At 44.5% G+C, this 72089-nt stretch overlaps 2 protein-coding genes across 3 annotated transcripts; one reads left to right on the top strand and one right to left on the bottom strand.

Moving 5' to 3' along the window:
• Positions 1 to 26113: 26113 nt before the first annotated feature.
• snx19a (sorting nexin 19a) lies at positions 26114 to 34611 on the bottom strand. Its single transcript, XM_056594766.1, has 11 exons — positions 33115 to 34611; positions 32863 to 33013; positions 32338 to 32438; positions 32134 to 32253; positions 31592 to 31716; positions 31287 to 31377; positions 30614 to 30773; positions 30248 to 30371; positions 28960 to 29144; positions 28280 to 28367; positions 26114 to 27672 (listed from the first exon to the last, which is right to left on the bottom strand). Exons 1-11 carry the CDS (start codon positions 34609 to 34611, stop codon positions 27543 to 27545), a joined length of 2772 nt encoding a protein of 923 aa, XP_056450741.1. The 3' UTR covers positions 26114 to 27542.
• Positions 34612 to 36870: 2259 nt separating this feature from the next.
• On the top strand, positions 36871 to 55104 carry LOC130385458 (carotenoid-cleaving dioxygenase, mitochondrial-like). Of its 2 annotated transcripts, none has more exons than XM_056593965.1 (12): positions 36871 to 36988; positions 40338 to 40542; positions 40791 to 41002; positions 42200 to 42315; positions 43168 to 43270; positions 43657 to 43785; positions 44109 to 44269; positions 45500 to 45667; positions 46353 to 46490; positions 47489 to 47671; positions 48171 to 48281; positions 51212 to 55104. In XM_056593965.1, exons 1-12 carry the CDS (start codon positions 36961 to 36963, stop codon positions 51326 to 51328), a joined length of 1671 nt encoding a protein of 556 aa, XP_056449940.1. In that variant the 5' UTR covers positions 36871 to 36960; the 3' UTR covers positions 51329 to 55104. The 2 variants fall into 2 exon arrangements, with proteins under 2 accessions (XP_056449940.1, XP_056449939.1); XM_056593964.1 differs by having other exon boundaries at positions 40335 to 40542.
• Positions 55105 to 72089: the final 16985 nt, after the last annotated feature.

Here is a 72089-nt window from a genome sequence, read left to right as displayed (position 1 = left end):
TAGGCAGCTGTCATGTTGCACCGCCATGTTTCTACTGTAGCCCGGAAAGGACAAACTACACTAGCAAGAACATGGGCTAAGAGTTCTAGGAAGGAGGGGGCCATGAGATCCCAATGGCTGCGACCCATTTGTGATACCTATTTAGCAATAATTGATTGCATTCATATAGCGCTCTTCAACGTCCCGAAAGTACTCTTACATAGTGAGTATGTATGTGTATGTGGTTGTGGATCTTGAATACATTCATGTTTTGAAGACATTGTTTTTGGAGGTTGTTTCCCTGCTCAATAACTAACAGTTGGCAATCACTCTTATGGAGAAAGTTGGTATCCAAAACAAAACGGTTGCTATTACAACTGCACACGAATATGTTATCAAAAGCAGCCTTACCTTAGAAAGATACCCGCTTGTATTTAATGTGCTTTTTCGCAGTATCTGTAGGTCCATGGTTCTAGTTTTAGCTTAATTTTATCGATGTGGGGAAAAATGGCAATGAAAAATCATGTTCAATGTACGGACCTTTACTTGTTAGCAATGACTTATGGTTTTAGATTAACAGAATACAATTCACGAATAACTAAAGGACCCAGCCCCAGTTGACCCTTGACTACTCTATGCTTTCCTAGACGATGACATCATTTTGAAAGTACCTGCCGGTCCCCAACACAACACAGGCTAGTACACCCCAGTGTAAACATTGGAAGGGGAGGGTTGAGGTGGTGGTGGTGGGGGGTATTTATTAGTATATATATTATTGACAAAAACGAAATATTTGACAGTTGACTAAATGCATGCTTTAAAAAAAGAAAAAAAAGAAACCAATCCCTTTCCAAGCAAAATGACATCCACACACACACACACACACACACACACACACACACACACACACACACACGCATGCACGCACGCACGCACGCACGCACGCACGCACGCACGCACGCACGCACGCACGCACGCACACACACACACACACACGCACACACACACATACACGTACACACAAACAAACAAATACCAAAGCAATGTGGTTCTAGATCTATTGTATGTGTATACTTACAATAGATATACAAAAAATAAAGTGGGCTAGGGCAACAGCATTTTTGCGCGCCAGAATTACATTTATATGCATTATAACAGAACAACAAACAAAGCAAACTCTTTTTTTGTAATAAAATAAATAACGAAGCATCTTACTGCCTTATATCAACTATCAAAATTTCCTACAGTCGCTGTTTCCAACACAGACATTGAATATTTCCCCTGCATTACAACGACCAGACACTCTGACCTGACATTAACAACTCCCTTGGGCGTCTTGTTTGTAATCCAAAACACATAACAAACAGACACTTAACCTATGCCCCACCAAACAAGATACCCAAGGGGGCTTGTAATGTCTGTTGACCACACACACACAGATCACATTTCTAGAACCTTAAAGTTAAAATGCCAAGATAGAAAATAAACGAAAAGGAAAAGATTGGCGCCGGATGGGCCACTCCTCCGAGAGACTGGAGACGCTGATCTTGGTTGAGCTAAACATTTCCACCCAGTTGCGGCCCGTCCACTGTCCTCAGCACATTCCATGATCGCATAACCACAACACAAACGGCGTTAGGGGCCATGCTTTCCCACCGTCGCTGACCCGGTCCCAGCATCCAGACCGTTCCCTGGACGCCCGGTGGTACTGAGTCCGGCTGCAGCTGCACAGAAAACAGATGCGTGGATTCTCCACCGTTGTCGTGTGTGTGTGTGTGGGTGTGTGTGTGTGTGTTGTTAGGTTCTCTTAGTGTTAAGGAGGGAGAATGGAAAAAGTTGGAACAAGTAGATAGGGTTTGGGCTATTTGGGGGGGGGGGGGGGGGGGGGTGGATGAGGGGAAACTGGTGATGTGGAAATTAGGTTGTTTGACTCATCGCCAAAAAGAAACTGATTCGATCCCCCAAACTCCACAGCCTAAGCTTTGAGTCTTTGAGAAGGATGTCTTTCCCCTACCTGCGTCTTAATGACCTGTATCTGAATTCACGCTTTGAAAACAATCTGCTCAATAGTAATGAGGCTCGGCACTATGTCACAGGGGACCGTTTTCATTTAACGGTTCACGCGATCATGGGGAAATGCCCCGACAAAAGATACATATTAAGCAAAGTTCAGATCCACATGAACATTGGTCTTGGCACCGCCATAGTGGTTCATCATTTGGGAACATGCAGCAGCAGTTCCTCAACTCTTGTAGTCCGCTCCCGTTTTGTTAATGAATCTCAACACTTGCAGACGATGAGTGATGGAACCCTGGGTGTGTCAACACGATGATGACCTTGTTTAGGGTCACCACAGACGGGTCGAAGATGAGTTCTTCCCTGAGTAAGAGATACACATCGCGGTTTTGTGTTTACACAAACGGACGGACACCAAGGAGAATATGCGTCAGGGGTCAGCTGATGGTTAGCCAGCCCGCTGATGGTTAGTCAGCTGATGGTTAGTCAGGGGATAGGTTACAGGACTAAGAGGTGATTCACACTCATAGCTCTCTTGAAGACACCGAGTTTTGAAATCCCCCTCCCCATATGTGATCATTCATCATGGATGAATAATCAACCAATCATAATCCCCATAGAAACTTGATTTGAACCAGAATTGACAAATAACTGCGATCTCCAACAGAAATTCCACAGAAATGTACAAAAGTAATGACACGTTGTAGCTGACAATAGATTACCTCATCTACGTCATAGATCATACAATTTCATCCAATCAGTGAAGATCTGCTTTCAAGGGCCATGGAAGTTTGGATGGCAGTTTTGTTGATGCTTTTAAAACTACAGGAACCAGCATGTTGCAGGTGAAATATATTTCAATATTTTGAGAAATCTGGCCAAAAATTATAACCTTGCAATCATAAAACCTAACCTACTGGTTCACACAATCTATTTCAACACAACCCACAGTCCAGTGGTCCTTCTATCACTCCAGGAACTGGATGGATGTCGGAATAACTGATTTGGTTCTCAACAGATGTGCATTGGACAGATGTGGTGTTGACAGTGCAGGGGGGGTATGCTGAATCAGCAGCGTTCTCCCGAGCCAAGCTTCCACAAAGCTTTGGGATATTCCGAAATAGAGTTTGTCCTATTTCCATGGCGATATGGTATTCGTTTTTGTTTGAATTATTTCCTGTTTTGAGCTTGGGAAATTCGTACAGGAGTTCTGCTTGGTGCATCAAGGTCTGCTGGGTTTCCCCTCTTTAGTCCTAGTTTGTGTTCCATGTACATTTTTCACCAACGATTGGCATGCCAACATTCTTTTATTCAGCGTGAATTAGCGTTTATCTCATGGAGGATCACGATGTGTGACGTTTGAGGGAGCCATCTTCCCAGTATGAAGATGTATGGAACTTCAAGGAGGTTGTTAGTATGAGCCCTTCCAACCAATGAGAGAGAAGTCACCTCCAGTGCTTTAAGGACATGTATACATGTGTAACACATAGGTTAGGGAACATGGTGCCAAGGATGGTAAACATTCGTGTAGCGGAACAGGACTTGTACAGGACATGACGCTCATGTCCTGCAGATCGCTCACAAGGCTGTTGGACACCACGCCCGATTTAACAGCGAACCAACATTGTACCGGGAGTTAGCAAAGAAAACGTGCGCGTATGAATTTCATGTGCATTTAATCAGTAGGGAAGACACAGGCCAAAGGATTGGGCAAGAAAAGCAGACTTATGTTTGGCCACATCTAAAAGACTCTGAGCTCGTCCACGTTCCTGGGGACACTTAAAAAAACACACATTAGCGGTTAAAATATGAATGTGAGACACACACGATGAGAAGCTGTCAGCCTCTGATGTTGAGGATTGATGAGCAGACATTAGGACATGAGGCTGCTCTTATTGGTTGTCCTGAACACGGTGGGTTACACAACCAAATCTTGTTTGAGGAGCATTACATCTGCCAGGCAAGCAGAGCAAAAGGGAAAGTTAAAATGTGGAGATTGCCAAGTATGTGGTGCTTGGCTGTTTATGTAAGGGCTGCTTAATTTTGATACATATCGTATCTCAGAATACATGGCATTAAGTCGTTAATTAGAGAAGCGCTAGCCTGGTCCTACCAGACTCTCGTACTTCATTTCATTTGCAGAGAGAGTCTGGACCTACTCAATTGACTAACGTTAAAGGGGACATATTATGAAAACAGCACTTTTCCTGCGATTTGGGGTGTTGTTGTGGGTAGATGGTGCTCCCACACGCATACAAACTTTGAAATAAGTCTGTACATGATTTTTTGAATGACATACGCATTTCTGGGAGCAGCCCGCCTCCAGCTACCAAACGAGCGAGTTAGTTTCGGCGCCCCCTCCTACGTAGGAAGGGGGCACATTTGAATATTACCTCCCACTTCCCCACTCCCCTCCAATCAGAGCATCGCTAAGATTGTGTGGACCAGCGGATGAGCAGCTCCGGCGGGGGGGAACTCGGCGCTAGCCCTGCAGCTAAGCTCCGGGAGTACAATCCCTTTCTCTGGTGCCGAGCTCACCCCGCCAGAGCTGCCGCCGAAGGGAAGTCGGGAGGAGGAGAGGAGACACATGGAGTAGAAAGGGATTGTACTCCCGGAGCTGAGCTGCGGGACTGCCGCCGAGCTACCCCAGCCGGAGCTGCTCGTCCGCTGGTCCAGACACCTAGCTTCGGCGCCAGCTCCCGAAGTACACCGCCCGAGCTGCCGGAATGCGGACGGACGGCTTCGACGGCGGCCGGCAGCCCTGGCGCGGGGAGCTCGGAGGCAGTCCGGCAGCTCAGCTCCCGGAGTACAATCCTTTTCTTCTCCATGTCGCGGTTCATGGACTTCAGAGAGTCAAAGCCAAAGTTCCTTCCCCCCATTTCTTCTCAACCATGGCCGAGATATCCCCCACTACCAGTCTTTACTTGTGGAAGCACCAGAGACGTCAGACACAGTCTTTATTATTCATAATATCGTCCGAGGCGCACATAGCTTTTGGCTCGTGATATTAGATCGATTATATTAATTCCCGTATATAATATTATTATTTTGTTATATTATATAACATAGATATAGAGCTCCAGGTGTCAGCAAACGGCAACAATCCCTTCTCCTCCATGCTGTGGTTCAGTCTGACAGCTCATTGGTCAATGGGCAGCAGCTCATTTGCATCAACGCTACAGACACCAGAAAAAGCGCATTCTGAAGGGACTGAAACAGAGGGGAATAGCGGTAGACGATATCTTTTTTCCTAAGAGCTATTTCCAGCAAACAGCTTCAAAAACATATTTTCTGGAACTCAAATACTATGTTTACTTGATGGGAAAACCCCATAATATGTCTCCTTTAACTCACTTGAAGGCGGGTGCCTGTTGAAGTTTAAAACTATTGGATCTGCCCAGTGCCACTCTGGATCTGCCATAACCAATCGCTAACGCTAAAACATGTTGTCGATTGTGGAACCAACATTATTGTTTACGATGGAAAAAACATCATAGAACATGGTGTGCACACAGTGGAATCGTTAGTTCCAATGATCCTGCTTTCAACATTTGACATTTCAACAACATTCAATTAAACCCACAAAATTCTCTTCTGTGTTTGAAGGCCTCCCAAATGTGTTCACCCTCTTTCTCTTGTAACACCAAGGTAAACGTGTAACGGAAGTCTCTAAAGCCACGATTTATACTTAATTAAGATGAGGAAACATAACCAAGAGTGCCTGATTGGCCGCCTCTGTTAAAGCCCCATGAAGCTATACTCGGTACCTATCTGGTATTGGGAATAGTATACGGCTTTAATTAAATCCAAATGGTGCTGAACGCTGCCAGCTTTATAGACCCCAGCCTGGCCAAGCCGTGGCGCCTGTGAGCTCAACACACTTTGTTTCATCTGCTACATCACATTTAAAAACAACTGATTCTGACATGCTGACTACGTGAATGACAATTCTCAGCTATGTTAAAGTGTAAGATACAGATGCAGCAGTTTATGAAGAGGATCATTTTACACAACGTAATACATTTTCATTGGAAAATGCAGAGCAGTGCAAAATGCAAGATGCATCGTTAATTGGAAGCAGGGAAAACCTATTGTATCATTAATTGTTGCCAGGATTGTTTTTTCTTTGTATTTCTTTGAGGATCAAAAGCAGAGATTTCATTGCAAATGTAACCGACAAAAGAATATAGCCTAAACACTATATCCATTGCTTTATAGTTTGACAGAAAGAACAAAATGTTCTACTGTAATAAAAACCATATAAAGTCAAAATGTATAGTAACAAAAGTGTAATTACTTTCTCAAATTAAAATGACCATTATGATGAGAGCTTTTACACCTTGATTTAAAACAAATGACTTTTAAAACTCAAAACGCTTTTACTCTAACTGGCACATTAATGCTCACTAAGAGAGGAAAGACAGTTCATTACATTATAACTGAGCACATCTTACAAAATGCATTGTTTGGCAAGACACATTCCTTGTATTTCTCTCTCTCTCTCTCTCTCTCTCTCTCTCTCTCTCTCTCTCTCTCTCTCTCTCTCTCTCTCTCTCTCTCTCTCTCTCTCTCTCTCTCTCTCTCTCTCTCTCTCTCTCTCTCTCTCTCTCTCTCTCTAGAAGACATGAGTTAGAAGGCCTACATCTCAAAGTGACACATTGTTCAGGGGTTAGCTATGGGCAAACATGGGTTCCCACTGTAGTTTCCTTTGAAAGGCAAGCTTGCACCATATGGTTAGTATAGCTCTTCAGCTCAAGAAGGAAAGCAGGTGGTGATGCTGGCCAGGGTATAGTTTCGTAGTTAGGGTGTCAACTGACTCTGGGCAGAAATTATCTGGGTCCGATCCCCCAATGTGTGCAGCTTACGTGTAAGCATCCCTGAGCAAGAAACCTTAGCCATACCTGCTCCTTAACAATTACCTTTCTGTATAATCCCTGCATGTTGCTTTTGATAAAAGTGTCTACCAAAGGACCTAAAGGACAATACAGGTATTGCTGCTAAAGACCATCAAAGCCTATCTCCTGGTTTCACTAAAACATATGTTGCTAATCCATATTATTCCTCAAAATCCCTTTGTTTTTCAGAATATAGCTAGGAGCAGTTTGCGTAAATGTGCCTGCCAAGAATGGAATCAATAGGAATATAGAACCGGTTAGTACCCTAGCACACTGGTGATATTTTATTATACACTTATATACTTATTATAGGAATATTCCCTGTTATGTTGGCCACTGATGACAAATACTTCTAGAACATCTTCTCTGAGACAATGGGGTGCAACCTGATTCTTATAGGGAAACTTTGACAGGAACACTAAAAACTGAGGAACAAAGGTGGGGGGGACTGATTGTGGAGAGCTCCGGCCCCCTAGCCAATTTAATTTGCAATACACTAATGGAAGAAGTGGACACTTCTGCAAGGATGTAACACAGCTAAAGGAGTCTTTGCTTGGCCCACGTATCAGACTTTGTGGTTACAGTGCCAATGGAAACACCTTTCAATTAGAGAGAGGAAGAGAGATGTATCGAGGTGCAAGGAGAATGTATGCCTTCAGTACTATATAAGAAATGATATAAACAAAGTCTATATAATTTGTATATAATGATATGTTATGCCGGAAAATATGAAAGTGAGCAATGCTGAATGACATGCTGACATGCTAAATACCAAATGCTGAGCAGAATCCATTCAAAGGAATTATTTTTTGACATTGGTGACTGACGTTTCTTAAGCCATGAGGGACAGTTATGATGGTTTGATCACCCAGACCATTAACAGGGATAATAGTACTGATGACTTGCTGAAAAAATCCATCTGTATTCCAGTTCTATTGACAAAGTGTGTCTGCTGTTACACAGGAAGGTATGATGCGAACAAGGCGCGGCTGGATGCGTTGCTGTACTCTTCTGCTAAGAATGCTCAGCAGAAACTGACCCCAATGGCCTGCACTGCCTTCAGAAGCAAGACAAGGCAAACCTGCACATGTCCACGATAACCTTTATGACTTATGGAGAGAAGTCCCGGGGGTTGATAGACTACAGGCGACCTGTTAAACCCTCACTGTGTGCTCGCCGGTGCACCTCCGTGCACGGTGTGTCCATCATCTGTAGTCATATTCCTCTCAGGACATCGAGTAGTTAAGGAACCACTCTTGGGTTGAATTTAGCATACATCAATCAAGGGGGGAATCCCAATGATGAGAATAATTTAGATTCCCCCCTTAAAGCGCCACTCTTTGGTTGAATTTAATATGCATCCATCAAGGAGGGGAACCTCAATGATGAGAATCGTTTACACTATAACTTTGACCACATTTTGTTTTTGGACTGTAGAACAAAAACATGGCTTTTCACAGCAGCAAGAAGACGTTTACAAAACAAAAAACCGAAATCCATTCCACATGCAGGAATTCACACAACACGCCGCCACATCGCGTTTTCATTGGGGTTTCTTCGATTACCTTGGTGTCTTTGTCAATTAGTCGTCCAACACGGGCACTAATTGGACAATTAAAACCAAAGGGGCCAAGGAGAAATGAGCGCAAACAAAGCGTGAAATCGTTGCCCTGCATAATTGGAACTCGCACGCATATTACTTACAAACACGTAAGCCATCTCATGGCAATGTTTTGAATTCCTTGAGCAGAGCTTACAGGGGGAATCAGTACAGCACATGCCTGTTTAGCTACAGTGCAGCCGCTGTCAGGAACATAACTCAAGCAAGGGAAAATAGCCACGTTTTAGCCCTGACCCAGATCCCGTTCCCATGCACATCCAGTGAGAAGCGGAGGTTCTGGGCTGGCTGAACTCGGCCGCAGTCAAGCGGTAACAACACACTTCCACAGGTGTTGACTGACTTCTGCATGTTGAGTTTATTTAAGACCAATGCCCCTGCAGGGCTTCTTAACCCAGCCTTAAACCACTTTTCTTTTGTGGGCACATTTTATACCACAAGTTGCCCTCAAGTTAAGTGGAATATTTGTGTGGGAACCATTCAGATTCAGAGTTGAATCTGATACCACAGTTCTCTCCTGAGGGTACTTACTTACTTACATATCCAAACATTCTCGCAGTCAGTCCTGAGGTCTGCCATTTTTAAATCTGCTTGTTTATATTAATCATATTTTAGTGGTAGCAGTGGTATGTTCTCATGTTTTCATGGAACCAAGGCAACACAAATCTGAGAACATTCTGGAAGCCTCTTGTGACAGCTGCCACAAAACCCTAATGGAAACGGACATCTTCAAAAATATTGGAAGTTGGAAATATTGGAAATTACTGACATCTTTAATTTAGTTTTTCTTATCAAGTTAATTACTTTTCTGGAAGAGTAGAAGCAGCAAGAGCCTAATGCTCAAACTCAGAACGCAAATGCTTGCCGTTTTTATGAGGAGAAGATGAACAAACAGATGGAGCTTCAAAGCATTCAGTTGCACAAGCCAAAGACTTCCACTGCACTCCTCCAGTCCATAAACAAGAGCACTGTATTAGTGAAGAACACACCGGCATGTGTTTATCATTCTCAGTGTGTCGCGTGCATGCATGAGGAGCATTTCAAATTGATAAACTCAAACATAGATTGAAGATTACATTTTCGAGTCCTTAAGGGAAGTAAAGATAAAAATGGTAATTAAGTGCACTTTAGGCAGAAGAGTACCATTACATAAGAGACACTCTTGTCCAATCCCAAACGATGTGGGTCTGAAAGACAAAGACCCCGGGTGTAGCCTTATCTCCCCTGTGAGTTGTTTATGGCTCTTCTGGCGCTAACACCAGGGCTGCGTTGACAAGTGTTGACAATCCCAAGCAATGAATTTCAACTCAGGAAGCCACACCACCTGCCCACCATCCATTTGGATGACTGCTTGTGCAATGCACACCCATTAGTGACCTGTGTAACTTAGTCATATTTTAGAGGGGCAGGTTGCAGCACGCCATCTCCCCCTCTCCCCTTCCCATCCCCAACCCCCAATCCTTCTGTTGACAGGAGCCCCACTCAACCCTCACCTCCGGACCAATCAGGGGTGAGACGCTCTCAGCCGCCGTGCTGCGCGAGCGGAGGGCAGCTGCTGACCTCAGCCGGCCCGGGCTACAGGGACCTGGGAGGGCGGTTGTCAATGCCGGCGCTGGCCTCTGGAGAGAGCACTTTACGGCCCATCAGAAGCTGAAGTACGGTGCACTTTGCCGCATTCTTAGCCTCTGGCTATTACACACTCCTCCACCACTCAAGAACTCCCCAACATCCACCAACTGAGACATTCCTGCCGTGACACTCGCGCGCGCGCACACACGCGCACACACACACACACACACACACACACACACACACACACACACACACACACACACACACACACACACACACACACACACACACACACACACACACACACACACACACACACACACACAAATACACACAAGTGCAGCGACGCACACAAACAACATTCTCTGGTCTTCTTCTTAGACACCCAGATCCATCTTGGTCTTCGTTTCTTGGCATCATCTGCATCATCATCTTCATCAGACTAATTGAGTTTGGTTCAACACTTGTTGCTTGTATAGCGGAAGAATGAGCAGGTTCTTGGAAAGCCTTAATAACATACCAGTCAGCCTGGGATGCATTAAATATACTCCCTATGCATATGGCACACATTTATACACTTTCGGTGCTGTGTCAAAGTGTCTGTAATGCTTATGTGTAATTTTTGGCCACATCTGCACACTGCAGTCTGTCTGGCAAGCCCTAAACATAAGGTACAACATTACAAATGTTATTTAACATCACCACTTCTTCAAAAACGAGCCACCCCTATGGAAAAATAATGCAGAATCGATCAGCGTATAAAAACATAGCTCTGTCAAAAGGGTGCTCTAAGAGGGGGCTAGGGGATACAATAGAGTACTACTCTTCAAAAACACCTCTTTTATCACCTCTTTAATGGCTATTGCCTGTGATCTGTCTTCTATGCAATGAAACTTTAATGGGCTGTACGATTGACAACGTTATGTCATTTTTATCGGTGTTAGAGATGACATTATCTTCATGCGTCTTCTGAGGCACCAAGACAGGTACAAAACAGTGTGTACTGGAATGCGCCCCCAACCTAAATATGCTATTACTGAACTCGACATTGTGGGAAAAAGACAATCCTATTTATAATTACATTTGTAACGATCAAATGTCTATTCATTAAAATAATCATTGATTGGGTGCATGGCTTCTACCTGTTCGTTATGTTTATTAATGATAGCATTGAAAATATTATTCAATAAATGCTTACTCCTGGACAACTGGTTACCCAAATCCAGATTCAAAACCCCCTTTTTAACCAGGCTCTTCATCACCATAACAACTGTTGAGTGTTGACGTGGACGTAATGTTTTGTGATGACGATCGCAAAACCACAGACCTTGCATTGCCATGTGTACATGCTCCATATTGCTGTTCACTTGTTCCATCATCTAGAGTCTAGATGCTGGAACAAGTGTGTGTGTGGGTCTAGATTCTAGGCGCACACACACACACACACACACACACACACACACACACACACACACACACACACACACACACACACACACACACACACACACACACACACACACACACACACACACACACACACACACACACACACACACACACACACACACACACACACACGCGTTACTCCTCCCCTCAACATTTCCAGGAAACTGGAGTAAAGAAAAGCCTGAGAGGAGAGCTAATTCATTGAATCATATGTTGTGTTACTCAATCAGCATAGTTTTTTACTGACTAAGGGGATCCAGAAGTCAAATAAAACCGGGGAACTTCCATCTAAGTGGCTCCAGTGACATTGGTCACAGCACATTCAATCAGTACATAACATCTCCACATTCCATCTCTACGTCAACATATTCACATCTCTACATTACATCTCTACATCACATCTCTACACCACATCATCAACATCTCTACATCAACAACTCTACATCACATCTCTACATCACATCTCTACATCACATCTCTACACCACATCTCACCATCAACAACTCTACATCACATCCCTACATCACATCTCTGCATCACATCACCACATCAACATCTCACCATCAACATCTCTACATCAACAACTCTACATCACATCTCTAAATCACATCTCTAAATCACATCTCTAAATCACATCTCTACATCACATCTCTACACCACATCTCACCAACAACAACTCTACATCACATCCCTACATCACATCTCTGCATCACATCTCCACATCAACATCTCTACATCACATCTCTACATCACATCTCTACATCACATCAACATCTCTACATCACATCCCTGCATCACATCTCTACATCACATCCCTACATCACATCTCTACATAACATCTCTGCATCACATCTCTACATCACATCAACATCTCTACATCACATCCCTGCATCACATCTCTACATCAACCACTCCACATCAACATCACATATCTACAGAAGATAACTAAACACTATCTTCACATTAACATCTCTACACCACATCTCTACATCAACAACTCTACATCACATCTCTGCATCACATCTCCACATCAACATCTCTAAATCACATCTCTACATAACATCTCTACATCACATCAACATCTCTACATCACATCTCTACATAACATCTCTGCATCACATCTCTACATCACATCAACATCTCTACATCACATCCCTGCATCACATCTCTACATCAACCACTCCACATCAACATCACATATCTACAGAAGATAACTAAACACTATCTTCACATTAACATCTCTACACGTCTCCACATCAACATCCCAACATCAAATCTCTACATAACATGTCATCCTTGCGTAACATATTCAAAGGATCACGTCTCCACAGGGGGTGAAAATGTAAACCTTGTTTCAGCAGGAAACCAACTCATATTCAAAGAACTGTAAAAAGACCAAAAGAAGACAAACAAACTAACTAGATCTATTAAATGTACTTTAATTGGGCAGGACAAACCTTAATGAGAAAAATATGCTTGGTGTTTTGAGGCCACCTGGTATTTTCGATGTTTCACGTTTGCCAACAACCCACATTGTGTCACTAGCAACAAAACATGACCAAACTATTTGAAGAGAAGGCCATAATGAAATAGTAGTTAAAATTGCAATCACTACTTATAATTTTAACAGTTTCCGGAGTTCAGCATTCAGAGGTTTCGAAAAGTTTCGATATCTTTGAAATATATATGTTTTAAATATTGTATGTACAAAATACAACTATTGGATGGATGGATGGATCTTGGTGTGTGACACATTTTATAGAAACACTTTGAACTCAGTTAATTATTTTCAGGTTTTTATGATCCACTTCCATGGGTCTTACTTCAAAGAAATACCTATACAACAATGTAATGTTTGGAGTTCAAAAGCAGACCGTATTGTTGACCCTTCGAGGTCGCGTCGAGGTGTTTTTTCAACACAGTCATCTCCAAGACGCCCAAGCCTGTGGAGTCTAACGCCTGTGTTGTGAAAGGTCAGCAAAATGAAGCCTACATCAACTGCAGACATCGGGGAGTCCTCTCCTCGCTCTGTGAATCAGTCATCCAAGGGGCACCTTGTTTCTCCTGCACTAGCCCCAGACATTGTCTGAAGTTTCACATGATCTCAGTGCCCCCCCACCCCACCGCATCCAACTTTTACACCATAATCACAAACAGACACAAGGCCTTAGGCCCTCCCCCCATATAAAGTCAAGACGTAATTCTACATGGCACCGTGGGGATGCTTAGGGAGGCAGTCAGAGCCCTTTGAAGAGAATTCCCAGGGATTTGTCGTATTGGTACTTTTTTCGAAAGTGGCCGCATGTTCGCAAAGATAATTGGTAACACGTATCGTCGGGTCATGCAACATGTCAAGCCAAGTGTGAGCCTGTGTTCATGACCCATGCACGTTTAACATGGATCCATATGTAAGCACCGGCGGAAGCCTGCAACAGTGATCCTGCAAAAGGTATGCCGTTATACCAAACATTGGTTCTTGGCATGAATGAATCTCCCGACGTTCCTTTGCTAAACGGTAAACGGACTGCATTTATATTGCACTTTTCTAACCAGGAGCCAGTCAAAGAACTGAATATTGTGCTCTATATTATGCTTAATAAAGAGCAGAAGGCCCGTTAATTACAAAAGACAGGACAGAGACATTATTATTTATAGCAATTGGCTATAAATGACGCATGACGCAGGAGAACCTCAAACACCACAACCAGGGCCGTGAACGTTCTGTGCCTTCAAATATCAAGAAGTCCTTTGACTTGCGTCATCGCGTCAATCTTCTCCCCAAGAATCTGTCAACACAGCGAGAGAAGCGATCTACTGGGAGTTTGCCAAGCAGCTCCAGAGTCTCCTCCAAGACGGAGATCAAAGAGACGCCACATGGCTTGCAGGACGGAGAACATGTTTCATCCATGTAAAGAAAGCTCTGGCGTACCTCCCGCTCTCCATTCAGAGACACCTGATAGTGCTTTGAAACTAGCCAAGTGCGAGAGATTGACTTATGAGGAAAACAAATGGGGGGGTTGGTCCAGTGACAGCAGTTTGGGATAAGGAAATGTGTTAATACACATCTATAAATTCCAAGTTATATATGGAGTACTCTGTTTTTTGCTAAATCAAGTGAAAACGATGACTTTTAAACTAATTTTCAGGGACTTTATGATGACAAACAAGACGGACGGACAGCCCAGATCGTCCCGTATCATCCATAACCCACCTCACGTCTTCTCTTCCCTCTTGAGACACACACACACACACACACACACACACTCACACACACACACTCACACAAACACACACGCACACACACACACACACACACACACGCACGCACTCACACATGCACGCACGCACACACACACACACTCACACAAACACGCACGCACACACACACACACACACACGCACGCACTCACACATGCACGCACGCACACACACACACACACTCACACAAACACACACGCACACACACACACACACACACACCCACACACACACGCACACACACACACAAACACACAAACACACACACACACATATTAACCCTCAACACCTGCAACCGCCATATAAAACCCCCAACAGAACAGGCAGACAACAACAAAGACGTCATGCTCTTCATGTGCGACCTCACCACGTCACCTTGAGATGACTGTGCAGGGTGACGGACCGAAGGGGCCGGAGGCAGCGAGGGAGTTCCACCCAGCAAAGCCAACCCCACTCAGGCTTAATCTGTCCCTCCGACACCCTCCTCCCTTCACATCGGGACTCCAGGAGCTCCCTTATGGTCCTCCGTGTACGACAGTTTTATGGGCCGGGCGCTACCGGCTCCACGCCGTTCTAAACACCTGTATTATAAATCATGGTGAGCTACTCGGAGGTGTTACATCCCCCAGCGGGGCTCTCTCGGTAGGGCCTCACGGCTGGAGATAGGGGCTGGGTTGGGCTGCGGAGGAGGAGCATGCCGCTGGTCTGAACCAGGGGGTGGGTGGGATTCGGCAGCTGGAGCATCAATGCACCGGATGAACAGCCAAGGTGTGATGGGAGCAGAATGTGGATTAAAGGGTGGGGCCGGGCTGAGATGATTTACTATTAGGATTTTTATGATGATAATGATTCTCATTTTTTTTTTACCCCAGAAGGAGATTTGGACAGACGAACTGGACCAGAAGTGATAAATCATTAGGATGCACTTTGGTAGACATCCCACAGGGGATTAATGTATCGGTACTAGGCGAGGAGTGAGATGCCCTGACTGGGGTATCATTCCAGATGTGCGGTTTTCTTGTGTCTTCAACCACAGTAGAAGTGTAACATGTGACCATATACCCATAATGACCTTAGCAACGATTTAAAGTTTTTTTTTGTCAACGTTTGGTGGAATCAGTCGCAAGAGATAGTTTACAAAGGCCAGAGCCCAAAACAAGCATTCCTTCAAAGCTACCTCTCGAACCTTTAACATATGCAAGGTGCTTTGGATGAAGGTGATTAAATTGAATGTGAACATTATGGTGGCCATCTTGAAGCGTTGCTTAATTCTGTGGGATATTTTTAACGTCAACATTACAGCCTCATGTTCAGCTCTCACAGTGTGCCACTAAACCCTGGACTGGAAGCAATCAAGCCAAGCCCAAATAATAGTCAAGGAACGGCGTTGAAGGCAGAGGCAGAACATGCGTTTTCAGGCAGAAAAAATTGGTTCTGCATGGAAATGACCTCATAAATTCTAATCTCTATTACGTCTTAAAAAACACTTTAAAAGCAAATACATCTCCGGCATGTTTCACCAAGAGAGAGGTCAGTGCATGAGAAGGACCTTGGAAAACACCAATGCATTCTAGGTCCTCCGGGACGGTGTGGTTTGGGTTCCAATGAAGCACACCGGCTCGAGAAAATCCCGCTCTGCAGAGCCAACTGTTAATGCAAACCCTTCGATTCTACAGCAGAAACAAAAGAGAGAGTTGGAGCAAGATGCTTGTGTGTGTGTGTGTATGCGTGCGTGTGTGTGTTTGTGTCAGTGTGTGTGTGTGTGTGTGTCTGTGTGGGCCTCAGTACGTGTTTTGGCAAGCCTGCATGTGTGTATGTGTGTTTGTGAGCATTAGTTTAGGTGTGTGTGTATGTCTGTTTGTGTGTGTGAGAGTGACAAACAGAGTTTATAGAACCGCACTATTCACAAACTTATCTCTCATGATCCAGTTACATTTTAAGCCCTGGCTTGTTTTTAAAACTGCAGTCAAGCAAGTTGAAGGTTGAAGCGATTGTTTCTGAGTAAAAAGCAACTGTTTTTCATCTAGTGTGCCTACAAATAAAAATTGTGTCTTATTTGCATGTGTTTGTAGTTTTATAATGAGTTCCTAGACTGGGTAGCCCCGCCCATTCTGCCGGCGATTTGAGTTCGCCCTGCAGAAGTGTATGGAGAAGAGCAATACATTTCTTTCTGCTTCCGATACGTTTTTGCTTTTTCCCCTCGCAGCCAATTGCGTACAGAGTCATTTGAACTAGGCTCTTTGATCACGCCTCTTGTGCTGAAGAAAATGACAGCAGCTTACCCAGACCATCATGCAATCTACGATTGAGCTTGGTCTGGCAATAGCCAGGCTAGTGAGTTCCACCTTCCCAGGCGTAATGGGGTCACCTTCTCTTGCTCATTATTGAGACAAGGATATTATAGGGAGGGGATCATCTGAATATTTTTTTTCAATTATTTTTCAGAATCAGCATCTATTGCCCATATTAGTATTGTTATTTCATCACTTTTGTGGCTCATCAATCTATTCCTTTTATTCAGGCGACCATGCATGCTACCCAAACACTGTGGAAAGACCTTCGAGTGGGTTGGCAGTGGCACAGACCGAGACAGGTTCAGTCTTACAGTTATAACGAAACAAGCAAGATTTACGTAATTTCTCACATCCATTAAAGAACCGCTTTTGATAACAGGTGTGTGTTCGGTGCTGTGTATAAAATATATTTTGCTCGTACATTTCATGCATCGTTTTTATGTTTAGTAATATTATATAACTACTGTGATAGTTATGTAATACAAACATTGGCATAGGTATTCAGGTTGGCTAAGTCTGACACCAAAAATAATAATATGTGATTTCAACTTTGGGTCTTGATGTGTTCCCATTAATCCCTCCTAATAGTTTCAGCCAGGTTGCTGAAAAACATAATTAAGAGTTGTTCAGATCATTCCCAAGGAGAACAGTCACATCCCTGGACCAATTACAGCAATTTGTCCAGCAGAGTCCCGGCACGGCCCATGTGGCCGTCAAACCTCATTCCACGCTGCGTTCCTCACATCCAGATGCTAACATTACGGTCAGCCCCACTCCCACACTAATGGGAAGCAGAGAGGGGCAATGTGTTTGATATTTACTTAATATCTCGAATTAATTATTTCCCGTCAGATGATCGACGTTGAACGTTGTCTTCATTCCCTATTCACGTCACAGGTGAAGCTATGTGTTATAGTTGCAGCATGTTAGATAACTGTGGAGCTTGTTTGGTATACGCATCTTAACTGTGAAACACTGGATACTTTTTTCCCTCTGTTTTCATGGATATCTGAGAGCTAGCCTTAATTCATGAGATTTGTTGTTGTGTTTACTATTTTCTGCTCTTTATCAGACACTTTAATGCAAAGTGACTTACAGTGGGTTTTATTGACACGTCAGTGAGGAGCAGTAGGGGTTGAACGGTAAATGGACTGCATTTATACACCGCTTTTCTAACCAGTGGCCACTCATACCAATTTACAATGCCGCCTAACATTCACCCATTCATGCAAACATTCACGAAACGACGGCGGAGTCAACCACGGAGGGCTACAGCCGACCGGTCGGGAGCAGTCAGGGTTAGGTGACCCGCTCACGGACCCCTTGCAGCTGACCTAGCAGGAGCCCGGGGATGCCAGTCAACCCGCTCTACTTTCAGAGCCGCTGTTGCATGTTTTAGGACCGTTAGCGGGCTCAGCGATGCCTACGGGTCAACTGTGAACATGGGGAATTAAACCCAGTACCTTTCAGCTGGAAACCAAAGACCTTCACCATTACCGCACTACCCAGCACACTGTTGTGTTTTCTCACATGGCTAACAGGGCCGTGGGCTACAGGTGATCAAGACCATCTGGTTTCTCCTCATTTATTTGCTATAAAACAAACCTTAAATAGGTCATCGCTGCTTTGCGCTACACTGACAGCCGTGCAGGTATGGGGACGGGACCTCACCGGTGGAGCCATGAGTCAAACTGAACTATGCTTGGAAAAAAAACACCTTTGTTTAAAACACAGGTCGTGCAATATAATGCGGCAAACCTTGATATGATCGATGCAATATGTTCCAAGGGATGTGTTTTCCAAAGCTCTTCCACTTTTTCAAAACTCTCCTCCAGGTTTGAGGTGGCCTTATTTCAGGTTTTCATCACACAAAAAAATATAGTTTGAAGACACTGCGGCACATTTTAATGAGCTGACTTTAGGCTTCAAAAATTAGTTTGAATGATTTAAGGAAAGAGCCACATTTATTTTTCTACATTTTCGTCCCTATGATGACATCCTCTGAAACCCCATGCTCCATGCCTTTGTGACTTTACACTCGGTAGTGGTAGGCCAATGTTTCACTTTGATACTATAGGTTGCACTACAATTACCGGTGAATGCAGCGAATACTTGGAAAAACTGCCTAAAACCACTAAAATGTTATTAGTATTTCATCACAAAACAAGGAACAAATGCAAAGCGGGATCATGCACTTCCAGAACGCCACATTCCTGAAACATGATGTAATGCAATCAGCATAACATTTGTGCTGACTTTTCCCGCTCATTTCCAATACCTGTTTCCAGCCCAAGGTTAAAGTGCCATGCCAAAAAACGTTGCAATACAGCCATTAAATACCCATGGCAGCCTGGATATTTAACGGCTGTAGTTCCACTCTGTTACTGGGTTTCCCCTGCACGGGAATCCAAACTTTTTCCCGGTCAGCCAAGAGGAGCGTCTTCAGCCAAATAAAGACTCTGATGACTCTACTGCTGCGTCTCTGAGCAGCAAACAAGTGTGCGAGTCAAGCTGAAACAATATGCGTTATATAAACTAGCCTGTTTCTAGTTTAACCAACAGTGTTGAGCTGGGCCTTGAACGTACAGCACTGAGGTTATGGGCTTGTAATGTGACTCCTGTATCCAAAACCCTGGGACACACATAACAGTACTGTCTCTACTGCAGTGGCTGGATTGCATTTGCCCTACAACTTGACGACAGAGATCTACACGATTGAAATCTGTGTCGTTTTGTTTGCCTTGACGGGTCGTTTGTGAAGCTGCTAGATAAAAATAGACATCACATTTTGGTCCTTGTTCAATTTCTCTGGATCTGCAATGATGAGGAATGAAATCGATTAGCTCCACTAGAATTCAACGCCAATTCTGGCAGTTTGAACAGCGCCTTGTAACTTTACACCTTCAGTGGTGTGCGTGCCCGTGTGTGTGCGTGCAAACTTGTGCACGTATGTCCGTGTGCGTGTGTGGGGTTAATGCAGACCCGGGTTCGGTGGGAGCGTTCTCCTTTGGGCTTACCAGTTATTAAACTGACAGGTGGTGTCACTTTTTACACATCCTTTGAGGTGCAGCGCCTGTAAACGACGAGCGTGTAGTCAAGCGTGGAAGAAGCTCTTTACTAGCATGTTGCGTAATGCTGGTGTTCGCAGGCACACACACACACACACACACACACACACTCTCTCACACAAACACACACACACACACACACACACACACACACACACACACAACTAAGCTTATTGTCTGGTCCCTTACCATATTGTGCCTGCCTCAACGCTCTGTTCCTGGGAGGTGTACTCAATGGACGGCAGACTCGGATGGCAACATAAAAAGAAAAAAGCTATAAATCAGAAAAAAGGAGACAGCTTGACTACATGGGTCCGGAGTACACTGCAGGCTATTCCAGCTCAGAGGCACTGAAATACCTGAAAGTGTGACAGTGCAGTAATTACCAATGTGATTTATAAGCAGAACTCTGCGCTACATACTCATTACCCGAATTGCAGAAAACTATGAAAACACATTATTTTATCTCGAGGATCTTGAGGGAATCCAAGCTTTTCATTGTGCTGGACAATGTGATGCATTACTTAATCACTTAACATGGAGGGGAGTTCAGCTCTCCAGGCCAGCCGCCGCGGTTAAGACATCTCTCCATGTTGGTTGTTGTGTACCTCACCTCATAGTTGTGCTCATGTCTCACCATAGGGCCTTCTACTTTTCTCAGAGTGAAATCTTTCTCTGCCTTCATCATGGACCTTTTCAGAACATTTCCGCAAAGTCCTATTTGTATTTTGTAGGTCAGTTAGTGTAAGCTTTTATCCACAGTAGGATTTCATCCAAAGTGATTTGGATGGCGATTCAGAGGACTCCTTAAGCATATTTCTCAAGGGAGGGCTGCGGACATGAGGGATCAAACTCAAAACTATTCTGCTGGGGAACCGAACACCCTAGGCTCGGCACTACCCCGCCCCAGTTAGTCTAACCAACACTGGTTCTAGTTTTTCTAAACACTTTAATGTGAGTCCTCCATCACTTCCGTTCTCATGACATCATGACCCGATGCTGGCACTCTGTATGCTCTGGTGTGTCGCTCTGGGATTCAACTAGCAACCAGCGCCAAGCCATTCGCCTTGCATCCACATGGCTATCTCAAATTCAAATCTGTTCCCGGCTTTCAACAAATCAAACATTTGCCCGACTAGAGAAGCATGGTTATACACTATTTCTGCAGTAAATGTTTTGTGTGGTGTATCTTTAAACGCCTTAATTTCCACTATGACTACAGTATATAAATATCTTTTTTCATATGATATAACTTATTTTCATGGAGTTTTGAGAAGCACCACTCATTTCATTGGTGAACAAACTTGGAATCCCATCAATTATTACCTCCACCAATCATGGTTGGTACATAGAGAAATATGTAACTTTTACCCAAAACTCTGTAGTTTGGCCAGAGAAGTTCATTGAGTGTAGCGAGCAACTAGAAATCAGGGCACACACGGTTATAAATTCAGCAATAATACTCAAAAAACACAATAAACAAAGCCACTTGGGCCTTATTAACAATCCTTGCTTGCACAAACGTTTTCTTTATGAATAATTATTCATATGATTATAGTATTTTAATAATCCCAGTCGGAAAACTCTCGGAATATGAACTATGTCCAGGCTATGGAAAATATCTGTTTGTCTTTGAAGTGTATAACCTCTCTCCTGGTCATTAGAACACTATTTCGAACTTAACCTAAGTTACGACAACTCTCTTTTAGAGACACACAGATTCTCACGTGCACCTTTAGCTCAGTGTAGAGAGAAAAATAAAAAAATAAACACACCTTGCATGCATGCGTCAAAAGCCATTATGGGAGACAACTAGGAACATATTTACCATTTGTCAGCAAAGGTTACCAATTAGGCCGTGTCACTAGTTGAACGCCTGCACTACTCCCTGCTGTGCTGGCAGTATATTTTCATTTATTGTTATTCAGGAATGATTATTATTTCAACATGGTATATAGACAGTTTCCTTTCCAAGGGAAACTGTCTATATGTGCCATGTTGAAATAATAAAATAAAAAACCCCACTTCAGACAAGTGGTCCATTGGTTATGGTAACCATTAGCAGTACAGGAGACCAAGACTTTCCACACTGCCCCCCCCCCCCCCCCCCCCTTCGGTCCAGAGTCCAGCGTAACTAGAGCAGCAGCTGCAGAGCGGAGGAGACAAGTGAGGCGAGGATGGGGGATATCACAGGAAGCAGAGCAGCAACACACATGCAATGACTGATAAAAAGCATCGGAACATTTGCCCTGGTTTCCATCGCGCTGATCGCAAGGCGCTGCGGAGCCCAGAGTCACACGATGTGGAAAAAAATAAAACCTGAAAAGAAGAAAAAGTTGGCCTGTTTGCGGAGGCCGGATCTTGACTATACAGGAACATCCCCTGCTGGGGTAGCATTTTAGCAAGCACATGCGTGTTTGTGTATGTGTGTCTCTGTGTGCATGTGTATGTGTGTGCCACATCTGGCCTTAACACAGCGCTAAGACGCTGCCAGCTTTTGAGGTTCAAAATCTTGCCTTTTTACGGCCATCTTGGACATATTACCCCCGCTGTGAGCTGAAACAGAGAATTCACAAGGATCATAGCAGGTAACTTGATTTATGGACAATAACGACCGTCAACAACAGCCTGCGATCTGCGCTACAACCACCTCGGCCGAGGCCTGAGAGCAACAGTCCTGAGTCAGGAACACGTCCTGGCCGCCGCTCCGCTTGTAGAGCCTGACCTGATGTGCATCAAGGCTGTGTAATTGAATCTGTTAGCTATTACTCGACTCTCTCTCTCTCTCTGTCACTCTCCGCTGTTGTGCTCTTGTGCAGATGTACTGCGAGGCCTTCAAGGTATTCTGACAGCCCGCCTCGATGACCTACGACCAGCTGTCTGCTTCGGGGAAAAAAAAGGAAAAGGGAAAGAAACAACAACCCGGATAGCTAAAGCGAAAACACAAGCGCACGTTTCTCATACACAATGTGATTCTGTCCAAGTGCTACGTTACCCCCCACCTCGAGAAGACTCCGCCCTGTCCCCTTTAAGTAAGAGCAGAGGAAGAGGGGACACAATAACTAGGTCCAAGTCCGACAGCACAGCTAAACAGCTTTATATCACTTGAGATATTTATTGGTTTTGTCATGCAATTGTCTTTATCCAAAGCAATTCACACTGAAGTAGCAGGTTTGGGTTAGTCCTCTTGCTCATGGGTCCCCTCAGGTAGACAGAGGTCAGTGATATAACCCACAACCTTCTGGCTGAGAGTTGAAGAACCTGGCCACTACATTATCCTGTCCCTGCAGTATTATCCTCATGCATTATACAAATATGATAGCATGTAGCACATCCTATCAACATAGTGATGGCATGCAGTGTACCGTTAGCAATTAGCGTGAAAGGTACTGGAGAGTCATCATACTGATAGCCTACAGCGTAGCGTTAGCATGTTAGCGTTGAAGCTAATGGAGAGTCATCATACTGAGGGCCTACAGCGCAGCGTTAGCGTTGAAGCTAATGGAAAGTCATCATACTGAGGGCCTACAGCGCAGCGTTAGCATGTTGCCGTGGAAATACGGTCAACATGCGGATAAGTCACAACACAGGAAGGTGGGGGTGCGTACCTCCTGCTCACCTGGCCCGGGGACTGCGGTCTGAGTCATCAGTCACTCTCTCTTCTGGAGATAGTCCACCGCTATGGGACCTCTGACCCTGAGAAAGGGTCTCCGAAGGTTCACCGTGGTTTTGCATCGCAATGCACATTTGTATTATTGTAACTGTCCTGACACGTCTACAACTATGGACAAAGAACCGTTTTGTTCATAATTGCTTGCTGCATAAATGTTGTAATGTGTAAATTCCCAATAGGTAGACAAGCTCTCCTCTTGACCTATTGAGTTATGTGCACACCGGACCGCACACCAGTGATAATGTAGAACAATTCAACACTCGCTGTCATCGTATTTTTTTATAACAGATGACAAGTATTGGGAGATAATGTAAAAATTAAACAATCATTCAACACCAAAGTGTCCAATATTTTAAGGTTTACTCGAGGGGTAAGGCAAAAGGGATTTTCTTTTTGAAACATCCTGTTACAAAAACCTTGTTATGATGATCTCATGCTGAGTGTATTTCAAGTGTTTCTCCTCTTGTTGGGTGTGAAGAGTTGCGTTGTTTAAAACACTTCAACGTACGCCCCAAAAGGCATAGTTTGTCTTCAAAGTGACTGAAAGAACAAAAGCAAGAGGATACGATGATGATGTTGTTGGCGTCAATAGGACGGGTTAAGGTCATAAAACACACCGTGAAAACAGATGGGAGTGATCAATTCAATTTAAGAAACTCAGGTTGTCATCCTCAGCTGTCACTTACCATGTCTGAGGACAGTTAGACATAAACTCAACGTATCCATTTTTCTTCAGTCAGTACACATTCAATAGGTCTAGATTTCCCTCTGTTGGACGTTTGGCCGCAGCACAGGTGATGAGCTTTGTAAAGAAGGGTCCTACCATAACTCTTAATGCACCACTCAAAAGTATGCAGCAAATGTAAAACATGAGTATTATGTTATGAGGAGCTGACTGCAATATTTTGTAATTGGTGTGTGTGTGTGTGTGTGTGTGTGTGTGTGTGTGTGTGTGTGTGTGTGTGTGTGTGTGTGTGTGTGTGTGTGTGTGTGTGTGTGTGTGTGTGTGTGTGTGTGTGTGTCGACTTATGTGTATGTGTGTGTGGGGGTGAGTTAGCAATTTTTTGTGTGTGTGTGTGTGTGTATAAATGTGTATGTGCATGTGTGGGTGAACATGAGTGTGTGTGTGTGTGTGTATGTGTATGTGCCTGTGTATGTGTGTGTGTGTGTGTGTGTGTGTGTGTGTGTGTGTGTGTGTGTGTGTGTGTGTGTGTGTGTGTGTGTGTGTGTGTGTGTGTGTGTGTGTGTGTGTGTGTGTGTGTGGGTGCATGCATGCATGTGTGAGGGTAAAACGATCAAATTAACTAAATTCAACTCAAGCTCAATCACTATTGCTAAGCCTCAAGGTCGATCTAGTTTTATCTGTGTCCCGATAGCGTCCGGTTGTCTACGATTCGCCAACGTTTCCCAAAGAAATTGAGGAAATATCGCAAGTGTTTTATTCCCGGACATCTAAGCCAAACTAAGGTCGGGAAGCATGCGTGTATTCCATCGGGCTTACATTACTCAGTCCAAGGATGACGGCTGCGACATGTCGATGCTGACCAACACAGTCTGGCCACTTGGAGCTGATTTTAATCACCGCCCTACTCTGTGTAATATACAGCCACTCTGATGTTGGCTGACACATCGTTTATATTCTGCCTTTGGCATTGGATGAGGACCTGGAAGCAATCATTCCCCCGCCGCTTCTCTAAACGCTCCTCCTCGCCACGCTGGGGGTGAATATAATAACACCGAATGCAGTTTGTTTCTCTTTGTTTGCCAGACATTATACTAGGCTAACAGTAAAGTGATACAGGGTTTTAGGATTTCAAACAAACCGCCCTCGTAACACAATAAGCTAATGCCACGATTCCAAATCCTTGGAGTAAACAAGCCATAAAACCCACAACATATTTTTATGAGTGCTGAACTGTTGGAAACAACACCTCCAGGCACTTATCCTGAGTACTCAAAACAGTCTGAGGAGGAGGTCTGGAGGAGGTATACATAGATGTAGAGTTGCATTTTTTCTATAACTTGAAAGAATAAACTTTCTTCTATCCCTGAGTTATAATAATTTTTGTATAACATATATTTTCCACAGCAACAGCCAGCCACAAGGGGAATATATAAAGGAAATGTATAGCAGTGATAGTGCTCTGTTGTAACAATAGTCCAGTGGTGATAAGTAATCATGAGTTAAAGAACTAACATAGCTCTCCTGGGAGCGACCTCCGATAGTCGCGGCTCCCAAATCGCCCGATCTTATCCTCTATCCCAGAACACAGTAAGCTAGAGCAGCCTTTCTCAAACTTTTTTCAGCCAGGGCACCTTTCAAAAGTGCATAAAATCTCAAGGCACCCCAGTGTAAAATATGATTAAAAACGACACTGCATAGCCTAAACGTAAATGCAAATGTCCTGTTTATTTAGACAGGACAGTAATGAACAGAGCATAATACAACTGTAAATATTAATAATAATAACAACTTCATAGCAACTTTATAGCACCTTTAAAAACACAGGTTTACAAAGTGCTTCACAAAACAATAAATCAGAGACACAAATGCCATAAAACCATAAGAGGTGGACCGCCCAAGCTATACAGCAACACAGCCAATACAAGAACCCAACAAATTGAGACCAGGAGACCTCAAATGAAGTGCAGAGATAGCAGGAATGTTTTTCCATCATAGTGCTTGTTTTCGTTGTATGTTCTCTTTTTAGCCTTATCTACCTTTGCGACCTTTGGTGCAGACTCAGAGCTGGTGGACGAAGGCTCGCATGAAGTAGTAGGCTGAGGCTCCATTTCACAGTCAATCATGTCTGGTTCTTGTGGGGCTTTTCTTTTTAAAAAACTATCCATGATGCTTGTTCCTTGCTCTTTGTGAAATGTATTTTCGCGGTTAAATTATAAAACAATGTGCTGTGTGCTGCGCTGTCACGCTGACACCGGTGGGGACGTCACGTGAGACAGATTTTTATGGTTAATTTTATATATTTGTTTAACTAAAATGACTTTACAATTGTATTAATCCATTCATATGTAAATAAGAATGTATTTATGCATTCAATATATTCATATATGTCATATATGAAATGTCAGATTTTTTATTTTTTATTTTTTTAATTAAATGTCAGAATACGTAATTTTTTGGCGGCACCCCTGACACAGTCACGGCCCGGGGCACCCCAGGGTGCCGCGGCACCCACTTTGAGAAAGGCTGAGCTAGAGAAGCTGCTTAGTGCCTCCGCCGAAGCAGCTTAGGTCAGAGTATATTTCAGAGTATTCTACACATCAAGTAAATACGGTATTACAACTCCGTCATTAGACATACACCGAAAAGCAAGTCTGGAGGTTGTGATTGGCCCAGGACAGTCGATGAGTCTTTAATAAATCTAAAGCAGCTGTCTCATCTCCAGACTGATCCTTTTCCTTCTGCTTGACCACTAGCTACTTCCAACTCGTCTCCTTGGAGGTACCAGGAACTAGCAACCGAACGTAGGGAATGGTTTTGGAACGCGCCCGCAGTCTGCCGTCAGCACTCTGGCGTCGTCGTTGGTGTACAATCAACACAATCAACGCCATCCATTGTTACTGATTGTTTGCATAAAGGCTGTAGAGAGCCGAGGTTGGAGGTCCGTCTCCTGACAGTTCTGATTGGTCCAATGAGCTGTCTGGCTTCAATCTGGCTCAGCCCACCTCCACCCATGACAGAGGTCTGCCACCTGGTGCCTACAACGAATGTGCCTCCCTCGCACTGTAGTTGGACAGGCTGTTGAGGAGAGACCAACGGAAGGACTCGTCTGAGGACTCGGGGATCAGGAACTCCATCAACAGGTCACAGACACAGTACACCAAGTGTCTGCACAATGAAAACATAGATGGGCCAGAATCAGAGGGGGTTTCACACACCTCATAATCCATAATCACATATAAATAACAATATCATATTCATGAATGGGTCAGGATGCTCTAGCTCTAGTTATAAGGGACTGTTTGACTCCAAGATAACCAATGACTGCACTCTGAAGCAGTGATTCTCAACGGTTGTGTTTGAAGCCATAGCTGGTTCGTGATGGCTTTCCTAGTGAGTCGCAGAGCATATGCCAAAACTTAATCTTTAGAATGAAACCCATGAATGAACTAATGTTTTAAAATGTAATTATGTTTCAATGGCTTAATATTTAATTGAGTTTAGCCCGAATTGTTGTGCTTTTTGTTCGTTCCATGTTTGTAACAGTACGGTACATAAAGACATTGCTGATAACTGCAATATTGATTAACCAATGACACATGTGGGTCCTGACGCTAGACTGGTAGAGAACCAGTGTTCTCGATAACTGCAGGCATAACACTCCCTAACCGGCTCCTTAATGACAGCTATAAAATTCACTGTAGACCGCTTTGGATAAAAGTGCCTTAAGAGACGATAGTCCTATACTTGGTGAAAGGACATCAGTGTTCCTCACTTGTTGATCTGATGGTCCTGGAGAGATTCCAGCATGGTCTCCAAGCTCAGTCTGTACTTCTCGTTTCCCAGCATGTCTCTGATGATCTCTGTTCACCACACACACACACACACACACACACACACACACACACACACACACACACACACACACACACACACACACACACACACACACACACACACACACACACACACACACACACACACACACATAGTAACAGAGGTTTAGACATATTCAAACATATATATTTGGAAATCAGTTCACTCCATAAGAAATGTTATTCCTAGATGCGTGTTATAACAATCAATGAGCCTGATTCAAAATTGAAGAACAAACCATGAATCAAATGCCAAATGATTAATGTATAATGTATCATAGAATAATAAGCACATGAGTTTAACAGAATACAAATATATTTCCAGGTAAATTCGCCTATAATAATAGTCCAATAAATAAAAACGAAAAAAGCAGCCAATTAAAAACGACCTGTTTGACTTTGACGCGTCGGCACAGACACACACACACGCGCACGCGCACGAGCACGCGCACACACACACACACACACACACACACACACACACACACACACACACACACACACACACACACACACACACACACACACACACACACACACACACACACACACACACACACACACACACACACACACACACCCGGGAGCAGCTGAACGAGGCATTCCAGACACTGCTGTTTGGTGTGGAGCCTCTGGGAAGCGCTGCGCTCGGGCCGCGGCTGGGCCGGCAGCGTGCCGCCAGGCCACACGGCCTCCTGCAGCACCTGTAGGTAGAGCACCCAGCAGGGGGCGCTGGTTAGGCGCGCCACGGCCACATCCAGCCACCTATCATCCGCAAGGGGAAGAGGAAAGTACATACATTAGAGGATTAATCTATGTCTACAAAAGGATATATTCTTGTGTTTCTAGATGTGTTATTAGAGTAGTACACATACATATACTTCATTCTCTTAACATTCTGTAAATTGTTATAAATGTAATGAATGAATTAGGCTAACTGATAGCGATATGTATACCAGGCTTATTCTTTGTTACACGTGTACAATATGCCACCCTTTGTGACAACGGCTGGGAGAACTCATTTGGTAACTTTCAATCAGTTGTTCATTCTAGACCTCAGAATATCAGCTTTTCCTTGTTGGATTTCAATCCACTGCCCCTTGCTTTCAGGTGGAAACTAAAAACCATTACTGAAAGACAGAAACCGAGCAGATGCCAATACGATGCTGAACAGAAGCTAGCATGTGAAAACCTAGATGCATCGGCTGTATCTGTTCTCCCCGCTGCCAGACCAAATCGGCCCAGTTAGCCGTGCCTAGAAGGCCGGTTCCTCTTCAACCTAGTGTTTTAGGATGTACTACTCCTTTTAAGTTTAAACGATCTGCAGCCTATTGTTTCAACTTATATTGAAGAACTTAAAACGTGGTGAGTAGCCTACTTGATCAATTGTTGTGAGTACACTCGTATTATGCATAGATATATAATTTTCATATTTTCTTTTTAACGTGTCTGACTGCTGTAGTGTTTTCCGTACCCCTCACTAATTTAATCTGAGAACACCAGAGAAGGTCAATGTCGATTCAAAGTCAGAAATGTTCATGAACGCCAGTTTAAAATTACTTTAAAAAAAAAACACAGGGTATAATAATCGGTTCTGGTGTTAAAAGATTTGCAATTCTTGGCAACTGCGGTCAAATGTGTCAGAAAGTCAGAAAAAAACGGAGTATGAAAAGTTTTTCATTTTAAGCACGTTTTTGTTAATTGCGCAACAGTGACACCTGGCGGACTTCCAAGGCTCTATTTTTCACTGCGTCGCACAGTCGGATATTAAACTACAATTACGCAATACGTAAAATTCTAATTACTCAAGCATGTAAATGAACAATGATCTTTTTATTTCAGAGAACTTAAATTAAGAAGTACCAGACCTCTCGATGAAAGTGCCGAACAGCAGGCGTATGGCCTTCTGGACGTTCTCTGTGCACAGCCAGCTCCAGTTGTCCTCCATCAGCAGACACATGATGTTCAGCACCACATCCGCCACCGCAGTGTCTGATATGCACACACACACACACACACACACACACACACACACACACACACACACACACACACACACACACACACACACACACACACACACACACACACACACAAACACACACACACACACCCACACACAGCACCCACACATTTGCTTTAGAAAACAGAACATAGAGAAGACATATAGTGTATCAAGAACACTAGATAACAGTGCTCAATAAGTTTTAAATAAGGATCAGACGATGATCAACCTGTTCCGCGGGGCTTCACTGAGGTCCGGCGGACGCTGAGGTCCTCTGTGCTCCTGCTCCTGGGACGCCTGCTCGCTCTGGTCTCTCTGGGCGTACACACCAGTCTCTCCTGCTCCTGGGTGAAGCGCTCGAGCCCGGCCAGGGACAGACCGTTCAGGACCTGCCTCGGACGGGAGACCAGAGAGGACAACAGCAGCGGGGTTGAATGCACAACAATTATCCTCTCAGAGCCCAACTCCCAATCAGTAATTGAAAGAACTCCTGTACTCTTTTAAAATTCTCTCTCTCTCTCTCTCTCTCTCTCTCTCTCTCTCTCTCTCTCTCTCTCTCTCTCTCTCTCTCTCTCTCTCTCTCTCTCTCTCTATCTCTCTCTCTACCAGTCTTAACCCTCTCTCTCTTTAAAATTCTCTCTCTCTCTCTCTCTCTCTCTCTCTCTCTCTCTCTCTCTCTCTCTCTCTCTCTCTCTCTCTCTCTCTCTCTACCAGTCTTAACCCTCTCTCTCTCTCTCTCTCTCTCTCTCTCTCTCTCTCTCTCTCTCTCTATGATGCACAAGGCACCCCTCAGCACTGTGTCAAAAGCAGTCAGACAGTGAACACGATTGTGGCTTTTCTCACAGCATGAAGTTCAAATCACAAATGAAAAAATCCCAAGGTAGATTAGTTTGTAAACTCACAGTGCAGCCTTCACTGAAGCAGTAGGACACTTTAGGTTCCAACTCAGGGATGTTGAGAGTAGGGGAGATTTTACTGGGGAAGCGAAACCTCCTGATACATCACAACATACAGATAAACAAACATGTAAACAAACGGATAAACCAACAAGGCCGATAGAGAAACAGTTAGACAGACGTAAAAATAAATGAGCCTTGGCTTTAGTGTATCTCCAACCAAATTGGGTCTGAAAACACAGAAATTCATGCAGCATTTACATGTACATTGTTGATGCCAATAACACAAACACTGATTTCCAACACTCAACTGTAAACTGTATTTTCTGTTGTCCACCGTCCTTCCGTCCGCGTCCCCCTCCAGGTCCTCGGTGGGGCTGGGGGGCTCGCCGCGGGGGAACGCCGTCTTCAGCGTGTCCAGAGCGTTCACCACCATCTCCGGGGGCAGGTGGAGAAGAGGGAGGTTTTTTATGATAATTGTAGAACACGTATGGTTTGTGATTAAGTCCAATGTGCGGCAGCCTCTGATCGACATCTTGTCTGACGGTCTGTCTTTAGCGCTACAAAAAGGTTTCCATGCTACCCGCTCAAAGGTAGCATTCAAAGATGTGATAGAATTAATTGAAAGACAAATTGAAGACATTGCAAATAATCTATTTAAAGAATAGGTTATACATACTAAATAATTAATGTAAAATCATTATTATTTACATATTCTTTATTTATTATATCATTATTATTATAGTTTTGTTAATGAATGAGTTATTTTAGTTCAGCAGTTAACGTACTAATTACTACTTCTAACACAACTACGGGTGCTGCTACATTTCCATCCATTAGCCTTCCCTCTCACCTTATCGATTCTAGATTTAGCCAAGGGTCTTTTGTCAAAGGACCCACCACAGTCTGTGTGGAGAGCCAGGAACTCCCGCATGTCCTCGCTGTTGGCCGTCTCAGGGATGCTGCAGAGTTGCTATAGGGGGAAGAGCCCAACTCAGGATACATGACACGTCCACACAGGAAGTAAGACATGCATGATTATTAAATTCTCCCTCACTTTGAGGAATGTATCCAGCTGGCCTTTGCGACTCTCTGCCTTGTCGAGGTCAGCGTTGCCGAACGGGAGGTCCGGGAACAGTTTCTTAGGGCCTTTGATATCTTAAATGAAGATTAAAACGAAAAAGAACACTGACACATCCAGTAATGTAGTTATTACACTAGGCCCTGAGGCAGAGTATCTGTTCTTTTGATCAAACTACGGTGTATGGTCTTTTAAAGACTCTATGTTTCGTGTACTTTATACAAAACTATGGAGCATTGTTTTAAAGGCTTTGCTTTAGATGAGTATTGTTTGCACCACTTTAAAGTTTGTCTGTTCTTTATATGAAACTATGGAGTAATGTTTGTAACACTATTAAGTTTGTCAATTCTTTATATGAAACTATGGAGTATTGTTTTTAACACCCTTCATTTGTCTATTCTTTGTATGACACTATGGAGTATTGTTTAAACACCCTTAGTGCATCTAAACTCTGTTTAGAACTATGGAGATTAGCTTTTAGAGGCTCTTAAGCTAATGTACTTTTGATGAACTTCTTGAGTTCCGGCCTCTCTTCCAGACGGGTTTGTAAGTTGAGGAACTCGCTGTAACGGCGGTTGACCGTGTGTGAGGTGGTGTGCGGGGTCGCGGGCTGCAAAAGACTCAGGCACTCAGAGTCCACCACGGCCTCGTACTGTCGGACAGAGGGAGCAGTCAGAGAAAAACACTCATCACCAGGACGTGAATCAGCACGTATCTGAACGTGGGCTATGGCTATGGAGACGAGGCTCGTACCTTCACGATGTAGAGCGTGTAGGGGTGGCTGCTGTTGCCTCGTTGCTCTTTGGCTGTGCTGGTGCCGGTGATTTGTACATTCTGGATGCTAATGTGTGTTACGTTGCTGCGGTTGGGCACCTCAAAGGTGTAGTGGATCTGGGGCAGACCCAATCCTCTCGAGGGAGAGACGGGAGGTGGTTCTTGACCAATCCCCGCTGGCCAATGAGAGACCTCCGACACCCCCATCGGCTTGGGCCCCAGGCTCCGCAGGGGCGGGAAGCAGCCGGGGGCCTCCTCGTCCTTGAGGGCCATCGCATTGCAGAAATTGGTGGGAGGAGCGCAGTCGCAGAATCCCTCCTCCTCGTCCTCTGACTCGCTCTGCGTCAGCCACTCCGCCGAGAACACTTTGGACTCTGACGATCGGTCGGACTCGGCGTAGAGGCGATTGGCGCGCGAGGGCGAGAGACCCGCGCGGCAGACCTCCGCGTTCTCGGCGCTCGTCAGGCCGACAGCGCTGCCCGGCGACAGATCTCGGCGGCGGGCGGGGCTGTCGGAGGCCTCGGGGTCATCCATGTCGGAGAGGCTGAAGGAGGGGCCGCTTCGGTCCGAGGAGAGCGAGCAGCAGGTGGCCCAGGACTCGTGCTGCCCCGGCCTCCTGTAGAGACCGTCCACCGCCTCGCCGTCCGGCTGGGGCTCCCTGGACTTGGTGAAGACGTCCACGATGGTCTGGTAGAGCCAGTCGGGGTCGGACATGCGGCCGATGACCGACAGCAGCACGTTGCAGGTGATGAGCTCCGACACCATGTACCCCCCCGTGGGGGACTCCATGTGGGGGTAGGGCACCAGCACGTGCAGCGCCACGTTGACCAGCGCGCGGGAGTAGCTGGCCTCGGCCGCCGCGCTCCGCAGGCTGGGGTGAGGCGCGCGGTTGGCCTGGCTGTACAGCCGCCACAGGCTCCCCGGCTCCCCGGCTCCCTCCCCTGCCTCCGCCTGCGTCTTCCTGGCCGCCATGTAGCTCTGCAGGTGGCCGCCGCACAGCTCCAGCAGCCTCTGCACCAGCGCCTTGCGGTCCAGCCGCCGGGCGCGCTCCTTCAGCTCCGTCACCGACTCCAGCATGGTGGCGCGCACCTGCCGCTCAAACTCCCCGTCCAGTGAGTCGGGCAGCAGGGTGCGGTACCAGGACGACACAAAGTCCCGCACCGCCTTGTGCACGGCGCCGTGGATCTCGTGGTCGAGCCGGTGCTCGTCCTCCGCCGAGGGCAGCGGCGGCGGCTGGGACTTGCCCAGGGGCAGGAAGTGCTCCAGGTGCAGGAGGCTGTTGGCGTCAAGGGCAGCCCGGGATCCCAGCCAGCCCCCCAGGACCACCAGCAGGCTGGTGAAGACGCAGAGCAGCCAGACGTTGACCAGCAGGTGGAAGAGGACCAGCCAGGCCACCAGAGCCGCCAGCAGCAGCAGCTTCCTCTGGCACAGCGACTCCGACAGCACCCAGGTGCCCGGGCGTTTGGGCGGAGCCATTGGTCCGATGGAATGGAACTTTAACAACACAAGCCGTCATGGTTCAAATCCAAGTCATATCAGGCATTTGTTATTGTGGTTATGTTGTAATTACATTTTCTATATTCAGTTTTTGTCGTTTACTGCCTTTCAAGGTAAGTCATTGTTGGTCACAATCTCCTCAAATAACAAACGACAATCTGGTTGCTTGGTAGCTATCCAGATCCACCATTAGATAGCTAGTGTCCTGACTATAGCCAACCCAGTAGGTGCAGCAGCTCTCACACACACACATAGACACACACACAAGGAGGAGGGCATACTATTTGATCATAAATAATAAACCATACCTGTAGATGTACAGAAGCACTCAAACTGGAAGATACAGGAAAAACATAGCGCTAGAGGAAGCCACTCCTAGACAGAGTAGCTCTTCCTAATCCTGTAACATAGATTAACACACTAATCTACTGGGTTAACACCAGACATGTCTCACATGTCCACAAAAGGGGAGGGTCTGCCCTCCAAGCAAAGGCCATTTAGAAATATAACACTGCTATTACTATTACTATTAGTACTATAAGGCTACTACTACTACTACTGCTACAACTGGGGGTCTCTCAGTTGCTCTCTATTTCTCATTTCTGGTCTTGCTCAAATTCTAATTGAAATTGAAATTATTGGCGGGAACGTTTTTTTTTGTGTAAATGTGCAAATGGCATATAAATATAAATAATGTAATTGGGGTGGAAACTTATTCAAGCTACTTCCATTTTACTTATAATTTACTTATAATAAATATTGGTACTTTGAAAAGAGTTGTCTGTTGGCAATTTGCCCTTCATCCAAAGCTGAAAACCAGTCACTAATGAAAACCATTCTTCTGATTCCCATGCCTCAAACAGGCCCCCGAGTGCCTCGATGTGACGTTAACAATGTACAGACTCAGGATCGCTGAGCTTTTCATCCTCTGGAGGGGGGAAGGCCACAGTTCACTATACACAGGTCTCCGGGCATTGTAACAGGTGATGGGCAAACAACCAGGGGGCAGAAAGCATTGACAAGGGATGGAACGGCATAGAGACGGCAAGATGGCAAGGATACGTTGTGGTGTGTTATCTGGGTTAATCACAAAAGTGAGGGATAGAACCTTTTTTTTATATTGTCTCACTCACTTAAATAAACACAGAATACAGTTGGATCCAAGATTGGAGTTGTAATCGAATGATTTGTATGCACATAGGTTTTATTGAGATACAGCAGGAATTCAGATATTTGAAGGCTATCATATGTTATGTTGGCCATTTGGACGTAGCGATCCATTCCTTTTCAGAAATAACAGGGATCCAGTTTCCCCATTAGTGAGATTTCATTTCGTTTCTCTAATCTGCGTGGGAGTCCATCGATATAAGTGACGATGCCTGCCAGATCTTGCCACATCCCCAGCCCGCATTAGGATTATTTTAGTACAATTTTAAGATTTTCTAATCAATATAACAAAAGGAGGTTTGATGTCCTTTCATCTCATTTTGCCTGAATATGGAGGGGATGGGACCAAAATAGGGGGGGGAGGGTTGCACTTTACATCTACACTTTAAAGTGTAAACCTCTGCTTCGGCTTGCATTCATACACTATGAGATAAAGGTAAAAGTAATGTTGGGCTTAGAGTTCCAATAAGGAGGGGTCCGTGTTCTCCCCAACCACAACAACTTTCCAATATTTTTTAAGTTGTTGTGTATGAGTGTTATAATTAGGCCTATATTTAATTAATAATAATAATACTGGGTTAGGGTTAGTATCTTTCCCAACATGGTTAGGTTTAGGAATTAGGGAAGAGACGGGTAGACGGTGCTGAAGTAGCACGAACTAAACCCCTTGAGGGTGATGCAGTACACCGATGCGGGCAGAGGGCTCCTTCCATAAACCCAGGGTTGTGTACATTGTACAGTATCCCTTCCATGTATAGTGTGTGTGTGTGTGTGTGTGTGTGTGTGTGTGTGTGTGTGTGTGTGTGTGTGTGTGTGTGTGTGTGTGTGTGTGTGTGTGTGTGTGTGTGTGTGTGTGTGTGTGTGTATGTTTACGCACTGAATCTTAAAAATAAGCATTCATTGAATTGCAGCCTTTCAAGTGAAATTACAATGAAATGTATTTCGGTTACATACGTTCCTGAATCCGTACTATGTGTTTCAAAATCGTGCATTTTGGATGCAGGCAGCGCAGCCTCCGTCGATGTTGTTGCGTTACCTAACAGCATTACGTCACACTCTGCCAGCGGGCTGCGCGTAGGATCTACTGCGCAGCAACAACATAGAACTGTCATGCGTTCGTAAGTCATCGGAAGGGTTTTGTTTGTTCGACGCAGTATCATCATGGCACCTGTGAAGATGGACGGTCCAGGTAGGCATATTTTACATCCGAAAAGCTTGTGTTGTCATTCTCATCCCAATAGCAGGCCTGTTTAAAATAGCCTTGAACTTGATGGTTTTCCCAGCGGGCTACTTGCTAATTCTTGTTGATGGGTTCGTCTATGTACATCGATCGTTTTATGTTGATTTGATAAAACATTGTGCCACGAATATAAAGAAAATTGTATGTATATATTCCTTTAAAATGTTTCAGTGGCAATTCTCCAGCTGTAGTTATGATACAGTTGGATTTACCACATGTTTTCATGCTGAGCTGGAAGAAAGATGCAGCATTAATGGTTTGGAATAATTTTGCATTGTTCCATCAATCAATTAGGCCTACTAATAACTAAAAAGTAGTCGTACTTCGTACCATAGAATACAAACAGGTTCTGAGAGACCAGGGGGGTATACCACGAACCTCCCACATGAAAAAATTCTATAGTTTACTATAGTAAACTATAGAATTTTCTGTAGTATACTATAGTTTACTGTAGTAAAACTACTATAGTAAGGTTAAAAAACACTACAATGTTTACTATAGTATATATAGGGCCTATATAGTAAATATTGCAGTGTTTTTGAACTGGAATGGTGTTGTCGTTGGTCTTGGTGCTGAGCGGAGAAACTCCTCCATCTTCTGCAGAACGTCTGGCAGCCCTGATAAAAAGGATTCATAATAGCCTTTTAGCTAACATGTAAAACAGAAAAACCCTTGTGTAAAAAAAACACAATGTTTTCAACAATAGCATTTAATTTCAATGTTGCTATTTTTGCCTTGAGAGAATAATTTTCCCTCTGCAGCCTGTGGTTGTTTTCCTTTAAAAGCTCACAAGATGGGTGATGGCACTGAAAATAAAAATTCCATTAAAAAAACAAAACTGACTCACATACACCTGGGCAAATACCTACAGAAGCCAGTTAGAGGGTACAAGGCTTACAGCTGATAGATTACAGGAATATATTGCTGTATCTATCCCTATACTATAGAGTTAGGAAATAAAAACTTTAATTGTAGGTAGAACATTAAGTGCAGACAGTTTATTGCATTAGTGGATCTTACTTCATTCCTGGTTTCATTAATTGAGTTCAGCTGACATGATCCTATGACAAACAGAAGATGTACACATAGAGTTAAGGGTTACATCAAGACTGTACAACAGAGGTCAGCAGGGGGGATGAGCCTGAGCGAGTAGACAATGCAGGCGGAACAGGAGATGAATACTCAAATCTAATCTTGTTAATATGCTTAATAAGTTGACAGAAAGCAAAAAGTCTCAATGATCTGACAGGCCAGGCAAAGCAGGCCAGTTGGCGACCCCATGGTGTACAATATGACAGACAACATTAGGCTACATCACATTACAATAATTCACTGATGTTAAGAAGCACTTCCATACGGTGAATATTTGTACATCACTGCACCAATACCTTGCTTTTCCAGTTCCATTAAGACGTTAAGACCTGTGTTTTTTTCTCTTCTTCTTCTTACATTGACTTAACTGAGGATCCTTTAAATCATAATGAAGTTTAGTTTTTCAACGATTTTAATTTAACTCATCCACAAGGCCTATAGATGACATTCTGTGATAAAACTTTAGTTACCTACCAGCCATACGTCGTCGTCGTCGTCAGAATAATTCTTCAGTTTCTTCCTTTTCCCCTTCCCTTTCTCCTCCGGGCTCGACAGTTTGTCTCCACCATCGAGATAATGCCTCCTCTTGCAAACCAACTCCTCTCTGTTGTCTGAAAACATAAAAATTATGACGTTTTCATAATGTGTGTTTAAAATGCTAGTATTATTTTGGGCAAAATAAAGTTTCTCTCTATAAATCCAGGCGCGGGAAGCACCCCATACTTCCCGCGTTTCACATTATAGGCCACGAGCTAGGGGACCTTATCGTGCCTTACCGTTGCGATCTTAACAATCAACAACGTTTTTTAAACGAAATTGTTTACCGTGATATTTGAAATATTACCATTATGTATGTAGTTATGCACATATTTTATATAAACATAGTCAAAGGAGAAAAAAACTTGTGTTTTTTAATAAAAAATGCCTAGGCCTAATTGTGTCACTGACATAGCGGTTATATAAGGGATAATGGACAACACGGCACGTGACTATCGTTCTATCAAACTACTATCAAAGTTAATGTGCGTTGAAAGTGGGGCCGCCTTCGAACTTGAAACACAGACACACTGCGCAACAGTAAGTGCACGGCTTCTTTGTGTAGCATTGCCTACAGACGGTCCAACAAGGACGATCAAATAACGAATACCCTCTGATGAGAATCTGTATCTCTCATAAAGAATATCGTCAGACAATGCCAAGGGATCGGTTCTGTCCCGAAAAACGAAAGTTACGAATGTAACTACGGTTCTATGAATCCTGGATGACCGCCAGAGGCGGTGCTTAAAGCACTGGATCTCCACCTATATGATACCTATATGACACCTATATGATATACTATTATATATATATAGAGCTCCTAGATTCGCAAACGGCAACAATCCCTTTCTCCTCAATGCTGCAGTTCACTCCGGACTGCAGTGTAGGGAATGGTTGGCCGGTTGAACGCTGATTGGCTGTTACGTTATGTCACTCAGGGAGTGAACGCTGTCATCACGCGACTGTGGCGGCAAATTCTATTTCAACCATGGACCTGATTAGTGATGGATTCAATGATTCTCTTCTTCCTTGATTCAGTTCGCGTCGGTCAATTCGCCAAGAGGAATCGTTCAGAATCATTCGTTCATTCGTTCGCTCAGTCGAGTTTCCGGTAGCGGGGAATTTAATCATGGAATCAACGGTTCTCAGCTGAGTCAGTCAGACGCAGCTCCTCCCTCGTTCTCATTCTCAAACGATCGTGGAAGTCGGTCATCAAACAACATTAAAACTTTAACCAAACGCAGCGGGGTGGGGGTGTGTGTGTGTGGAGCATCTATCTAGCTCCTTAATTGCTTCCCCAACCCTGGTTGTGGGACAATCAGTAACAAACATGAATTACTGACGCTGTTCATAAATGACTGATGTGGGCGTCTACGCACAAGCCACACACTCGTTACAAGCACCTAGGTATACCGTCAAGGAAAGGATGTGTATGAAACATACTTTCCTTAACCACAACACACTAGAGTTGTGTTTTTTTTAATTTAAACTTTCAGCAGGGGACGGTGAAGTTGAAAGGGTTCATATTCTACTTGTTAAGTTTTTCCCTCGCATTGGTGTGTTTGTATACCGTTTTTATCCGTGTTTAAGGTCTGGTATGTGTCTCCCTCGATGTGTAAGCCATGGCAGGTTTTATGTGTCTATATAAACCACCTTGCTTTCCAAGCAGATGACACCATGCTGTCCGACGGCGTCGGGGAGGAGCAGAGGGCCTCGGGGGTGCTTAAGGGCCTGGAGTGCATCGCCCCCCTGGTGCGCTCCGTGGAGGAGACCCTAGAGCCCATCCCCACCGCCGTGCAGGGGACCATCCCCTCTTGGATCCGCGGCAACCTGCTCCGCAATGGGCCCGGAAAGTTTGAGTTTGGGAACACGCAGTGAGTCCGAAACCAAAAATGATGCACATGATAATTTAATTCTTTATATTTATTGTGTTAATGATTTTTCTGTCAACTAAATATGTTGGTCCACTGATTTACTGGCCGCAAATGTCGGCAACCATTGGACAATGTTGTCCAAAATGTGTAAAATTCATTTTCGGTAGATCAAGTGGCGATCTGTATCAGCCCTAATCCTCCCCATCCTAGGAGTGACGACGCCTTGAATGTTCCCTTCCCTTCCGCAGCTATAACCACTGGTTTGACGGCATGGCGTTACTGCATCAGTTCAAGATCCAGGAGGGAGAGGTGACCTACCGCAGTCGCTTCCTGCAGAGCGACTCCTACAGGAAGAACAGCGAGAAGGACCGCATCATGGTGTCCGAGTTCGGGACGCTGGCCCTCCCCGACCCCTGTCAAAACTTCTTCCAGCGCTTTCTCTCCCGCTTTGAGATGATCAGTAAGTGACCGGCTGAAATGAGGACTGGAAATGTTGACTGTTCCTATGATAGAGGGGTTAGTTACTGGATACTGCGATAGTACAATAGAGGGGTTAGTTACTGGATACTGTGATACTACAATAGAGGGGATAGTTACTGGATACATGGTGTTCTGGCTTCAAAATGTAGAATTTGTGGTGGCATTGGTTCTTTATCCTGTTTTAACATCAAGCTGCCTTTTGACCGATTGCTGTTTGACTTGAGAAAATATACCGGTACATGTCAAATAGAACCACGCAACATGCTCTGAAATACAACAGATTGAAGACACGTGACAGGGTGTGGCTGTTAAAATACACGCTATAGAAGATGGCCGTCTGGAAGGGCGCCCGGTCAGCTTGTGGCCAGCTGTGCTGTGTGAAGGCCTACTCTCTTATTCTGCTGTGTTACATCTGCGACACAGTTTTTTAGACAACCACACGTTTCAAGACGAGATAATCACCAAGAAGGTCTGCAGCCTAGATGTAGGTATAGATGCTTTTATCTACCTGCCCTGGATAAAAGCATGTGCTAAATGACAAAATAAAACAAGAGTATTGTTAATATAATTCACAAATATTTAAGCCACAACATGCTCATGTCTTCTGTTAGAAGTCAGTGAGTGTGTTTCATAGCGCCTGTGGTTCATGGTGAGTGTGGTCCATAGAGTGTGGTCCATAGAGTGTGGTCCATAGAGTGTGGTTCACAGTGTTTGGTTACATTTCCTTGGGCCTCCTCTGGCTGTACAGTGACGATGGGAAACAGATGTTCCTCTTTACGCCCAGCACTAGCGCGATGCATCCCCCAACCAATGTCTGCTGGTGAAGAGGTCACATGAAACGCAAAGAATGTTTACGAGGGAATGGCTGCAGTCTTGAACTTCCCTGCCTCATTCCGGTCACATGCTATGACTTCTGCGTAAGTGCAAGTTCAGCATTCCAGCGGGCAAACAAGGGTGGATCTCTGGAGCCCTCATGTCACAAAACAGCTGTGTTGGCACACTGAGCGGGCAAACTCCTTCAATTAACTCGAGTTTTAAACTCAATTGCATTTCAAATACATGTATGAAATCAACTGAATCTGAAATATAGCTTGTCTATATATATATATATATAGATGGATGGATAGATATATAGATCGATCTGCAGTATAACGTTGTGAACATTTTCTGATTGCAGAGCCCACGGACAATGCAAGTGTGAGCTTTGTGAAATACAAGGGAGACTACTACGTCAGCACTGAGACCAACTTGATGCACAAAGTGGATCCAGAAACCCTAGCGTCGATAGAAAAGGTAATCATTCACCACAAAATAAACCCCAATAGAACACATAAGAGCATCTGTTATTTACTGTTCCCTGCACCCAATTCAAAACTGGTTGCTCATGCTTTTGGTGTTAGCCAGTGGAATGCACGCCCTCTCCCTCTACTTACTGCAGACTCTGTGGACACTTTAACAGTGTACACAGAGTCCGAGATATCTGGGCGTTTCCTTTTAAGACTCATGTTTACATGCAGGCTTTTGTCTAGAGCTATGCGGGTTGTACAGTATTTTATGCCTTTTTACCCTTATGTGTTTTTTATTGTCTCATATTTATTTTATGATTGTGAAGCACTGTGGAACCTTTGTCTCTAAATTGCGCAATATAAATAAACTTTACTTATTTACTATAATTAAGGCCGGTTTTGCCAAGACTCCAGGTTGATTTGATTTAATTAATTGTTGATGTTGTCTATGTCGAAAAGCATGTCAACATAGACGCAGACATCGACATAGATATGCCAGCCCAGTGGTGGGTAAACTAATTATTGAAACGTGTGGATTGTTTTTGGAGAAAACTCCCTATCCACAGAAGTTAGTATGTGCTCACTTCTGTTGAAAAAAACAATGTACAGTCATGGGAGATGCTAAACACTCGTCTAGAACATAATTGATGTCAATGGCTAGCCAACTGCCTAATTCCTGAACGCAATGTACACCGCGAGAAGCGGTGAATATAACAAAAATCCTGGCTAGTTTACATGCCAACAATGTAAACAACTAACTCAAACCAGAGCCTTTGAGATCTTGCTTTTTTAGCTAACAAGTCAAACAGTCATGAGTAATGATTAACATTCATGGTTTTGTGTTATGTCTACATTGCAGGTCGACTGGAGTAAGTTTGTGGCTGTGAACGGGGCCACGGCCCACCCCCACTGCGACCCTGATGGGACGGTGTACAACATGGGCAACTCGTACGGCAGCAAAGGTGCGTGTGGCCAGGCTGTGGGCAGTGGAAAGCTCTCCCAACGTAAACATCAACATACCCCATTCCAAATGCTGGAAATAAGAATAACAGCACCAGCGGGATCGTGTGACGTCACGTTTGTTACTGTGTTTATGTGTGTGGGTGTGTTTCTGTGTACGTATGGAAGTGTGTGCTTATATTGGTTTTGGAGTCATCTTGTTTTGTGTGTGTAAGGGTACAGGTGTGTGTGTGTGTGTGTGTGTGTGTGTGTGTGTGTGTGTGTGTGTGTGTGTGTGTGTGTGTGTGTGTGTGTGTGTGTGTGTGTGTGTGTGTGTGTGTGTGTGTGTGTGTGTGTGTGTGTATAAGGGCACGGGTGTGTGTGTGTGACCCCCTGGTCTTGCTTGCAGGTGCGCTGTACAACATCGTGCGGGTCCCTCCAGAGAAGAAGGACTCCACTGACTCGCTTCAGGGAGCCACAGTGCTGTGCTCCATCATGCCTGCCAACAAGTCCCACCCCTCCTACTACCACAGCTTCGGTGACTCACCGGGTGCCCACGGCCTGGGAAAACCACCCATATTTTTCCCAGATTCTCCACAGTCAAAGGATAATCACAGTGTTTAACGTTTTAGGGACAACATTTCATTTGCCCTCCTCTGGATTGCGTACGGAGCGATTGGTTATCACGATCGTTTTTGATGTACTATTTGTCAGGCTGCCTTATTTAATCAGAAGATGACAAATAAGGTGTTTGACTACCAAAAGGTGTAATTGTAGAGAAAGTTATACTAGCCTAAACATAATATTATGCGTCGTTTAACTTGTCACCGGTCTCCGTCCTCCGTCTCTATTCCCCGCTAGCGATGTCCGAGAATTACGTGGTTTTCATCGAGCAGCCCATCAAGATGGACCTGCTGAAGATCGTGACCTGTAAGCTGAGAGGGAAGGGGCTGAGCGAAGGCATCTACTGGGACCCCAAGCAGGACACCGTGTTCCATCTGGTGGACAAGAAGACAGGCCAGGTGGGTGGAGGCTGCAGGCTGCACGGCATTACACAAGGGTAATGGCCTGACCCAGAGAGCTCTACAGCACAGAGACTCTCCAATTAACGATATACAATATCAAATAAGCAATGTTGGATAAGAGGTACTTGATTCATTTTTTTTTTTCTTCTGATTGCTAAGGCACTATCTTAGAAGCATTACACTTTTTTGCAAAACTCGATACACAAACCACAAAACCTTTATGCACAAAACCAGGAAAGTATAATACATACCTTTTCAAAAACTCGTTCTCTCCTCTCCCTCATCTTACTTCTCGTCCACCTCCACTTCTTCACATCCTCCTCATCTTCTTCTTTCCCTTCCTCCTCCTCCTCCTTTTCCTCTTATGTCTTCCTCATCTTCCTCATCTTCTTCTTCCCCCTCCTCTTCCTTGTCTTTCCAGCTCCTCTTCCAGCTCCTCTCGTTCTCCCCCTCTTACACTCCACCATTATTGGCCTCCATTGTTGTCTTCAACCAAACGTTTACCTGTAGCCTATTCATATTGCTCAAGCTCTGATTTGTAAGTGAACTCATTATCTAAAAGTGTTTGCCCATATCAATGTGGTTTCTAGAAGTGTGTAATCAAACGACTTACTGAGTGTAAAGCGGAGACAGGAATTCAGTTTGACTCATTGGATAAATACTAGCTGCACTAGTACTAGTCAAAGCTAGGCAAGTTTATTTATACAGCTTATTTAAAACGGCCATAAAAAATATATATCAAATAAGAGTAAAGAATACAATACACAGAGGAAGGCTTTAAAACAAAGATGCTGTGAAGATCAACGCTTTGAGCCAGGTTTGAGCAAAGTTGCTAGATTTAAGGCTGGTCTCAAACTTTAGGAAGTTTCTACCAGCTGTTAGCTGCATAATGATGAAGGCAGCCTCACCATGCTGCTCGTAGTTTTCATTAGAGAAACCGCAGTGAGGTCATGCTGGCCACTATGCTAGAATACCAATCCTTTGCTTCTTTGCCCATTCTTCAACCATGTCGTGTACAGTACGACCTCAAGCGTGCAGTGTGTGTGTGTGTGTGTGTGTGTGTGTGTGTGTGTGTGTGTGTGTGTGTGTGTGTGTGTGTGTGTGTGTGTGTGTGTGTGTGTGTGTGTGTGTGTGTGTGTGTGTAATTGCAGCCAGGCGTGCAGAACAGAGTCAAGCCAGGGGTTGGCGTGCATGTGATGGTGATGTAATGTGGTGTCGTCTCCACAGGCGAGCTCGGTGAGGTACCACACCAAGGCCATCTCCACCTTCCATCAGATCAACGCCTTCGAGGAAGACGGCTTCCTCATGCTGGACATGTGCTGCTCAGAGGACGGCCAGGCCATCAACAACTACCTCATCCAGAACCTCCGCAAGTCTGGAGACGCCCTCGACCAGGTCAGCCAATGAGAGGCTCTCAGCCAATGAGAGGCTCTCAGCCAATGAGATGCTCTCAAACAGGTCAGACCATGGTTGGTCTTTGTCAGGTCAGCCAATAAGACGCTCTCTATCGGTTCGGCCAATGAAAAGCTCTCCAATATGCTCAGCCAATGAAGTGCTCGCCATCAGGTCAGCAGATCAAAAAGAAAATGTATCATGAGTAAGACACTCGCCATTAGGTGAGCCAATGACATGTTCTCCAGTAGGTCAGCCAATTAGATTGCCTTATAAGGTCAGCCAATCACCCACCTGAGTAATGTTCGAAAGCCATTATGTCACACACTGGCAATCATAGTGGAGAGGTGAGGAATGACGGCATCTAATTAGATGATCATGGCCACTGATCGTCGGTACAAGAGCCAGGTTGGGGATTTGGCCCGGACCTCGAGATCAGCGCCCCCCTAGTGCCATGGGACCTTGGGGTGATCACATGGGGTCAGGACCTCGGTCTAACGTCTCATCTGAAAGAGAGTTCTCTCCGAAGGAAGGTGCCCCCCCCTCACTGTCCTGGGCCATATTCCATCGGCCAGAGAGCCCCCCCCCGACAAGCCTTGCTCAGCGTCCAAAGAACCCAGCAGTGCGCGGCAGGTAGCCATGTGCTTGTGTCACTAGAATACCTGCTGATGATGTGGTTGTCCTCCAGGTCTATAACGAGATGACCAGGGTGTTCCCCAGGCGCTTTGTCCTGCCGCTGGGTGTCACCAGCGACACCCCGAGTAACCAGAACCTCAACACCAGACCCGACAGCCTGGCCACCTGTTTAAAGACCGGCCAGGACAAGGTGAGCGGGGTCGCAGTCGCATTGGAAGAAAAAATAAGATGAATTATGAGGGGTTACTTGGTCTGCTTGAAAAGGTAGACCTAGAACTATAAACCAATACAGGCCAAAGCAAAGACAATGTTAATCCAAAACTATGGCTGTTTCCCAATGTGAAGGAAGCAGGCAAAACGGCCGCCCTTTTAAGGACGCTACATCGTAGAACGCCGACAAGCACTTTTCCAATGTTGAGAACACTCGGAATTCCGCGCCCTTTTCACAATCTTTAGTTTTGAGAATTCCGAGATTTTTCAAGGTTGCATCGATGGATCAACGAGCCAAAATACCCACAATCCTTTGAGTTCACACGCTGCGCGGGGTATTAAGTTATTTGAACGTTTTCAGAAGTATTTTGCGCCCTATTTATTTTATAGATCATGTAAATGCAAAAAATGTACCAGTGCGAATTTTATTTTTAAACGTTTTTGCAACGTAATGATAGGCAAAATTTTGCTTGGATTGATTTGTTATAATATGTAAGTAGCTGGTGTTTAAACAAACTACTGTCGCAAATAACAATTTCAACAATTAAAATATTTACCACCGGAGCAATATTAAAGCGCTTCCACACTAGCGAGTCGTTCCAAACTCTGAACGCTACAAACGCTAACCAGCACTCTAGCCAGCACTCTAGCCTCATCTCCATAGGACGCGACTAGCAAGGAAGTGTTCTAACAAGTCTGCAGCCTTCACTTTAGGAAACAGCCTATATTCATCAAAATAATCTGAAAAAACGAACAATAAATGTTGGCCTGCAATGTGTGTGTAATATCTGTATTTTTAAATTACCTGAGGATTGTCAATATTAACAAACGTTTGCTACTTAGTTGAAATGCATTATATTTTTTTTTTCCATGCCGATCTTTGATAATGTCGTGACACGGCGATCAATAATCAATATTGGGTTGTGCCTTACAGTAGTTAATATAAATAGGAGGGTTCATGTCTCTCTCTGTGAGCAGGTGTTGTGCCAGCACGAGGATCTCCATGGCGACGATCTCCTTGACTACGGAGGCCTGGAGTTCCCTCAGATCAACTATGGGCAGAACAACACGCGGCCGTACCGCTACTTCTACGGCTGTGGCTTCAGACACCTGGTGGGGGACTCCCTGCTGAAGATGGACCTCAAGGACAAGTCCCTCAAGGTGGGCTGGGAGGAGCCCACGAGGGGTCTGTCATACAGGACATGATGTACCGACGCAATAATTAAACGCGTACATTGATCCTCAACTGCCTTGAATTGCATCTTGAAGTTAGTGATATTAGCAAGAGCTAAGTCGACAACCCATAGGGTGTGTGTGTGTGTGTGTTGCAGTCTTTGCTTAAAGTGGTGCTTGGAATGTTGATGTTATAGTAACGTATAGCAACCCTAAGCTTTAAATAATACAAAATACAACATGGGGTGTTAAACAATTACACAGAAATTACATGAAACACAAACTTTTCGAGCAGACTTTAACTCAAAGGATTTGGAATACATTTTTAACACTAACGCGTTCAAAAAAATGTTTCCAATGGGTGACTTTGGCGTAGTCTGTAATTTTTTTAGCAGGTGAGCTATTAACATAAAGAATCGGCCATATCTAAATGTTTCCAAACTTCATAAAAACCTTCATTGTGTGTGTGTGTGTGTGTCCGTCCCAGGTGTGGCAGCAGCAGGGCTTCTACCCGTCTGAGCCGGTGTTCGTGCCCTCGCCCGACGCTGTGGACGAAGACCAAGGAGTCATCCTCTCTGTGGTGCTCACACCCTCACAGGTACGGCTGCGTTCACAGCATGTCTCCACGTTGGGACTCAGAGACCTGGATCTCCGCAGAGCTGCCAGAGTTTGAAGTCCCCCGTTACATTAAGGGGTCCACAACAAGGGGGCAGTGAAGCGTTTCTGACCCCAAATGTGCGTGAACCGACTTGAAAGATCGACGGGCGAATGGAAAAATTTATTCAAAGTTGTTGCAGAATCATTCAAATTAGATTAGGCTTTATTGATCCTTTTGGGATGACTCCCTCAAGGATAAAAAATGCACTGCTGAAAAGCGGTCGGTGTTTCACAACCAACTGAAAGCAAAGTGCAGCCGTGTCACTTCTATCGTGACAAGAGGGGGTTACAGTTTTTAGGAAATTAAACACGACTTTTTACATAACTTGATAATGCATGGTGCAAAATGACAACATGCGTACCCAGTAGTTCTTAATAGAATCAGGACAATGTGCTCTTGCGTGGGAGCCCTGTCCCAGCGGCGGCCCAGAAGGTCATTAGTCATTAGTCCTTTAGCTCGAATCACCTTGACATTTCTAAAAACCCTTTATAAAAGAAACCCAGAAGAGTAGCTCGGGGAGAATGATGGTACATGCTGGGGGGATACTTTTGTTCTCCTATTGTGCAAAATAAATATATTTATACTTTTATTCAGACATAAGGATTCGGGGTGGTGTCTTCCATTGTGGTCGAGTTCATCTCACCAATTAAAGTTAAGGGGACTCACCCTCGAGAACAAAAGTTACACTACACAACAGTTAAACCACACAACAGTTAAACCCACCCAGCTACACTCAGTCGGTACATTTTACCTGAACTAACACAACTGTGTGCACAAACGCGAGTGCCCATCCATTTGAGATGAATAGAGGCTAGCACCCCCATACGCGCGAGATAGAAAAGACGCCAGATCAAATGCCTACGTAGGCGACGCCGAAGGTTGTGTGAGCAGAGGTCTGCAGAACTGCCATCCCAAACCGCTAGATGGGAGCGTAGGAGAGCATTCAAGATGGCACCAATGGCAAAATATAACGGTGTGTTCTGTGTGCATACAATACATTAAGTAGGCCAAATATACTAAAGGTTTCTGGCATATCCGTGTCTCTCAGATTGTTCATTATACAGGCCGTAACAATAACTGTTGGTTCCCCTTCTCTGCTGGCCTCTTGATGCATGCAGAGTATGCCTGGAGTCTTCAACAGCGGGTTGTCCATTCGTTCCTTTAACATAGTTAAGGTGGTGGATGACAGTTTGGATAGAAAGGGACCGAAGTGATTTTAGATGGACTGTATTCGCTTGCAAAACAAAATAGCTTTTTGAAGAAGGACAGATTACTTTCAGATCAGTTTGGACATTGGACAATATTTCACACAATTGGAGTGCTGATATTAGTTTTCAACGTGTGGTTTTCCTAATATCAAGGGCATCGTGTGGCACTCAGGAATGTGTGAAACTGTAAAATGTGTAAACAAGTCTCATCTGATTTATTTTGGCTCTCAATGAGCTATTGAGTTTAGGAAGAAAAACAGGGGAAATATTGAACGTCAAACTAAATTCCTCGTCTATCCTAGACAAACCAAATACATAAAATGCCTCTTAAAAGAATTTACGGTATTAAATTCTGCGATAGGCTATAATATAAAAGTGTTTGTGTTCTTGTGTTGGCCACACAACACTTGCAGAGTAGAATTCTCGACTGCGTCCTGCGTTATTATGTTAGATAAATGTGTTCTTTCATATAAATATATGAAGAAAAGGTTAATGTCATTATTTCCATGTTTATTATATTCTACATTATCTCCTACTAAACAATGTATGTCTTCCCTTGCGTGACCCCTCCAATGAAAAACAGTGCAGCCGTTCTGTCTGGAGGTGTGATTGTAATTATAAGAAAATCCCAAAAATGTCAGTATACCACTCAAATAATAGTAAAAAAAAAAATATATATATATATATGCACACACAGAATGCACTTGCAAACATGGAACATGTGACATTGGTAATGAAACAGACATGACGATGATCAGACACGTGTTCTGCCTGTAGTCTGAGACGTATGGGTTCTAGTCGCACTCTCGCTTTACCAAGGAGGAATATAAATATTGGCTCTGACCAACGCAGGCTGGGGGAAAACATTCTAGTCCTCCATATAGCAGATAATGGACATGACAGGTTAGTTGTGCTTTGTGAAAATAACACCACACACACGCCTACAAAAGCTGTTATTTAACACCACCCCAAAGTTATTTTCAAAGTAAACTCATGAACTACGATGCCGTTTACAGCGAGCAACTTTTGAAAAACGTCCACTCAGACCCGGAGTATACGGGTGATATAAGTTCAGGTAATGAAGCGATATGTGGGCAAGAATAAAACCTTTTACGACCACACGCGTTCCTGCTGATGGTGGCTATCGGAGGACATTTATCACGATTTTTATAGGGCTGTTGGCTGCAGAAAGAGAGAATTACAGGCCAGGGTTGTAGCTTGGCGGACGGAACAATAAGCAGGGAGACTGCAGACGTAAGCACGCGCTGCTCTGAGTACAGCGGAGACACACTACAATATAGTGGCTCGTAAATTGGATGCACTATAATCGATGGAGTCTTTCCTTTTGGGCATTTGTGGGTTTTTTTTTTTGATGATTTATATTGCAGAGTTGAATCAACTGAATTGAATTGCTTGGGGTGGCTGACTGCAGGGTTAAGCACTATCCCGATATAACGAGCTGGAGAAGGAAAACAAAGGGTGCTTTTTAAAATGCTCTAGAAGAGAAGCTCAGATGATTGTCTTGGTGAAACAATGGAACCATGTTTATATTTTATTATATTTGAATAAAACTACCCAAAGCAAATTTCAAGAATTACTATTGTGTTAACCCAAATTAATTATATAATTCGTATGTCAATGTTATGTCTTATTTTTTCATAGGATAAAGGAACCTTCCTCCTTGTCTTGGATGCCCAAACATTCGAGGAGCTTGGAAGAGCTAATGTGCCGGTCAACATTCCCTACGGATTCCACGGAACCTTTAACCCAACCGCCTAAACATATCGGTCTAAACCCGCCCTGACCAACGTCCAGGGGGACAGTGTTCTCATCACAGCTCTCCCAGGGTGGGACTCTGGGACAGGGCCAACCCAGGGGTAGGACAGAGAAGGTATTAACATAAAATGAATCAACTAATTTTGAACCAATATTGTCATATTTAGATTGACAGGACAATTTTCCTATTGTGATTCCTAGTCAAGTTTAGTCTGAATTGTGTGAACTGCCTTACAAAGTACACAATTTGAGATTTCAAATAGGTTGATATGAAAGATCTGAGTGATATCAGAGCTCGGTACTATACACATTTATCAGGCATCATACCTAAATGTAGGTACGATTAGAGAATGGTTAAGAGTGAGCTACAAACAACCCCAAATCTCCCTCCATCTGTGCTCCCTCCCTGTGCAGGTGTTTTTGTATTGATAAGTGTTGCATTTCAAGCATCTGTGATTGACAAGCAAGGTGTTTGCTATTGAATATGTGAATTCATGTTCAAAGTGATATGTTCCATGGCTCAGACAGAGGCTGCTTTAGCTGAGCACCATGATCTAAGCCATCTCTGAAGGCTGATTTTACATAATGGCTTTATATTCTTGAATGATTGTAATCATCTCTGTAATGATATACATACATCAAACATATACGTTATTAGTTGTATACAGTATATCTTGTAACCACTAGGTACAATAGGGATATTCTTTTGACTGCTTGGAGGTACTGTGACTCTCAGAAGGCTATTTCCAGTATAAGAATAGGACAAAATCAGGTCAGTTGCTCTTTTTATGTGACACATCCACCAAAGTTGCCTCATTGGCTACAATTGGCCCCGAGATATCCATCTGACTCCAACCAAGACTTCCCATTGGATACATGATAGTGTCACACACAGACAGGGGAACCTGCCAATAACCTTTCAAAAGGTCAAACTTAGTCACATAAACGGCAGACCCCACCTGATCTATACAGTCTTCCATGCGGGGAAGAGGAAACACATCTGGCTTCGTAACGTTAACTTTACGAAAATCAGTACATGGCCTAAAAGTTGTGTCCGGCTTACTGACCAACAGACATGGCGATGCCCAACTTCCACTCCCAACTTCTAGCATACCGACCAACTCATCTGCATACCGACCAACTCATCTCCATACCAACCAACTCGATCTCCATACCAACCAACTCGATCTCCATACCAACCAACTCATCTCCATACCAACCAATTCATCGCCATACCAACCAACTCTACTACCAGACAAAGCTCTTCACAATACCTGGTGTCTAGGACAATCATTTTTCCAGTGCCCTCGCTCATGGCAGTAATTCCAGCAACCCTGCCATCAAACTTCCCTTAACAGACTCCTTTAGATTTTTATCCAATATCTCAATCTCATATTTCTCAGCAATTAGCAGTAATTGGTCTTTAGTACACTGATCCAGTAGTGCTACTGACGGTGAGACAACAAATGTATCCACTGTAGATGCCATACCTGGACTACCTACACTCACAAAATAGAATAGGAGAAAGAAAAAAAAAAAAAACAATATCAGCTGGAACCACTAACAAAGTCTGGGACAGCCAAACCAAAATGGAACCTCCCCAGCCCTGACTAACTAAGACATTAGCGACCCCATAACTACCTTAACTCCATCCCTAGTCTTCGTGCCGCTACTGATGGGGGGTATTTATGCACTTTAGCCCACCGGGAAGAAAAAGGCAACTGGCAATCAGCGACCCTCTCTTACACCGGGGATGTGCTCCCGAGACAACCGCTCTACCCACTTTTGCAGCCACACTAAAATTCCCCAAGACCAGTCCCCCTATTGGAAACCAGTCTTCTTAGCCTCACAGGGGATTCATGGTTCCATACCACATTACAAGACTGTCCCCAATAACCAAACTCAAAGTTCCAACCTTGATTTTATTGACTACCACCAAAACACTAACCTTTAAGCAAAAAAACAAAACATAGGACACAATGCTCTACTACTTCCAAACTCCACCGACCAAATCCCTCCTAAAACTGAAATCCAAAAGACAAAAGTCACATGTGGAACTCCCAACACTGGCAGCTACTGACTTGGCTTCAACAGGTGCTACCAATAAGCCAATCAATCCTTTGAAACCAAACAACTAATGCAAAACTACAATTCCTAACAGGAACACAAAGCAAATGCCAGCACACAAACCATATTCAGACCATCCAGGCTGAATTTGACCAAATGACCCTTAACAAACTAAACAATTGGACGTGCCTCCATTTTGTCACACACCGGGTCAGGTAGTGGCAAAACAAAGGGAGTCCACACATGACATAAAGAGAAACTAGTTTATTAGTAACCCGTTTTTACTCGTTAAAGTAAACATAAGCAATTATATTTAAACAAAAGGATGATACTTAAAACCACATGGCGGGTGGAAGACGGAGCCCAGCCTAGAAGCAGCAAAAGAGAGACTCAACACATGGCTACCCAGCCCTTAAATCTCTGGATCCCTAGGATCCACAGGTGTGGCCAATTGGCCTGACGCCCTTTCCCAATCTCCACCCACAACCAATAGGCAGAGAGAGGGGCAGGGCGTCACAATAGGCGTAGCTGCTGCAGGACCCTTAGCCAATCCACACACCCAAGTGCCTGAGGAATACAGGCAATTGTTTATATGCACTTGAATCTAACTGGGGTTCAGCCAAATCAACAACTTTTTCATATTCATATTTTTTTATGAATTTTTTGTATCCACTGTATGATTGAATATTGTGTTTAAACGACTTATATCATTTACTGAGAACTGCATGCATGGAATAAAAATATCATATTCTCATGTTTGGAAGTTTTAATGTGGAAATCTTGTTTTCAAACAGCTAATTAATTAAAATGTCTTTCAATTCACAGTCAAAAGTCCATGTGGCATTTGCCATTTCCATTTGAAACGGTTTATAATGTAATTCTTAATGCACTATAATCGATGGAGTCTTTCCTTTTGGGCATTTGTGGTGTTTTTTTTTGTTGTTGTTTTTTAATGATTTATATTGCAGAGTAGAATCAACTGAATTGAATTGCTTGGGGTGGCTGACTGCAGGGTTAAGCATTATCCCGATATAACGAGCGGCTAATTAATTAAAATGTCTTTCAATTCACAGTCAAAAGTCCATGTGGCATTTGCCATTTCCATTTGCAACGGTTAATAGTGTAATTCTTAAAAACCAAAATGATTTTGTGGAAAAAATACTAAATTAATCAATGTGTGTTGTTAAACTTTATGGACAATATACCATCTCTTAAGAATATATTCTTAAACATACCTATAATACTATATCGAAACATGGAACAGAATGATAATGATTGAAAGATAATCATTAACTAACTAAAAGTGAAATATTTTTTCTTTGAAAATAGTTCTTCCTCAAAAATAATTGCACTGCGGTGCATGCTGTTGCCTGTAACTGCCACGCAAGGGCGCTCTATCACTTGCTATGACCCGACGCTTCATGAGCACGCACTGTCTGCACAGCAAAACCGTCTCAATAGCTTAAACTTGATTATTCACGGTTATTTTCAAACTTTTAAATATTGCACCCGTGAGCAAAAACACTGACGATCTTTTTCATCATAAGTATTCATATAGGCTACATCTTATGTTTCGAATCAGAGCAGAGGGCCAGTCACTTGATAAAGCAGTGCCAGGATTCAGTCCTCCTCCCCGAGGCATCCCCGCTGTGAACAGCGTACGTGTGTGTGTGTGTGTGTGTGTGTGTGTGTGTGTGTGTGTGTGTGTGTGTGTGTGTGTGTGTGTGTGTGTGTGTGTGTGTGTGTGTGTGTGTGTGTGTGTGTGTGTGTGTGTGTGCAGAATCTAAAACAAGCACCGGTCCATTAGTTACAATATTCATAAATATGACCATGGCCTACTGTCATTTCTAACAATAGCTGTATAATGGCACCTCTATGCCTACACACAGCACACATGACAGGAAATCGATATTATTATCAATTTAGTGGGTCTCGTTGCAAATGTTATTGTCATGAATACTGATGGATCATGAATAAAGTTAATTTGTTGGGCATGTTTTGCTGATCTGAGGTCGGTTAGGTCATGCACACTGCACAAGGTGGTAAGATGTGAATGGTTGATGTATAACTGAGAAACTCCAAATAATATTAAATGCGGCCTATATGAACTTAAATCACTTTTAGACCTATACCGGTCCTTCCTTATTTTGGTAATTATTTTGATGAAATTCTATTCAAGCTATTTTTTATTGTGTAATTCAAGGTATGTTAATCTTTGTAAAAACAATAAAATAGGGGTTTGAGAGAGCTTTTCAACCCTTTTTAGTGAAAACTGGCTAAGGGGGATTTTGAAGTATAATTTAAAATGCATGTATTTTTAAAATTGTTACAGTATTTATCTTTTAAATCTTCATCAAAAAAGTATTGAAGGGCAAAATAATATGTACCAACTCCCCAAAGGAGCCCAGCTCAGACCCTGTCTGCAGAAACACACATTCACATTAACATAGTGTCACAATGCACTGGAGGTCAGCGCTCATCATACGTTCTGACAATGTTGGACACACAGACAGAAAGATAGGTAGATCTATCCATCCATCTATCAGTCAAACCAAATATCTATCTATCTCTCTTTCGATCCATCTATCGAAATATTGATGGTTAGACATACAAACAGAACAATAGATAGATGAGCAGGGAGACAGACAGACAGACAGGCAGACAGACAGACAGACAGACAGACAGACAGATAAATATATATAAATACATATATACAGACAAAGGTTCCTATATATATAGACGAATAAAGCTAATTAAATAGATGGATAGAGAGATATAGAGATAGAAAGAGATACAGCAATATGAAGATAGAAAGATAGAGACACAGCATTAGAGAGAGAGAGAGAGAGAGAGAGACACAGCATTAGAGAGAGAGAGAGAGAGAGAGAGAGAGAGAGAGAGAGAGAGAGAGAGAGAGAGAGAGAGAGAGAGAGAGAGAGAGAGAGAGAGAGAGAGAGAGAGAGAGATAGAGAGAGAGAGAGAGAGAGAGAGAGAGAGAGAGAGAGAGAGAGAGAGAGAGAGAGAGAGATAGATAGATAGATAGATAGATAGATAGATAGATAGATGTTTCTGTTGGTGTTCTTGAAAGGAGTTATTGTATTACGGGGTGTTACCTGAGAGAAGCACAGTATAACAGATCTACCTACTGATTGGGTTGATTGTCGTTTTAGCTATAGATGATTTGGTTTGTTTTTGTTTAAAATTTCTACAGTTTAAACAATGTACCGAAAATAAATTCCACAAGCGTTAAACTGAGGTATTATAATCACAATGTAACATCGTCATTCAGATACACACGTAGAAAGCACTTGACTAGATATTTTTTTATTTTCAAATTATACTGATTATAAAGGAAACAAATATTTTATTCATGAATAATCATACGATGATTTGAGTGTGTGTGTGTGTGTGTGTGTGTGTGTGTGTGTGTGTGTGTGTGTGTGTGTGTGTGTGTGTGTGCGTGCATCATTTACGAATCAGGGACATACGCATGCATTCACATCCCCCCCCCCCACACACACACACACACACACACACACACACACACACACATATCCATGCATAAACCCTCACTGCAGTCTTAACACATTCAGTTTGCTTCACTTTATCCAATAAAAAATGTCTGACATGTCAGTTAAGGGTTGCATGTGGGGGTAGCCGTACTATGCTATCGCTTATGGGGGAGGTCTGCTATTGGCCGATGTTACGCATACTAGTGGCCAATAAGAGAAGGCTGGATCCCTCCTCTCCTAGCAACAAGACTCTTTTTTTATTATTATTATTCCGAGCAGTGCAGTGAGCAAACTGAAAGCCATAGTATTACAACATGAATGATATTAGCGTAACATCTTCCTCGCGACGGCAGCGAACCAACGAATGATATCCCTTTTACCACTCCCTTGCTTTTTCTTTTCTATCCTCCTCCATCTCTCTCTCCCCCACCCCCTCCTGACCCACTCTCTCTCTCCCTCCCTCTCTTCTCTCTCTCCCCCACTCGTTCTTCTCTTTCCCCTCTCTCTCTCTCTCTCTCTCCCCTTCTCTCGTTCCTCTCTCTCTCGCTCTCTGCCTTTCCCTCTTAACCTTCTCCCTCTCTCTCCCTCTCCTCCTCCCCTCTCTCTCTCCCCTTCTCTCGTTCCTCTCTCTCTCGCTCTCTGCCTTTCCCTCTTAACCTTCTCCCTCTCCCTCTCTTCCTCCCCTCTCTCTCTCTCCATCTCCAGATACAGCGGAATCGGCCGACTCCTTGCCTGCCACCTTAAAGGAGCAGCACTGTCGTACGTTTTCTTTCCTTTTTCCTTTTTTTCCCCCCTTGAGGTGCATTCTGGGTATTGGTGTGTACTCGTTGACCTCAGCTCTGCGCGGCGAAGGGGCCTCTCGCAGGAGGCAGCGAGGGAACAGACATATCACTTCCAGCACCAGGCCCCAGCAGGCCCCCTGTCTTATATAGCAGCCTTTCTTCTTCTCTCCGTGCTAATGGTCGCTCCCAGCCCTGGCCGCCGCGGCGATGCTACGCACACACACACAACGTTAATGTATGGCTTTAATAACCCTCTGATCGGAACAACCATACACTAAAAAGGATTCATGCTATTAATTTGATAATAAACAAACAGGAATGAGCGTTTTGTAAAAACAAGTCAGTCTCAGTTAACCCCGGGGGGGGGGGGGGGGGGGGGGGATAAAGACGTTAACTGTAAGGACATGTGACCGTGATGGTAAGTGACACGTCGGTGAGCGTCGGCGTGGGACAACACCTGTTGCCGGGGGCTACTGCGGCGGCGGCGGCGGCGGCGCATGTGAACATGGCTCTGTGACCCTTTGACCCCTCCACCCCTTCCTCGCCCCCCTAACATTCCCCATCCACCCCCCCCACCCCCCGTTGGCCTGCCCTTTGGGAGCGGGAGGGAGAGGAGAGAGGGAGCACAGCACATGTTGGGCTATCTGGTGCCCACTGGCGTCCCGGCGGCTGATTGGCTACTGTAAGGCGGGGGTGGGGGTGGGGGTGGGGGTGGGGGGGGTGGGGCTGCAGATAGAGACGGAGACTGAGTGAAGACTGAGTGGGTGAGGGTCATCAGGCACCGCAGGGTCATCCCAGTACCGGGTAGAGCCGGATAGAACCTGCACGAGGGGCTGTTCTTTCAGGGTATGTCCTGCTCAAGCCATGCCCCCTTTTAGTTTTTATCCGACTAGAAACGGCGTTTGGTTGTTGGTGAGGAGGGGTTTGGGGGGGGGGGGGGGGGGGGGGGGGGGAAGATGAATGAGTGAATGACTGAACAGCATTCTGGATGAACCTGTTGTTTCTGCTACCTCGGACCAGCATGCCTCCCGTCTGACTCACTCAGTCACCGGCCCATGTGAAATGTGACACGGGGGCGATCCGACCGTCCCTCTCAGAACCCCCCACACCCCGACCGCCTGACCCTTAACGGGTCAATCAGAGCCTGCAGAACACAGACAGGTTGGCAGGTTCCAGGTAGAGAATAATTAACCCCCCCCGCTCCCCCCCCAGGCCCTCACAGAGCCTTCCGTTCAGGGCCTCGGCGCGGACAAAAGCCCCGTCGCTGGAGCTCATTCCAGGCCGGCTTCAATGTGCCGGGTGGGTGGGGGGTCCGGTGGGAAGGAGGGAGGGGGGATCGGGTGGTGGTGGTTGGGGGGGGACAAGGAAAAAGCATTCCCTCTTTGAAGTTGTGCCCTCTCCCCCCCCCCCCCCTCCATCCTCCCGGGGGCCCCTCCTCCCCCCCCCCCCCCCCCTCCTCCTGTCCAGTGTATCAGACCGTTACAGTGTGGACACCCCCCCCAGCCCGCCCCCCTCCACCCCCACCACCTCCACCCAGCCCACCCCCTACTCAACCTCAGCTAACCCTCTGCTAGCCCACCCTGCTCCGGAGGAATGCCGCCTGGGCTGCCCCCGCCGCCACCGCTGCTGCTGCGGCCGACGCCGGCCGCGGCCGCTCTTTAATATTCCGTGGCCCTGGCTGCCCTCAGATTTGGTGGTGCGGCGTTAACGCGAGCTGACACCGCAGATTAGCCACAGACATCAGGAATGCCACGGCCTGTCGTGCCACATGGACCTTCGCCAAAAAACGCTAGCCTTCCGCCGGACACACAGGGGCTACGGGGAGAGGGCCGGGGACAAACAGGGCCGCCGCCACCGCCAGTGGGGGTGGGGGGGGGGCGCCCGACAGGTGTTGGGGAGGGGGAAGTTCCACGCCACGGCGAGCAACTTCTTAAAGGAAGACCCCGCTCACGACCCTGGGGACTTCACGGTTTATTGTATCTGGGTTTGGTTGGATGTTATTGTGGGATGTTATTATTATACTCAGCTAATGGGGCTCCTCCCGTAAACAAATACAAACATTAACAAACTCCCTGTCAGCCGTGCTGTTGCTTAACCAGAGCTGTGTCTGGGGTGAGGGTCTACACAGACACCCAAGAGACGGTCATGAAGGCTGAATACCGAAGCTACTCTGTCGTACTTGTTTAATGTGTTGCTGTGCATAAGCATCCATCTGTGTCTGTTAAGACTATGAAGCAAAACATCGTGCTGCTCCAGAGTTGGCAAAGCTTCAGATTTGACATGGATGTGCCACCAGGCTTTGGATGTCCTGTAGTTTTATGAAACCAGTTGAATGTCACGTGTAGGGGGACGGCAGAAAGTTTCAAATTGACAGTGATTTGTGGAATTTCTCTAGTGTAAATATGCTCTTTATACTTTGGATATTACTTCAACAATGATAATAATGCGGACGGATCAACGTAGAGCAAAACGCACGATTCAACTCGGGAAAAAGCTAATTAAGATTCAAACTGCGAGACAGCGTCTGCAGAAGCAACAAACTTTACGCTTCAGGACAGTTTTATAGAGAGGAGAGCCTTAGTGTCTGAGGTGAATCCTATGAGGACAGAACGAACGGATAAAGAAGAGCAACCGAACACAGACACCATCTCCTGTTAGGGGGAATGACGCTGGAAATTACAGGGATGGGGGGGGGGATGGGTTGAGGGGATGAACAAGGGGATGTCTTGGAGTGTGTGACAGTACTGCTTGGGGGGAGAACAATCAGTGAGTAAAGTAAGCAGCCCATACCTGTTGGGCTGCCTTCCCCTCTCTGCTGGCCACCAGTAAACGCTCTACAGCAGGAGTCTCAAACTTGCGGCCCGGGGGCCAATTGAGGCCCACGGGATGATATTTTGTGGCCCCCTACTTGACATCAAAGTTTAGTGTTGTTGTCAAACGCACCTTTTTGCTGAGTGGCTTGCCACGCTTTTTTATCGCTTGTGATAGGGTGACCAGATGTCCCGGTTTTGCCGGGACAGTCCCAATTTTGAGTTGCGTGTCCTGAGTCCCGCCAAAAGCCAAAGGACGCTAAAATGTCCCGGTTTCCACCAATCGCTATGAAATGTCCCGTGTTGTCAGAGATACCATAGCCAACGTGATCTATTGATAGCCCGATCATTACCTTAGATTGGGTCAGTTGTGCTCCTTTCTTTTGAATAATTGATGCGGCCCAGCCTGACCCAGACTCTACCTCCAGCGGCCCACAGGTAGGTTGAGTTTGAGACCCCTGCTCTACAGTGATGTGGAGTTCAAAAGGGTGATGCAGAAGAACGGATTTAGGTACCACCGTCACCCCTGGTTAGGTTCCACCGTGGTAAAAAGGTCCAGCTCGGCATGGCTGAGATTGGATTGCCCATTAACAGGCGGGGAGCATCCGAACCGTAGGCCTGCTGCTGAAGTTGACGAATCACTCGGGGCGGGGGGAAGCTAAAATATTCTTGTTCCTCTGGAATGGGGAGTGAAACTGAATACCAAGCAGCTCCAAAGCAACGGTCCCTCTCCGGGGAAGAGAGTAAAGATAGGGAGGAGATGGAGATGGGATGGAGATGGATGACGAGGTGACACCGTGGAGTCGTCCGCTGCCGGGGTAAACCCGGGGCAGACTGATGAAGATAAAGACACCGTTGGAAGCACATGGCTTGGGGGTTTTAATCTGCTGCCGAAATCCAGAATTAAAAAAGCAACAAAAAACAAACAAACAGTGGGTACAGTTATCTTTGTCTGATCAGCCAATACCTACTGCCACAATGTACTGCTGCTAATTCACCTGTAGAGGCAGGCAACACTCACATGGTTTATGGCGCCTGCACTGCTGTCGCTTGTGGTTTTTTCGGCGTAGGTAAAATTGACAAGGGGGATGAAGGCTGAGGACCATAGCAGAACAGGGACTAGTACGGCTCTGTGGCAACAGCAGCCGTCGAGACCATTCAGAAAATCAGCCAAGCTCAGAGTTATTTTAAAGGACATATTGACCCAAAGAGCATAAGAGTTATGCCTTCTTTAACGTATAACATAGAGATAACCGCATTAAAGCTACTCAAGAACGGGCAAATTTCAAGACATCCCTTTGGCTAACTGTGACAAGGACGCCACTGGGGAAGGTCGATGCCCCCTCTGTGGTTGTATGAGGAGCAAGGGCCAGGAGAAGCACCCTGAGACAGAACACCAGGGGAAAGTTGGGTCTCAGACATTGGTATAGTCCATACTTTAGGGTCGGATTGGGAGGCTTTGGCTTCAAGATGTCCGCGTAAGAAGCTGCATCCAGGTCGTTATGATAACCAATCTAATTTGTACATTTGAACAGCAGGTTATACAGGATGATATTGATACAGCAGGTCTCCTCTGAAAGCATAGAGGAGGATGTAATAGGATTTATACGTCTGTTGTAAACAAGATGGGTTGTTAGGATGTATGTTCTCCTCCAGGCATTACAACAACAAGCCAGCACGTTGCATCATGGTGACTACAACAGCAGTTCAGAACTGAGGAGGAAAGGTGTACTTCAGGTGAGTTGTAATGTGTGTTTAGCGTATTTAACATTTAACAACATATTGATGCTCATATCCAATGCAGCTTTCAGTGATTACCGATGTATGTCATTAAAGAGCAGCGAAGGGTTGGCACTGACTACAGATACACATTATTAAAGAGAAGGTAGGGGTTGAACAGTGACTACAGATACATTTACTTTAAGAGCAGTTGGGGACTGGAAAATTAGATATGTCATTAAGGAGTGTGTAGGGGTTAGACAGTGAATACAGAGACATGTCATTAAGGAGCAGGTAGAGATTAGAAAGTGAATACACAGACCGGTTTTGTAATAAGCAGGTAGGGGTTGGACAGTGATTACTGATACAGGTCATAAAGGAGCAGGTAGGGGTTAGACAGTGGATACAGAGACAGGTCATTAAGGAACAGGTAATGGTTAGACAGTGAATTCAGAGACAGGTCATTAAGGAGCAGGTAGGGTTTAGACAGTGAATACTGAAACAGAGCATGACGGAGCAGGTAGGGGTTAGACATCTTGCTAAAAGACGCTACAGGGAAGCTAAGGTCATTGGGAGTTTAAACCAAAACCTTTCGTCTAGTAGTAACTACTGAGGTAAATGAACCAGCTCAGAGATTATTGTGTGAAACTAACTATATTTAGCTAAACCCACAAATAAAAGGGCCAATGTCAAGCTTGCCTGTTTTCTAAAAGAAGAGAGTTCTGCTTCATATAAGTGATGTGAAAGAAACTCAAGTCCTTTTAGGGGGAAAAGTTCTACAATAGAGTTCATTGTTCTGGGATTTCATTCTCCAATGGTCAACTGATATGACCCATGATCCAACCTTTCTGTGTTAATATAAGCAGTACTTGTTTTTATTAGAAAAGCTACCATTTATCGCAAGCCGAATGAGACTTCAGTCAAACAGCTTGATTTCACAATTGGACGGACTAAATAAAAGAGAAACGAGAGCGTAATGTAGTACTGAAAACATTACTATGGCCAGAGGTCAGACACAACTGCCTTTCAGAGGAACCAGACACGAGTGAATCACCCCAGAGCAGGCAGCTCCACATGGTGATACGGACGATGTGAAATGAGAACAGACATCACCGAAGCTTTAAAGTTATCGAAATGCGCTTTCACAAGAAAAACAGAGCTGAAATAAAGGAGCAGTTCCTCAATTGTAACACTTAGATGCAAGGAGGGAAAAAGGAGAAGCATTGTATTCAGATAGCATGCTGTGACAAGAACACCTGGTCACAACACCTCGGATAGTATAAAATATCTTAAAGAGCCAGCAAACATATATTTAATTGGTATGAGCTGTAAGATGCCATTAAAGAATGGCTTTAAAGATACGCTGCTAGAATGTTTGTTGAAAAAATGGCGATGAGAAGAGAGAAAGGTAAATATTCCAGAAAACACCATCCTAAATATGCCCATTACAGAGATTGGTTGAACGTTACATTTGAACGAAACTCTAAGTGAGAGGTCGGGTTGAAAAGGTAGTTATATTTAGGATGCTGCTCATCAAGCTATACTGCAGCAAAAAAAGTATCTTGAATAAATTGCTGGGGCCATTTTTAAGGAAAACTCCAGTATTTTTCAACCTGGATCCCATTTTCCAATATTTGTCAGTCTAAGGGACTAATGCGGAAAATTATTTCTGAGATTCATCCAGAATTTAACGAGGGCACAAAGTCATAAGCTGCCAAAACGAGCTGCGATGAATCCTTTTGGCCATAGCGCCTGGCTAATATATGTCCTCTAAAGGGCTTGTTTTGGCCGCTGAATATATTCTAAATTATGGAAAGGATCCCTACAGTGGAATACATATTACATATACATTTCTATACCATTCACTCGATCCGGTCAGTTTGTTATTGTTGCCAACCTCCTTGATCCTCACTCAAGGAGAACTCTCTAAAATGATATTGTTGCAGGAATCCCGATTGTCATCACAAACTCACCTCTAATTTACCCAATCTTTGAGTTAACACTAAGCTACGCTTTCAGTAAAGTCCAACACGACCAACTCTCCTCTCTCCAGCTGTAACTCTCGTTTCCACTGATCTCTTCCTGCAACTACTCAACTCTTGCAATACTTCTCCTTGAGGGAGACTTCATTGGTCACAAAATCAGACCCAAACAAGTGAAAGGTAAAGAAAAAAGCAATTTTAGTGGACATATATCGACGGGGAACTAACGCCCTAAAGGATAAAAATTTAGCCTGTTTTCGAGGACTACGGCTTCAGCGTCTCGCGTTATACTGGACCAAATTTCTAATTTGTTGACCACGTAAGTCACTAAAACCCAAAATTATTTGAAAGTAGGGTCCATGTCGAACAATTCCAAAAGTCTGAAGAAAACGGATCGCAAATTTCGAGTGGTGTTTGTAGCGTGACACAAACCAAAACTAGAATCACTTTGTGTTAACCTAGTAACTGAGCAAATGTAGCGTGGTTGTATTTTCAGCTCTCTTCAAATAGAATTCAAGTCTTTTTTGGATTTTAGAATTCTATAAATATTATTTTTGCGACCTTCCCGACAAGTCTGTGTGCTTTAGGCTACAAAGATAACATTGACTGCTCGTATTCAAAGGAAGCATAAACAATGGTCACATGGTTTACTAATACAGTTCATGCCTTAGTTCATAAGTTAACATGATAGATTTTCAACTTTTGTTGAAACTTTTATAATACTTCCAAAAACCTCTAAAGATAGAATATAAAGTACAGCCGAAAAATCTCTATACTTTTTTACGAATGCCCTATGCATTTGTTATTCCATTTGTTCCATTATAACTATCTGAAGATTAGAAAATCTATTAGTGGAAAACCGGCCTCAGGGATACAAGTTGTGAACACAAAAATATTTTCTTTACTAATCCATCCATGCACATGTCTACATGTATATAAATATCCCCCCCCCCCTATACACACAAACCGACACACACACACACACACACTGTAGACTGCATCCATGTTGAGGTACACACTATGGTCAAGACTGCTCTCTTTGTGGCTCGGCATGGATATGACTAAGAACAAAGTCAGCGATGTAAAGACTTCCACTCAGCCAGAGAGAGGAAGGTGCAAATACAAGGACCTCTATACTGTATCTGAGCACAACAGGCTGACAGGGACACAGCTGTTCAGAGGACTGAGATCAAATCAACAGCTGAACTAAGATGATGTACGCACGGAGGAGACATGGGAGGCTCCGTTTGATGGTGTGGTGGGATATATAAGAGGAGGAATAATAATTAATAAATCATAATGAGCTATACTTATTTATACATAATGACAGGAAAAACATCCATATTTTTTTTTGTGTTTGTGTGGGTGGGTGAGGGGGTGTGTGTGTGTGTGTGTGTGCGTGTGTTTGTGTCCGTTCATGCGTGTTTGCGTCTGTGCATGTGTGCGTACGTGTGTGTGTGTGTGTGTGTGTGTGTGTGTGTGTGTGTGTGTGTGCGTGCGTGCGTGTGTGTCCGTTCATGCGTGTTTGCGTCTGTGCATGCGTGCGTACGTGTGTGTGTGTGTGTGTGTGTGTGTGTGTGTGTGTGCGTGCGTGTGTGTAGAGCAGCCTCAGATAACCCCCGTCTCTGAAGGGCCATATGCAACAGGAATATGAAACAAAGCTGGAGAGTACTATTGATATTCAGAGTCAAGAGCATTTATTGGATTGCCATTTCAGTTTTGTGTCAACGTTTGTTGTTTGAATAACCTTGTGATTCAACAGATCATAGAAAATAACCCACAGTAAACGAAAATAAAGAAATTGGACGGTGAAATAAATTGAGATTGAAAAGTTTAATTAGTTGGTAAAAATATAATCGTGTAAATAGCACAGGTGCGTAAATGTCGGTGTTAAAAGAAAAATAGCTAAAGATTCCTCCGTCATTAATGCTTTGGAGGGAAACAAAGAAAAGAAAAAGAAAAGGAAAAAAAAAACACATGCAGGGCTCATGTCGCGTTTCCATGGCATCTTGAAGGCTATTATCGTACCTTGCCATTCATCGTGAAAGGACTTCAGTAGATGGGGAAGGGGGGGGGGATAGAGAGAAGAAAAAGATAAAGAAAAAGAGAGAGAGACATGGAGAGAGAGAAAGGGAGTGACATAGGGAAAGAGAGATAGAAAGTGAGACAGAGAGAGAGCGAGAGAGACAGGGAAAGCGCGAGAGAGAGACAGAGAGAGAGAGATATGTGCGTGGTAGACATGAACGTGTGGACTGCTTGGCGGTGTGTTGCACATCACAAGTCCAACACATCTGCTGTTCAACACAACACAACTGTCGAAATCCAGTGGCAGGAGAAAAAAAACAAAACTATTTAAGTACTGACAACCTCTTCTTTTTTTTTCTCTTGTTTTGGGGGTAACCAGTTTTATTGAAGTTAGACACTTCTACACTGAGTTCTGCTGAGGGATATGGCGATGGGATTGACATTTTAATAGGGGCCCCACACATATGCATTCAATATAAATTGTAACGACATGAATGTCACGTACACTTCTATATCTAAGAAGGGAATACGAAAGCTAACAATAGTACCAGGGAGAGGATACTAGGAGGTAGACGTGATACGTTCCTCCTGCGTGGCTGTCAAACTGTCCATGCTTTGATGAGTGCTCTGCGCAGACTTTCTACTGAGATTTACTAGAGCAATGTCCCTCTGTGAGCGATTGATTTATTCAAAGACATGTTTGATACTGAACAGCATTACATGGAGTGAAGTATCATGTTTTTTTCGCGCCATTTTGTACATTAAATGTTACGTTTAATTAAGGTACACACGTGTCACTCAGTGTTTACGAGTATCTGTATGACGTAGAGCACCTAACTAAGTGACCGTTTAAGGCGTCTGAGCACCAGCTTTACGGTAAGTGGTGGTCCTGGCAAATGGGGTGCCCCGGATTCATTGATTTGTTTATTAGCATCAGAGATTGCAACGGCAATAACCGACACATGCTCAGCCCGTTAACAGTTCATGTTTATTTTGTTAAGTTTGAGTCCGTTTTTTTTTTACGCACACATCTGGAATAATTTTTATTTTGTACTTCAAATTGCCTGAAAGAATGTAAACAACATTGAGCTCAGAAAAAAATTGGTTCTGGACACACAATAGTTTTTCTTTTTCAATCAACGTCACGTGAAATGGACAAAACAAAACACATTTCTTCAAAATAGAAAATGACTCTTAAACATTTCAAAACATACTCAATAGTGTGGAAGAATAAGCTTATTTTTTTCTTTAACTGTATGAACTTGAAATAACGGCAGTATTAGGTATTTCTTTTATGCATCTCTTCTTTGTGAAAAAAGCTTAAATATAAATTGGTAATCACAATATAATTGGTGCAATACTTTACCCTTGATTAAATTCATTTTGCATTGATGATCGCTGTATAATGACCTCAGTATGCCTCGTGGATATTACAATCTCCTTCCTAGTGATACATTCTTAATAAGCCTATTGCCTCTTTATTATACATGAAATTCCTTTATTTTGACTGATTGATTATTCCCCCTCCTAGCACAAAGGACCAAGAATAATTTCCCTTACACTCCTGTTTATTGTTCTGGATGAGTCTGTGCTGCGCTGTTATGCGTCTAACCCGATTCACGAACGCCATTGAAGACTTCAACACGAGCATAGATCTACCTGACCTTAAAATAAAGACCTTTTAGAAGGTTGGTTTTTTTTTAAGTGTAGGAAAGATTTTCTGCCCAGAAAGGAGAGGATAGATTTGAGGGGAAAATGTTGAGGGTTTAAGTCCAAATCAAAGCAGCCGAAGCCTGGCCCTGATTTTACTTCTTCTTCTGCCCTCTTTCTTTTTCTCTACTCATCTTACTCACAGTTACACACACTCCCAGACTGCCTTCCTTTCTCTGACATACACCCACCCACACACACACACACCCACACACACTCATACACAAACACATATGCACGCACGCACACACACACACACACACACACACACACACACACACACACACACACACACACACACACACACACACACACACACACACACACACACACACACACACACACACACACACACACACACACACACACACACACACACAGTCTTTTGTCCAGGGTGGGAGGCATTGAAGGCAGGGCCGGCCGGAGGAGAATGTTAATGTGCCTTCTTTGGTTCCTCTAGAGGGCTTGGGAATGGTCTGTGGCTGCTAATGCACTGTACCCCCACCCCAGACACCCACACCCACACCCACACCCACACACACACACACACACATACACAAACGCAGGGAGCAGCTTAACGGCCAGGGCCAGCTGTGGTCTCTCTGATGGTGGCCCTATTGAGCTTTACATCAAGTATTAGCATGGTATATGTTCCCTTCTTCAGTGCACAAATCAACACGAGTAGACACTCCCTTACCCTGTGCCCTTCAGAAAGAGCAATCTTTCATTTTTATAGCTATATGTTGTCTTTTTTTTCTTTTTCATTATTTAAAGGAAGACTTGTTCCCAAAGTTATCACCTGGATATTGGAACTCTGATCTGATCTGCATCCCTGCTGGAACATTTAAAATGCCAAACGGGTCTCAGGAACGATGAGCATTGATGGTTTGCACGGCAAATGATAATGCAAAAAGGATTCAACGGGATTATCACATGGGATTTTTCCATAGGATTATCTTCCTTGGATAATCGGTAGGATGAAGGGAGGGGGGGGGGCGGTTACGGTACAGAGAGAGAAGTTGAAAACAAAAGATTAAGATCTATGAAAAGCTAATCCAAATCACTTTGTAATAATTGTAACAAATGTGCAATCATTTGTTACAATTATTTGTTTTGGTGACACTGTTGCGCTCAAAATTCAAACACACAATTGTTCATTTCATTAGAAAAAAAGGAAAGTTGCGAGTTTCCATTTCTTAAACATGGTGTTAATATTGAACCACAAGAACCATTATAAAATGTAGCACAATAAACTGATGGATCTTCATGGACTTCCATCACATCCAACAAACGTTAAGCGACAATTCAAGAAACATCCCCAAAGAAATGTGTAAAGGTGGTTAAAAAACACTGAACAAATGCCCAGAACATGAGTACAGTACCAATAATAAAACTGATAGGACACTCTGAATTAAATACAAAGACCATATTTATTTGATGTGCGAGAACCTCTGAAAACGTGTGAAAGCACCTCAAATGTTTCTATTTGAGGTGTTTGGCTGACACGTCGCGAACGGTCTGTGTATAAATAACCTGGGAAGGTATCCAGATAGACGGAGAGAACAAAGAACAGGATTGCAAACAGTAGGTAAGGGTACAGCACGTTAAAAATGAGTCTGATGACGAGGTTTTTAGTTATTTTTATTCAAACACTTTTATGCGATTTTGCATTGAGTATTACAATGAAAAGGGGCATCGATACAGCTCCATTATACCCATTATTCGCATTAGTTTGCAAAGAATATTTGTGCACAAAATCATGAGCAGAGTCGAACAGAGAGGTACACAATAAATATTTGTATGAATAATATGTCAACGAAAATAAGTTAAAGCAGACAATCCATTCCGAGGGGACAGAGCAAGCAGCAGAAGAATATATCCCTCACAGGCCAACATCTTTTTACTATTTATTTTGTCGCTACATGCTTTTCTTCTGCTCTGCATCAGGCGCTGAAGAGGACCGTCTCAAACCATCGGCACAGCAACAAAACCGCCCAATCGGCTGTCTGCTTCATCTCACCGCACCAAATTGTCACCCAAAAAACACAGACCCCCGTTGTACACACCTCTACTGTGTGTGTGCGTGTGCGTGTGCGTGTGCGTGTGCGTGTGTGTCTGAGATTCTTATATATTTTTAAATGATTCTTTGGCCCACGTGGTGCAGATAATAAGAAGGTTTCAAGCAGATGTAGAGATCAAGACAGGGAGAGAGGGAGAGCATTTCATGCCGCAAATATATGTACATTCATTATTTCTGCAAAGGTGAAAATATTGGATTTGAACAGAAGTCCGACCCCCGCATTTAAATGCACTTAGGAGCCATTTGCCTTTTCAATGCCTGAATAATCGCCTGTGTCGCGGTATAATCATCTTTTGCATTTTATTTCACTGTAATGCTCCCAACCTTGCAGTGCATAGTGCACTGTGTCAGTGCACTGCATACATAAAATATCGTTTCTTTGGTGTATCGCAAATGAAACCGCATGCGCATTGCATCCCACATGTTGCAGGATCCCACCGTCACCAGCACATGCGTGATTTATTCATTTGTTTTGGGGATTAATGTTTGCATGGAACAGTGGCGGCATGTGTGAAGGGTGTTTTACGACGGGTACAAACCTCTGTCTGCGCTGCCAAGAAAGTACACTACTGCCGCATTTCACCCTCTCTTCCCTCACACACACACGCACACACACACAGACGCACGCAGACACACACACACACACAGACATACACACTCGCACCAAATAGTACAAGCACATACTCCCTCTCACTGTCCTTCACACACACACCACATTACCACAATATCTCCTCTCATGTTGCCCCCACCACCACTGAAAAGTAAAACAAAATGTCAGTTAAAATACATCATCATCACGGTCAAACTTCCACACACACACACACACACACACACACACACACACACACAGACACAGACACAGACACAGACACAGACACACACACACACACACACACACACACACACACACACACACACACACACACAGCCGTCCGGAACACGAATCAGACATTGTATATCCGGCCCCGGTACCAGCGATTGTGTTTAATATCCAGGTTAGTGGGTGACAGCATCTGGCTATGCGGCAGCGCCACCGACGCAGCCTCGCAGCGAACGTCAGGCCGGCTCTCGTATGGTAGGGTGAAATATGGCGCGTTGGCGCAGGAATGTGGTGCGATATCGCTACTGCTAGGGGCAGGGCCGGGCCTGGCGCTCGAGACAAAGAGTGGTGGGAGAGAGAGAGAGAGAGAGAACGGGAGAGAGGTTTGCAAAGGCGTGAGACTGCAGGGTGATCCGAGTTGAGAGTGTCGGAGAAAGAGAGAGAGATGGAGAGAGAAGGAGAGAGACAGAGTTGGAGAGGAGAGAGAAAGAGAGAGGGAGGGAGAGAAGAGAGAAAGAGAGAGGGAGAGGGAGGGAGAGAAAAAAAGAGAGAGAGAGGGAGAGAGATAGAGAGAGAGAGAGAGAGAGAGAGAGAGAGAGAGAGAGAGAGAGAGAGGAGAGAGGGAGGGAGAGAGAGAGAGAGAGAGAGAGAGAGAGAGAGAGAGAGAGAGAGAGAGAGAGAGAGAGAGAGAGAGAGAGAGAGAGAGAGAGAGAGGGAGGCTGGGAGCCGGTGGAATGTGAACAGCAGCACAAGATGGCGGTGGTTTGAGTCGCAGTGTCTCCATGTGAGCGGTGGGAGAGAGGAGCGCGAGCGGGAGGGAGAGAGGAGCGCGAGCGGGAGGGAGTGAGGGAGAGAGGGGGGAGATAGAGGGTGGGGGGGGGGGGGGGTTGAGGTTAACCCGGGACAGGGTCAGCTGGGTGCCAAGTCTCACACTGAGTCGCCGCGAGCGTACTTCTACCTCCAAACCGTTGGGGATGGAGGAGCACGTGCACGAGGGAGCGCACATACACACACAACACACACACACACACACACACACACACACCCACGCACGTGTACGTCTGTGGCGGGGCTGGCACAGCGGTGCCTCGGCAGCCTAGGGGACTCGGACAAAGATAAGAGAGTCGGACGCTGGAGAACAATAGCTCTCCTGCTTCCCAGTAGGGAGGGCAGTCTGCTGCAGCGATAAGAAGCCTTTGGACATACCTGGGCCTGCTGGCCACTGGTGGGGGGGGGAGAGAAGGGGGAGAGCGGCTG

The sequence above is a fragment of the Gadus chalcogrammus genome, chromosome 7, assembly GCF_026213295.1.
Source record: "Gadus chalcogrammus isolate NIFS_2021 chromosome 7, NIFS_Gcha_1.0, whole genome shotgun sequence".
NCBI classification, from domain to species: domain Eukaryota; kingdom Metazoa; phylum Chordata; class Actinopteri; order Gadiformes; family Gadidae; genus Gadus; species Gadus chalcogrammus.
Note: the sequence above shows the minus strand (reverse complement) of the source record. Positions and strands in the feature narration are given on the sequence as shown.

Excerpts from the sequence above, each read along its gene's own strand:
- LOC130385458 (XM_056593964.1), top strand. The coding sequence starts at position 36,961 with ATGGCACCTGTGAAGATGGACGGTCCAG. Across the intron at positions 41,003-42,199 it reads CTCCCGCTTTGAGATGATCA|AGCCCACGGACAATGCAAGT; the intron begins GTAAGTGACCGG and ends TTCTGATTGCAG. Across the intron at positions 47,672-48,170 it reads TCAAGGACAAGTCCCTCAAG|GTGTGGCAGCAGCAGGGCTT; the intron begins GTGGGCTGGGAG and ends TGTCCGTCCCAG.
- snx19a (XM_056594766.1), bottom strand. The coding sequence starts at position 34,611 with ATGGCTCCGCCCAAACGCCCGGGCACCTGGGTGCTGTCGGAGTCGCTG. Across the intron at positions 33,014-33,114 it reads ACACGCTCTACATCGTGAAG|TACGAGGCCGTGGTGGACTC; the intron begins GTACGAGCCTCG and ends TCTGTCCGACAG. Across the intron at positions 30,774-31,286 it reads GCTTCAGTGAAGGCTGCACT|GTCCTGAACGGTCTGTCCCT; the intron begins GTGAGTTTACAA and ends CGTCCGAGGCAG.